The 72089-nt window shown below is 42.3% G+C and overlaps 2 protein-coding genes across 2 annotated transcripts; both read left to right on the forward strand.

Annotated features, from left to right (window-relative positions):
• The first annotated feature begins 1596 nt into the window (after window positions 1-1596).
• Window positions 1597-10482, forward strand: LOC149446011 (nephrocan-like). The gene is made up of 3 exons (XM_089653154.1): window positions 1597-1815; window positions 3772-4673; window positions 10044-10482. The coding sequence occupies exons 1-3, from the start codon at window positions 1597-1599 to the stop codon at window positions 10480-10482; spliced, it is 1560 nt and encodes a 519-aa protein (XP_089509280.1).
• A 12335-nt stretch (window positions 10483-22817) lies between these two features.
• Window positions 22818-51654, forward strand: LOC149446012 (dehydrodolichyl diphosphate synthase complex subunit nus1-like). Its single transcript, XM_089653151.1, has 5 exons — window positions 22818-23358; window positions 38818-38943; window positions 41306-41458; window positions 46370-46469; window positions 49626-51654. The coding sequence occupies exons 1-5, from the start codon at window positions 22926-22928 to the stop codon at window positions 49714-49716; spliced, it is 903 nt and encodes a 300-aa protein (XP_089509277.1). The 5' UTR covers window positions 22818-22925; the 3' UTR covers window positions 49717-51654.
• Window positions 51655-72089: the final 20435 nt, after the last annotated feature.

Raw genomic sequence — 72089 nt, forward strand, 5'->3', positions numbered from 1 at the left:
ATGGAAGAAGTCAAAGATCACCAGGCACACTGTTGCCTCCTCATACCTGATGTAAACCTCTAATTGCCATACTACTGTGTTAAAATTGTGTGCATTGCATGGCAATCATGGGTTTAAATCAGTTGATGCGGAGGCAACATATTGCCTGCTCGCCACCTGTCAAATGCACCTGTCAAATGCACTGGGATCACTTTGCAGAGGAGCAGCAGTGCCTACTGCACCTGTGAATGAGCCCTTAGTTGTAATTGGCAGTGGCACCCTAAGGGCTTGTTCACATGTAAAGTTGGGGAGTGGTAAAACCCTGTGTTTGAATCACAGTTTACTGCCCCCAATCCCTGCCCTCTTTAGCTGTTGAGGCAGCAGCCAAAGGTGTTCACATGCTGCAGCAGGAATTACACCCCCTGTTGCTTTTGGTGGGTGCTACCGCCTGTCAGCCGACACCCATTCAAGTAAATGGGCCACTTTGCAAGTGCCCTGCAACTGTACTCTTCTGCGGGGTCCAAGGGCTTAAAGCAAGTATTGAGAAAGCACAACAGCACTGCCTATTTAACCTTTTGTTTGCTGTACTGTACAAGGTTGCAGGGCAACTGCAGAGCGGCCTCATTCACTTGAATGGGCCATGCTTGGCTGGTGCTACACACACCAACCATGACAGGGTATAGGAGCAGCACTTTAGAGGAGACATCAACTTATGCAGCTTTTGCTCCCTACTACAGCTTCAACTTTACAAGTACACTGCTCAAAAAAATGAAAGGAACAATTTTTAATCAGAGTATAGCTTCAAGTCAATGAAACTCCTGGGAAATAGATCTGGTCAGTTAAGTAGCATAGAAGGTTGTTAATTAGTTTCAGTTGCTTTGGTGTTAATGATGAGCAACAATAAGACAACCCCCAAAACAGGAATGGTTTTACAGGTGGATGCATCATCTTTTCTGACTGTTTTTCACTAGTTTTGCATTTGGCTAGAGTCAGTTTCACTACTGGCAGCATGAGGCGATACCTGTACCCTACAGAGATTGCACAGGCAGTCCAAATCCTCCAGGATGGCACATCAATATGTGCCATTGCCAGAAGGTTTACTGTGTCTCCCAGCACAGACTCAAGAGCATGGAGGAGGTTCCAGGAGACAGGCAGTTACTCTAGGAGAGCTAGACAGGGCTGTAGAAGGTCCTTAACCCAACAGCAGGATCGGTATCTGCTCCTTTGTGCAAGGAGGAACAGGATGAGCACTGCCAGAGTCCTACAAAATGACCTCCAGCAGGCCACTGGTGTGAATGTCTCTGACCAAACAATCAGAAACAGACTTCATGAGGGTGGACTGAGGGTCCGACATCCTCTAGTGGCCCCTGTGCTCATTGCCCGGCATCATAGAGCTCAATTGGAATTTGCCAATTAACTCCAGAATTGGCAGGTCCACCACCGGCATCCTGTGCTTTAATAGATGAGAGCAGGTTCACCCTGAGCATATGTGACAGACGTGAAAGGGTCTGGAGAAGCTGTGGAGAACATTATGCTGGTATCGGGATGAAATCCTTGGACCCATTGTCAGACCCTATGCTGGTGCAATGGGTCCTGGGTTCCTCCTGGTGCACGACAATGCCCAGCAGAGGTGGTGTTGAAGTTGCCACCTCCGCTTCACTACCTAAGACTGCCACCTTGAGCACTTCTAACCAGAGGATCACCTCCCAAACCCTGTGGGGTATCGGAGGCTATCATGGTCCGTTTGTCCAGATGAGATCCAAGTTTCCTTACAACTCTGTTATCCATGTGGTGATTGTAATACCATCAAGTAGATCCACTATATCGTTTGGAGTGGTGAGAGCCTATGGGCACAGTTTATGCGGCGGCTGCCGTTTCTTGTGCAACAAGTCCAATATTGCCTTATTCACGGCCATCAGCTTCACTTCTATGGAACTTTAGTGACACACGCTTACTCCAATAACTTATCTTTGGATGTCATCACCACCTTATGTATCCTGTAACCAGGCTACCATTGGGCTGGTAATGCCTGGCTATACACAAGCTAATTAGCTTTAAACCTTCATTATACTTAAGCAGCTTTTCTAACTGCCAATACTGGTGCACCTATGCTTTAGCCATAGGGATACATTTCTGCAGTGGTCATTGACCCGGACTTGTACCGCTTATATAACCCATTTCAGGTCTCAATATAGCCCCCTTAACCCATGTGTATCTATATGATGATTGTTATCATTATGCAGGTTATCAGGTATACCTGGTGAGACTGATTCCCAGAGCCCTGTCACTGCCTTTTGGCTGAATGCGGGTAAACCCGTTAGATGAGGCTCTGTATATCACTGACTCATTTAATATGCTCATTTAAGACGGATGGTAGCTGTTAAGAGTTTTATATGAATATGTGTGTGGCCCGGGTGTGATTTTAAACAGATAACGTTATCTTACCTTATTTTAAAGTGAATGGAGGATTCCTGGCCTACTGGCCTTATTACCTATTTGTGGTCTCAGTAAAGCTGTTAATTTTACACCACTGTCGATTCTCTTTTAAAACATCTTTTTTTGAAGGGGTCTGATTGATCTCTTTACTATCCTTGTTTGACAGAAGCCAACCTCACGACCATCTTCTGCCGAGCAAGCTTGCTGGAAAACGAGTAGCCGATCGGCATCTGATCAGCACTCTCAGCCACTGTGTTACGGATCCGCCCGGTGGAGCCTCTCTGGCAGCCCACTAGACAGGAATACCCAGAGTGTGGAGTCTAAGTCCCGGTCTGCGTGTTCACCAGGGCCCCTGATGGTGGGGATGGACTTGAAGCAGACCAGGACCAGGTCACGACCTCCGAGCAATCCCACCCGTGGCAGAGGGAACCTCCGGGGATGGATACAGGAGGAGAGCCAGATGTGAGGAGGCCGGCAGGCCCAGGCAGGATGGATGGATGGATGGACGGATCGTAGTCAAAACTAGCCAGTTGTCACCTAGGGGGGCAGCGAGGTACAGAAACGGCAGGCAAAGGATAGTCAGGTCACACGCAGGGTCAGTATAGGGAAGGTCAGTCCGCAGAGAGGTAAAACAAGCCGGGGGTCAGGACAGGAGAAGGCAGCGTAGTCAGGGCAATCCGGGTCAAAATCAGGAAAAGGCAGCGTAGTCAGGGCAATCCGGGTCAAAATCAGGAGAAGGCAGCGTAGTCAGGGCAATCCGGGTCAAAATCAGGAGAAGGCAGCGTAGTCAGGGCAATCCGGGTCCACAATAGTACAGGCACAGGAATACAGGAACTCAGGTACAGGAAGAGACCTTGCGGCGATCTGTGACAGCGCAGGGTATCTTTAAATACCGCGCCCTGCGCTGTCATTGGCCGCCCAGCGTGGACTCGCGGCGCCTACTGCGCATGCGCGAGTCTCCCTCAGCCGCGGACCTAGTGCCGGTATCCCGGCGCGAGCTGACGAGACTGCGCATGCGCTGGGCGAGACGCTGCGGTGGACCCTGACACACTGGCTGCAAGCACTGACCGGTGTGTTCTGGTGGGGGTAGCCCCCACTTCAGAACACAATAGCACAGCAGGGAGATTGCTATACTAACATTGAATAGTTAGTACAGAGACCTCCTTGCGAGCTGCTAAGTTCAACAAAAACAACAAAAATTAACAAAAATAACATGATGTTTGTACCAGGCTTTACATGTAGGCAAATAAACACTTTAAAGTCAGGTATTTATGCAGCACACATTTTGCATTAAGCACATAAAAAAACATAAAAGACATTTACTAGCACTTAATAATATAATTGCTTTTTTCCCAGCTCTCAGACTTCACTTGCCTGTCTGGTTTGCAAGAGTTGGTGCTGTTTTCCAGTGGGACAGAAACAACTGAAAATAACACTTTCAAAGCACTGAGTAACTTGAAAGTGTTGGAAGTATGGAAGAATAAGCTAACCACTATTCCCAGATCACTTCCACCAAGTCTGGAGGTCCTGAAACTTGGAGATAATTCTATTCGCTCTGTTCATCACTATGATTTTGATGGTTTGACCAAGCTAAAGGTGCTTGAAATCCAGAACAACATGCTGCTGACATTGTCCTTTGACGTGTTTTCTACATTGACAAATATACAGCGCCTGATCCTGGACAGTAATGGAATGCAAAGCATATCTGGGACAGCTAAGCTGACACAACTGAGATACCTAGGCTTGGAGAACAACAAGATGCTCTTCTTTCATGAACATTTCTTTTCACACTTCCCAAGCTTGCAGTTTCTTAAGTTAGCAGGAAACCAACTGGCTAAAATTCCAGCACAACTCCCACGATCACTGCTTTCGTTGAGGCTTGAGAGGAATAACATAAAAAATGTTCGAGTCAGAGATGTAAAACAGTTGGAAATTCTATCTGAGCTTAACCTTTCTGGGAACCAGCTTTCTTCAGCAGATGGTATCCAAACTGTTGTCAATCTTACCTCTTTAGATCTGTCCAAGAACCACCTCTCATCTTTCCCCAATAAATTACCATTCAAATTACAGAGACTTGACTGCAGTGATAACCAGATTTCCAGAGTGACAGTACAAGACATGAAGAGCCTGTCTTACCTTAAACATTTGTTCCTGGACAATAATGGAATGATTCAGTTAGAAGACAAAACACTCCAGTGGTGTGTTCACTTGTCCAACTTGGCCATGGAGCAAAACCTTCTAACCTCAATTCCACAGGGGTAAGTTTGTTACCTACTAGACAGCGGATTATGTCAATTTGGCAAATGTTATATAAAATAATAAAATGAGAAAAAAAAAATAAAATAAACCATTACACTTCATTTGATTCAGAGTCAGTAGCCATAGTCATCATGCCTACAGAGTACATGCATTTAAAGCCGTGTCTAGTGGTATGTTGCAAAAGGGTAGTTAGAGATTAGGATATGGTGCTTGTGTAGTTCCTTTAGTTGGCCAATGACCATTGCAAAGAGTGAAAACCAAAAGGTGGACATAGTCAGGAACACTTGATAAGTGCCTGTCACAGCTTACTCAGTTCTATTAACCCCTGTCACACCAGAAGATTACGGCAGTGGGGGTGGGGTGCCTAGGAGGAAGAAAACTTTTGCTAAACCAGTACACAGCAGCATAAGGGACACATCAGGGTTTATTTACTAAAGCTGGAGAGTCCAAAATCAGACTCCCTTCTGCATAGAAACCAATCAGCTTCTAACCTCAGCTTGTTCAATGAAGCTTTGGCAATGAAACCTGGAAGCTGATTGGTTTCTATGCAGAAGGGAGTCTGATTTTGGACTCTCCAGCTTTAGTAAATAAACCCCATCATGTTTAAATTAAGTAATATATCCTTGTGCTGATTTAAACATTTTTTTTAAGTAAACTTAGGCTTTAAAGTGTTACAAAACCCCAAACCCTGAATTCACTATATATGGTCCCACAGTACACAAAACATGGAAGTGCAATTATTTTAGTAAATATTAACTGCTAAATACCTTTTCTCATCAGCAGTTAGAGCAATCTTGTGACTTCAGCTGAGCACTTGTTAAAGCTTGTAGGAGTTTTCTTTCTGCTCTAGTAGGATGCAAAACCCCTGACCTCTGTCTGGACAGTGCTGACTAGCTCTGTGCTGATCACATGCACTCTCCCAAGAAAAAAAAAACTCACTAGCAATACACACTAAACTGAGCATGTGCAGAAGACCTACGGGTTCAGTCTGTCTTATCAGGAGATAAGACCTGGACATTTGAACAAGAGGAGGGGCAGAGAAGAAAGGATCAAATGGCCTTTTTACACAATGCAGAGGATTAACCCCTTAGGTTCCACAGTGAGTATAACAAGCATGCTTTACTGCATCTACAGACTGATTTCACTGTTGTGGGTTTAGTAACACTTTAAAGAATATATATTGTCACAGAATACATTTTAATTTTATAACATCAGCACTGTAATAACAATGCAAATACTGTAGTAGATGTTTTTGACAATCCAGTATAAGCTTACTTGAAACATTTCCTTTCATGTTGTGAGTGCTCCCTGTCTGCTGGCCATCTCTTTCCACAGCTTCCTGGATTCCCTGCATGTTTTACAGCTTCTCCTCTGCTGTTTACTTTTAATTTCTAAAGACTACATAGCCCATGGTACCTTGCTTCCTCCTGAAACTCCACCTCATAGTGCCCCAGTAATTCAGAAGGCAGACACTGTAAAATCTGTGACTCAGCAGTGCCTACCCACAGGGAATAGTGAATATGTGTCACATAATTCCCAGAAGTAAATGTGTGGGGATCTTCATAAAGTAAGTTTACAAACTTCAAGATCGTTCTGATTAATACAACCCCAATTACAAAAAAGCTGAGACACTGTGTAAAATCTGCATAATAACAAAATGCAATGATTTGCAAATCTCACAAATCCATATTTTATTTACAATAGAACATTTAAAAAATATCAAATGTTTAAACTGAGCGAATGTAGCATTTTAAGAAAAAAAAGGTCATTTTGAAATTGATGGCGGCAACATGTTTCAAAAAGTTGGGACAGAGCAACAAAAATCTATCAAAGTAATGCAGGCCATAGATGGGTCGAAAAACAGCAAATTTTCTCACCATTAATGGGTTAATTGGTCGGCCGTTTTTCTGGATTTTGGCACTTTTTTCATTGGTAAAGTTGGAAAAAAATCGGACGATTTAGCCGTTCGGCCGATTTTCGTGGCAATGATGGACAAATCGGCCGATCTTTTTACCGATAAAAAATTTGCGCATGAGCCGTGACCTGCAAGAAAAAGAAGAAGAAAAAGAAGTAGGAAAAAGTAGAAGAAGAATTCCAGTCCGCTATTATATTTGACATGAAAAAGTATTGAGGTTGCAACAATGTATCTATTTGTATCCGAATAAAAACATCTGTATCCGAAATGGATACAAATTTATACATTGTTGCAACCACTATACTTTTTAATGTCAAATATAATAGCTCTCTGCAGGGACAGAAATAATTAAATGTCGGCCATAGACGGGACGAAAATCAGCTGATTTTATTTACTGTTGGGACCTCCTGGCTTGTTATAAACACTCAGTTCAAAACTGAGTATGGTATGCCTGTGCATTAGTGAGTATGGAATGGGCAGCTTACACATCTGGAAAGGCACCATCAATGCTCTAAAACTTGGATTTATCTTTCAACAGCATATGCTCCCATCCAAATGATGTTGCTTTCAGGGAAGGCCTTGCATATTTCAACATGGCTTCGTAGTAGAAGAGTCTAGATGCTTAACTAGCCTACCTGCAGTCCAGACCTTTCAACAATTGAAAATATTTGTCGCTTCTTGAAACAATAAATACAACACAGCAGATCAAGGACTGTTGAGCAGTTAGACTCCAGTATCAAGTAAGAATGGGACAATATTCCTTTACCAAAACTCCACCAACTGGTCTTCTCAGTTCCCAGATGTTTACAGAATGTTTTTAAAAGAGGGGATGCTACACCATGGTAAACATTGCCCTGTTCCAACTTTTTTGAGACGTGTTTCTGCCATTGATTTCAAAATTACCTTATTATTTTCTTAAAATGGTACATTTTCTTAGTCTAAACATTTGTTATGTGTTCTAATTTCAATTGTGAATAAAATATGGGTTTATGAGATTTGCAAATCATTGCACTCTGTTTTTATGTAGATTTTACACAACGTCCCAACTTTTTTGGAATTGGGGTTGTAGAAATAGGCTAGAAATAACTGAAATCTTTATGGAAATTAATATATGATTTTACATATATACACTTTGCCAGACAAAATATGCAGGTCAAAGGTCACCTCTGCCCACATATGAAACAATAGTAGTAAATAGATGTTACATCATATTTCTCAATAAATCTTCTATTCAATGTGTTTAACCCTGTTAAGAAGCTTTGTTCTACACAACAGGGACTGCCCTCACTGCTGCAATGCAGAGCAAGTGTCAGCTGTCATTTTTGACAGACTTGCCTGCAATAGTGGTCATTGAGATGAAGAGGGAATAGCACTAGGGTCCTTGGTTTGAAGCCCAACCAGGACACTACCTGGATTTTCTTGTTGTGGTTGTGTGGACAGTGCCATCTTAAAAGATTCATGGGCCCCAGGGCAAAGTAAGGCACTGGGACCCCTACTAGGGAGAGAGTTTCCTGCAGCATGCTACATCAGATGTAGCCTTTTAGTCTGATTACAAACAACAAATAAACACAACTAGGGAATAATCCCAAATTAAATTCACCTCCTGTATACATTGTCCCACCATCTCTGCACACTGATCCCCTGTATACACTGACCCTCTTTTCCCCGTACACAGCCTCCCAGCATCTGCGGCTTGTATATACTGTATGTATGTCTGTACACAGTACAGGGTGGGAAGTAGAGCAAAGTACAGGGGAGCAGGAGGGAACAGTACATGGTGGGCAGGAGGACAATACAGTGCAGGCAGGAGGGCACAGTACAGGGTGGGCAGGAGGACACAGTATAGACAGGTCAGAAGGAAACAATCTGGGGGGAGGGCACAGTATGGGGGCCAGGAGGGGGGCACAGTACAGGGTGGTTAGCAGGACACAGTACAAGGGGGCAGGAGAGCACAGTACAGGGCGGGCAGGAGGGCACAGTATAGGGCAGGCTTGAGGGCACATTACAGAGTGGGCAGGGGGAAAAAGTTCAGGACAGGCAGCAGGGCACAGTACAGGAGGCAGGATGGCACAGTACAGGGCAGGCAGGAGGGAACAGTACAGGGTGGACAGGAGGCACAGTACAGGTAGTCAGGAAGGCACAATACAAGGGACAGGAGGGCACAGTACAGGATAGGCAAGAGACACATTACAGGATGGTCAAAATAGCACAGTACAGGGCGGACAGGAGGCACGGTACAGGGCGATCAGGAGGGCACAGTACAGGGCGGGCAGAAGGCACAGGACAGGGGACAGAAGACCACAGTACAGGGTGGGCAGGAGGAGATAGTCTGGGGGCAGGAGGGCACAGTACAGGGTGAGCAGGAGGACATAATATGGGGACAGGAAGGCACAGTACAGGGGGTCACTAATGGCAGGAGAGAGGAAAGGGGGCACTACTGACAGTGCACTAGGCAGAGCTCAGCTCTTCCTCCCATCCATGCACTGTACACAGCCTGATCACAGCCACCAAGATCTCCTGCTCCCCACATAGCACACAATGGAGCTGAAACCCGATTCCCTTATACACAGCTACAATCTGCACAGTGTATAGATGGCTACTGGGTTTAGTTCTGACCTGTTGAAATTCCATGGTTAGAACGGAAGCTCAGTTACAGTAGCTTGCTCTACACTGTGCACACTGTAGCTGTGTGTAAGGAAATCGGATGGGAAGGAGGAGCTCTTACTGCTGTGCTCAAGCCATGTACTGTGCAGGGATAGAAGACTTCCGGCACAGCCTCAGGAGTGGTAGCGGGCTTTTAGGCAGTGCAACTTAACTCTGGCGGGGCCTAGTCTACTCCAGCAGCCCCCTAGATCTGGCCACAATCTTACCACTGCTGCTTGTGTGGGCGTGATGTGTACTGCTTCAATGCCCGCTGTCCTCCTCCCCTATTCATTCCATGTGATCGGAGAAAAACACATCCCTCCCACACAAGCAGCAAATATTATGCCTTGGAAGGGTTCTTCCTTAACCCCTGCAAAGTGCCAGAGGAGTGCCAGAAAATGCAGGGTGGGGGGGGACAGTAGGGGCCCCCCTTGCACCTGGGGCTCCTTGGCAGTACCCAGGTTGGCCTGTGCACTAGGACGGTCCTGGGTGGGGATTTCCTCCATGTACTCCATTTTCCTCCCACGTTCCAAACACGTCAGTAGATTAAGTGGTTCCCAACTAAACTGGTCCAAGTATGATTATGTATGCATTTGAGGTAGGAACCTTGGATTGTAAGCTCCTTGAGAGCAGGGACTGATGTGAATGTACAGTATGTAAAATGCTGTGTAAATTGTTGACGATGTATAAATACTTGAGAAAATAAATAAGGCACATGCCCAAAGCAATTTGTTTATGTTTTTCAGGCTCATGCCTTACACCCACAGTCCTCAACTTTTTGAAGCCAAATTAATTTTGGTCTTTTTTTTAGGCTTCCAGTGACCCTAACCCGGTTAGACCTCAAAGGCAACAAAATTGAACACATTGGAGTTCATGATGTAAATAATTTGAAACAGCTCCAGGTTCTCAACCTTCGAAATAACAAAATCACATCCCTAGATCACCAGGTTTTGGAATGCTTGCCACGTTTGCAACACCTCTATTTAGACGGCAACCCCTGGAACTGCACCTGCAAACTTCTAACGGTCAGAAGACTATTAGTCGATAAAGGAACTGATATAAAGGAAGGCCAATGTATCGAGCCAAGTTACTGCCGTGGTGAAAGATGGATGTCCTCTGAAACTATGTTACGGCATTGTGAGAGCAGCTATACCTTTGACAAAGGAAAAGAACCTAAGAAAAAGATCAAATTTAATGAACTACTTGACATAGAAAATGATGAAGACTACGATTATGACTTGATTCATTGATGGGTTTTCTACTTTGGAGGTTTAGCTCACTTATTTTTACAGTTTTGGAATGGTTTCCTTTTTTTCTGTTTATGTAATGGGGCAAAGCAATTATTATGAGCCTGTTTATGTTTGTAAGTAAAATTAACAATATATGAATATACTTATTAAATCTTGTAACACAGACCAGTTTAAATAAAAGTAAAAACATTTGTTTTGTTTAGTTTTTCATCGAATGCCTTGCCATTTCCTCTGTTTTGCTTCACAAATGTGAGAGTGCTAATGTGATGAAAGTCAGCATCTCTCTGTTAATTGCTTTGCATGTTTGTGTATGTGTCAGATCTAATTACTGGTTAGCTCTCACCTGCAGAACACAAGACTTTGTAACCCAGGGACTGTGGGATATATAGTTTGTTCACAGGACATGTCAGGTCTTAGACTACAGACGGAGGTCATGCAGAGGTCTGTGCAGTGTAATGCCACATTCCTCCTGTTTGACTACAGATAAACTTTTGGAATGTGATAATCTACCCTACTATAGGCTGTGCATACAGGCCACCAAAAGACACCATGAAACTACATGATCAATGCACCTTTTATGCAGGTGGAAATCACAAGGTGCAGGTAGGAAGGTTTATAATGTCAGTTTATATTTCTGTCTGTCTGGGACAGAAATGCACAGACAGCAAGAAAAACCAAGGATGAGTTGTGTATGCATAGCAGAGCCATACAAAGCAGAGTATATAAGCAAAACATTACCGTGGTGAAATAGAAATTTATTTAAAAGCATATACATGCATACTCACAAACCAAAGGGGGATTAAAAAAAGAGAAGAAGAGTCCGTAATGACAGTCCAAAGTGACGATAGACCCTTGGTGAGGTAGGCTAATGCGTTTTGGGAGACGTACTCCTTTGTTCAGAGCTAAAATGTAGGCCTACTATTCCAACATTTATAAGGCACAAAATGTTTTAAGAGGACTGTTTTGTTTTGTTTTTTTTTCCCATTTTGTCATGCCCTTTGCCCCAAGCGTTCTGGTTGTCCATTCATGTTCATATGCGCATCACCATTTTTTCGCTGTGACATTGTTGCTGGAGGTGGACCTGATTGGCTCAGCCCTGATTGGGTTGTCATGTGAGGGGGTGTGTTCCTGTCCTCTTAAATCATTTTGTGCCTTATAAATTTTGGAATAGCAGGCCTACATTTTTGCTCTGAAGAAGAGAGTACGTTTCCCGAAACGCGTTAGCCTACCTCACCAAGGGTCTATCGTCACTTTGGACTGTCATTACGGACATGTTTAATAGTAAAACGTAAAAAATATAGTTTTTTGTTTATAGCACAAAAAATAAAAAAGGAGGAGGCGATCAAATACCACCGAAAAAACCCTATCACATACCTGGTGTTAGAGGCCAATGGAAAGAGGGCTTCCCTTGCGACTAAGTTCCAGACTCCCCTGAGAGTGGGACAGCAGGAGTCAGGCCCAAAGTGGCACAGGTCGCCTGTAGGAGTGCTCCTTGGTGGTCCACAGCTGATGCACTGAGATGGGATCTGCAGACAGGTGGTGCCTTCTGAGAAACAGAGGATCACAGGATAGCCAGTTCAAAGCCGAGGTCAGGTACCAGGTGGGAAACAGAGCAGATGTAGTCAGATGGGACAGCCAAGGTCATACACAGAGGAGCAAGAGGGGATATCCATTAGCCAAGCCGAGGTCAGATCAGGGGTTAAGCAGAGAAGACAGGTCCAGGAGCAAGCCGAGTCGGTATCAGGAAATCACAGATCACAATAGCACAGGAACAGAAATAAGGTACTGGGAAGCTAGAGATCAACCAGCACCTGAGAGTAGAGCAGGGTTTCCTTATAAAGGCTGTTTGGAGCCAGATTTGAGCTAATGTGAACTTCTGCGGCCATGCAAGGTACTAGCAGGGGTGCCAGGTCTCCTAACACCTCTGCTGAAGACAGAGCCCTGACAAATGCTCTATTGGTGGGAAAAAAAGGATGTAAATTTAATTTGGGTGCAGCGTTGCATGACTGCAATTATCAGTAAAAGTAATGCAGCACCGTGTCGCAAAAAATGGCCTGGTCAGGAATGGGGGTAAATCCTCAGGAGGGCAAGTGGTTAAAGTGGAACTAAACTCCCCAATATAGTCACTTCTACCTTCCAGTGGTTATGTCCCTCTCCAGACAGTGTCATCTTCTCCCTGGGTGCTGGGTTTTAGGCTTGATTAGTTGGCGGAGGAAGACATCATCCCACCTGTGCACACAGTAGGCAAAGTGTGCCAATAATGCACGGTGAACTGCACATTTCCAGTTTAATTCAATGTACATTCAAGCATAAACTGGGAGCAGGCAGGTATGTATTAATGCATGTCTCTACTACAATAAAGAGCTTGCTCACAGTTTTCTTAGCCCTCATGCAAACTGGACGTTTTGATAACGCTGGTAACGTTAGCTGTGTAATGTCACGTTAAAAACGTGCGTTTTTGCATTAGCGTTTAGTGGCGTTTTGCCACGATTAGTGATGTTTTCCCATGTTTTTCTGCGATTGCGTTTTTTCTATAGGTTTTTGTTGGCCAAAAAAGGTCCACAAACGCCGATTTGCTGCGTTTTACCGTGTTTTGCTGCGTTTTCAGCTAAAAAAATTCCTCTAGAAACCCACTAGTCCTGGATTTTTATTCCAGCCAAAAAACGTCCCAGCCAAAAAATGTTGATTACAGTCTATGTGTGCATGGACACAGGATAACATGCTGGGGGGGGGGGGGTTTACTAGCTGTAGAAAAAATCGTCAAAAGCCAAAAACAGCAGCTGTAAAAACATCCAGTGTGCATGAGGGCTTAAAGTTAGGTTTAATTCTGTTTTAAGAATCTGTCGCTGACATTGTGAAAAGTTCTTAAAGTGGCAGTAGTAAAAACTACCTGAATTTGCCCCAGTGTCAGCAATGCTACTGACACTGGTGCAAATGCTTGCCACATAAAAAAATGCCACAAACCTGCGTTCAGAGAAGACCTTACTGGCAAAATTTACATACATACGCACATAACGCGTATATATGTGTGTAATATAATTCCAGTGGCCAGGATAAATTAATATTCTAGAGTAGAGAATGAGTGTCTAAACACCATTCACCTGTAAATGTGCATTATTACACACCAAATTAACATTTTTTATGCTATATTTTTATGCCAGCTCCTGGCAGCTTATATAGGAGTATTTTAATATGATGTTAATATGTTGATAAGGATGTTGCTAAGGAACAGCTAGCTGTTACTAATCACCTTCGCCATCACAGAAGTGAGCTCTTTCTCTGATTCAAACCCCCTCACCTGTGATTTCTCTACCATGATACAACAGCTCTGAGCTCAATATTTGAGAGCTTGCTCCTGTGATGATGGTAAGGCGAACAGTAACAGATAGGCAACATCCTAGGAGTTTTCCAGTCAGGCTTCATGAAGAACATAAATCACCGACACCTATAGCAAGGGCTTTATTCCACTTGGTCAAAGCTGCACAGTTTGTTTTTATTTACAAACAACCCTTATCTTCATAAGTAGTTGTTTTGGTAAAAAGTGAACTAACCCTTTAGGGAACACAACTTGTGTTTTTCACTCAGGATCTTTCTGTCGGCAAGATCCTGCATATAAACATTCATATATCCGTGTTCAAGAAGCTTTAAACAGCAACTCAAGTCAAAAACTAAAAGTTGTCCGATCATTCCCCACCCAATGGCCATTGGGTCCATAAATATGAACATCAGGCTAGGAAAAACATTCCTATTTATGTCAACAAGGAAAGGGCTAGAGCAGCGGTTCTCAACCTGGGGGTCGCGACCCCTTTGGGGGTCGAACGACCATTTCCCAGGGGTCGCCTAAGACCATCGGAAAACATATTTCCGATGGTCTTAGGAACCGAGACACCGCTGCTCTGTCTCGCGATCTGTGGGCGGGATGATATGCTGCCCCTGTAACCTGGCCACACCTCCGGGATCACTCAACAGCTCCGCCTCCTCGCCGCTGATTGGCCACCGGAACTGTAGCTCAGGAGAGGCACACAGGCGGCCAATCACCGGCGAGGAGGTGGAGCTTGGAGAGGAGGAGCCGAGCGGCAGAGCGCGCAGATCGAAGAAGATCGAGGGAGCTGCAGGACCGAGTGAAGAGGAGAGAGGCCAGAGAAGGAAGACAGCTGACAGGTAAGTGCAAATTTTGCTTCTGCAGGCTGTAGATGGGAGAGGGAGAGAGCGAGCCCAGGCTGGAGCAGGGGTCAGCAAGGTAAGTATCATTGGTGTCAGTGGGAGGAATAGTGCCCCATCATTTGTGTCACTAATACCAACGATGGGGCACTATTCCTCCCCCCACTGACACCAACAATGGGGCACTATTCCTCCCCCCACTGACACCAATGATAGGCACTATTCCTCCCCCCACTGACACCAACGATGGGGCACTATTCCTCCCACTGACACCAACGATGGGGCACTATTCCTCCCACTGACACCAACGATGGGGCACTATTCCTCCCACTGACACCAACGATGGGGCACTATTCCTCCCCCCACTGACACCAACGATGGGGCACTATTCCTCCCCCCACTGATACCAACGATGGGGCACTATTCCTCCCCCCACTGACACCAACGATGGGGCACTATTCCTCCCCCCACTGACACCAACGATGGGGCACTATTCCTCCCCCCACTGACACCAACGATGGGGCACTATTCCTCCCCCCACTGACACCAACGATGGGGCACTATTCCTCCCCCCACTGACACCAACGATGGGGCACTATTCCTCCCCCCACTGACACCAACGATGGGGCACTATTCCTCCCCCCACTGACACCAACGATGGGGCACTATTCCTCCCCCCACTGACACCAATGATAGGCACTATTCCTCCCCCCACTGACACCAATGATAGGCACTATTCCTCCCACTGACACCAATGATGGGGCACTATTCCTCCCACTGATACCAATGATGAGGCACTATTCCTCCCACTGATACCAATGATGGGGCACTATTCCTCCCACGGACACCAATGATGGGGCACTATTCCTCCCACTGATACCGATGATGGGGCACTATTCCTCCCACTGACACCAATGATGGGGCACTATTCCTCCCACTGACACCAATGATGGGGCACTATTCCTCCCACTGACACCAATGATGGGGCACTATTCCTCCCACTGACACCAATGATGGGGCACTATTCCTCCCACTGACACCAATGATGGGGCACTATTCCTCCCACTGACACCAATGATGGGACACTATTCCTCCCACTGACACCAATGATGGGGCACTATTCCTCCTACTGACACCAATGATGGGACACTATTCCTCCCACTGACACCAATGATGGAGCACTATTCCCCGCACTGACACCAATGATGGGGCACTATTCCTCCGACTGACACCAATGATGGGGCACTATTCCTCCCACTGATACCAATGATGGGGCACTATTCCTCCCACTGACACCAACGATGGGGCACTATTCCTTCCACTGATACCAACGATGGGACACTATTCCTCCCACTGATACCAATGATGGGGCACTATTCCTCCCACTGATACCAATGATGGGGCACTATTCCTCCCACTGACACCAATGGCGGGACACTATTCCTCCCACTGATACCAACGATGGGACACTATTCCTCCCACTGATACCAATGATGGGGCACTATTCCTCCCACTGACACCAATGGCGGGACACTATTCCTCCCACTGATACCAACGATGGGACACTATTCCTCCCACTGATACCAACGATGGGACACTATTCCTCCCACTGATACCAATGATGGGGCACTATTCCTCCCACTGCAAAATTACAGTTCTGAAGTAGCAACGAAAATAATTTTATGGTTGGGGGTCACCACAACATGAGGAACTGTATTAAGGGGTCGCGGCGTTAGAAAGGTTGAGAACCACTGGGCTAGAGGGAGAAAATGAATGTCTTTGTTAGATGTTACTTGTGCTGTTTATCTTTGGGAGGAAAAACAGCAATCAGCACTGGGTTTCAATCCAGTCTAATTCATTGTTCCCCCCAACAACATATGGCTGGCAGGGTCAGGTCCACTCCATACCTACTAACTGATTTCTGTGATCTCTGAGTCATTACCTTCTCGCAAGTATGCAGATATAGAGTCCAGGTTTCATTGACATTTTACTTATTGCATGGTTGTTCCACGTCAGTGACTTGCATTGTATTGAAACATAAAAGACTGCCAACAGGTTGTTAGCCGGATGTTTCTATATATCTTTTATGACAGGTCTCCTTTCCGGAGAGAAATATATGGGCTGCCATGGCTGACCTCCTTCTAAAAATGCTAGTTGTCTGGCTTTTATGCCAAATACCTGCCTTTAGCATTTTTTCAGGCAGAGGCTCAGAAAAAGTCATCAGAAAGTCAGAGGGCCTTATCTGTATACTCATTTTGTCTCAGTGACTCAGTGACTCCAAGTACTAAAGCCATGTGGTCAGGAAAGAAGAGAAGGTCAGAAATGGCAGCCTCTATGTTTCTATCATGGAAGGTTTCTTTTAAATCAAACTTATTTTCCTATCCAGGGCAAAGCAACTGGTTTGATTTATTCCCCACTATTCAAGTAGGGTATTCTTTCCTTTGCTACACCCCAACTATGTCCAGCACTAGGAAGTCCTCTACAGTTATTCAAAGTCCAGAACTTATAAAGCTTGTCTGAGCTGTCAGAAAACAGGGGGGGACTGAAATTACACACTGCAGAGCTCAGTGAGGAGAGCTCTGAAAGCTGATTGCAGGGAAGAGACACCCCCCTTCGACACAGCACACAGGAACAATGCTAAGGCTGTCAATCACAGGCTGTGTGCTGAAGCTCCCTCTCCTGTCACCATTTGTCAGGAAAACTTGTTAGAAGTGATTCATACTGATAGCAGAGGAATGAAGCAGCAGACAGAAATGACACCTAACTGAGACAAGTAGACACTATAGAGGGATTTGCTTTGTTCACATTTCATTTCTGAGGTTTACAACCACTTTAAAGCTGAGCTCAAGCTAACACGTTTGCACATACACCGCTCCAGTATTACATTTCCAGTACAATGCCAGTGTGCCAGGATGAATGATTTCTGTTCATGCGCGGGAGTGATGCCATCCTGCACTGGCAGTCAAGATGGCTGAAGACTGGCAGCCTGGAGAAGCTGGGGAGAAGGTGCTGGAGGCGGCAAGGGACCTCGTGGATGTCAGACTGTGAGAGCATAGGTCAGTATTCTTGCCTTTAGGTCTGCTTTAAGCACTTACAGTTTTTCCTGGTTCCACGATGGCAGCATACTATGTGTATTCTGCCATGCATTGGTGCCACAAAAAGAAAATTACAATAAGTATTTGATACAATTTTCCTGGTGCCAACATGGCAGCATACATGTAATATGCTGCTATGGGTCGGTGCCAGGAAAGGAAAATTGCAGTATTTGATACAATTTTCTTTTTTACTCTTATTTTAGGGATAATACATTTTAGTTTTGGGTTTAACATTTCTTTAACTTGTTACTTTGCAGAGCATAGATTAAGCACACTAAAATATAAGTAAAACTTCAATTAGATTTTCCTCTATTTGCAGCTTATTGAGTATAAATAAGGGTTGTCTGCTCATTTAAAGAAACATTCAATCAAAATGTTACTTTTAGGGCTCATTTACACAAGATGCAGTCAGGTGCTTTTTTAAAAGCAGCATAAATGCAGTATACATGCACATGCAAGAAAAATGAATGTATTCCAGTGAGCCTAGTTTACACCACTGCAGTAAGTATCAGGATGAAATCCTTCGACCCATTGTCAGACCCTACACTGGTGCAGTGGGTGCTGGGTTCCTCCTGGTGCACAACAATGCCCGACCTCATGTGGTGAGAGTATGCAGGCAGTTCCTGGAGGATGAAGGAATTGATACCATTGAATGGTCCCCATGCTCGCCTGACCTAAATCCAATAGAACACCTCTGGGATATCATGTTTCGGTCCATCCAACACTGCCAGGTTGCACCTCAGACTGTCCAAGAGCTCAGTGATGCCCTGGTCCAGATCTGGGAGGAAATACCCCAGGACACCATCCATCGTCTCATTAGGAGCATGCCCTGACAATGAGGCTGCAGTAATGGGCACTGATAGGCTGCACTGATGGACACTGATCGGTGGCACTGATGGGCACTGATGAGGAGGCACTGGTAGGTGGTACTGATGGGCATTGACAGGCATCTCTGATGGGCACTGAAAGGCAGCACTCATGTACAGTCAGGTCCATAAATATTGGGACATCGACACAATTCTAACATTTTTGGCTCTATACACCACCACAATGGATTTGAAATGAAACAAACAAGATGTGCTTTAACTGCAGACTGTCAGCTTTAATTTGAGGGTATTTACATCCAAATCAGGTGAACGGTGTAGGAATTACAACAGTTTGCATATGTGCCTCCCACTTCTTAAGGGACCAAAAGTAATGGGACAATTGGCTTCTCAGCTGTTCCATGGTCAGGTGTGTGTTATTCTCTCATTATACCAATTACAATGAGCAGATAAAAGGTCCAGAGTTAATTTCAAGCGTACTATTTGCATTTGGAATCTGTTGCTGTCAACTCAAGATGAGATCCAAAGAGCTGTCACTATCAGTGAAGCAAGCCATCATTAGGCTGAAAAAACAAAACAAACCCATCAGAGAGATAGCAAAAACATTAGGCATGGCCAAAACAACTGTTTGGAACATTCTTAAAAAGAAGGAACGCAACGGTGAGCTCAGCAACACCAAAAGACCCAGAAGACCACGGAAAAAAACTGTGGTGGATGACCGAAGAATTCTTGCCCTGGTGAAGAAAACACCCTTCACAACAGCTGGCCAGATCAAGAACACTCTCCAGGAGGTAGGTGTATGTGTGTCAAAGTCAACAATCAAGAGAAGACTTCACCAGAGTGAATACAGAGGGTTCAGCACAAGATGTAAACTATTGGTGAGCCTCAAAAACAGGAAGGCCAGATTAGAGTTTGCCAAACAACATCTACAAAAGCCTTCACAGTTCTTGAACAACATCCTATGGACAGATGAGACCAAGATCAACTTGTACCAGAGTGATGAGAAGAGTATGGAGAAGGAAAGGAACTGCTCATGATCCTATGCATACCACCTCATCAGTGAAGCATGGTGGTGGTAGTGTCATGGCGTGGGCATGTATGGCTGCCAATGGAACTGGTTGTCTTGTATTTATTGATGTGACTGCTGACAAAAGCAGCAGGATGAATTCTGAAGTGTTTCGGGCAATATTATCTGCTCATATTCAGCCAAATGCTTCAGAACTCATTGGACGCCGCTTCACAGTGCAGATGGACAATGACCCAAAGCATACTGCAAAAGCAACCAAAGAGTTTTTTAAGGGAAAGAAGTGGAATGTTATGCAATGGCCAAGTCAATCACCTGACCTGAATCCGATTGAGCATGCATTTCACTTGCTGAAGACAAAACTGAAGGGAAAATGCCCCAAGAACAAGCAGGAACTGAAGACAGTTGCAGTAGAGGCCTGGCAGAGCATCACCAGGGATGAAACCCAGCGTCTGGTGATGTCTATGTCTTCCAGACTTCAGGCTGTAATTGACTGCAAAGGATTTGCAACCAAGTATTAAAAAGTGAAAGTTTGATTTATGATTATTATTCTGTCCCATTACTTTTGGTCCCTTAACAAGTGGGAGGCACATATGCAAACTGTTGTAATTCCTACACCGTTCACCTGATGTGGATGTAAATACCCTCAAATTAAAGCTGACAGTCTGCAGTTAAAGCACATCTTGTTTGTTTTATTTCAAATCCATTGTGGTGGTGTATAGAGCCAAAAATGTTAGAATTGTGTCGATGTCCCAATATTTATGGACCTGACTGTATGGCACTGATAGGCGGCACTGACTGGCACTGATAGGTGGCACTGACAGGTACTGTTAGATGGCACTGACTGGCACGGTTAGGCGGCACTGATAGGCAGCACTGACAGGCACTGATAGGCGGCACTGACTGGCACTGATAGGTGGCACTGATTGGCAGCACTGATAGGTGGCACTGACTGGCATTGATAGGTGGCACTGACTGGCACTGTTGGGTGACACTGAAAGGCAGCTCAGATGGGCACTGATATGTGGCACTGAAATGTGGCACTGATGTGGCACTGGCAGGTGGCATGGATGAGCACTGAGAGCTGGCACTGATGGACACTGACAGGTGGCGCTGCTGGGGCTACACGGATCATCAGGGCGCACTGATCATCAGTGCTCTGATGATCTGTGAACATGTCCCCTCCGAAGAATGCCGATTACCGTCTATCCTCTCCTCACGAGCTGTCAGCGTGACAGCTCGTGGAGAGAGAAATGCGATAACTGGCTCTCCCTGTTTACATGTGATCAGCTGTGATTGGACACAGCTGATCACATGACCGAGCTGACATCTTTGGCTCTTTCTGTGGATCGGTGATCCGCTGTGTCCCAGGGACACAGCGCACCACCGATCGCCGCGCTGCGCACTCCCAGAGCCGCACATGCGCGGTTAGAATAAGAGGACGTCATAAGACGCCCTCCCAGAACGAGAGAACCTCCTTGTGTCCGTCATTTTACTATATGGCAGGCGGGAGGCGGTTAAAGTGGTCCTTTAATTTTTTTGAACAGTGTATATACTGTATGTTTACCATAATTCAGAGTCACATATAATTTGGAGTGGATACTGTAACATGTTTAATTTTTGGTTATATAAAACGGTGTTGCACTATGGTATGTTTTTGTTTTATTTTGCACGGATTTGGAGTTTAAAGAAGCATAATACGTGGAAGGAACACTTCACGGATCAGAAATATGGAGACACATTTTCCTTATAAAGCGTGTTTTTAGCCTATTATAATCTATAGGTCAATGATTAAAATGAGCAGGAAGTGGGGTCACAAGTCAAGCACGGTGTTGATTATTGCTGGATGATAACACAACATATACTGGGTTGGACGTTTATTATCTGGAAAAAAAATTTCTTGGACTGTCACTTTGTTTCTAAAACTTATGGTTCTATTTATGATAATATAGCACACCACAAATTTTTTATTTATTTAAGCTTGTCACCATGTTGATGGGAACAAGGGTTTCTTCCCACAGTCCTGCTGGACTGTGTTTGTGGGGGTCTGCGAGGGGTGACTTATCAGAATCTGGAAGCCTCCTTTAACAAGGGGACCACCAGATCCCAGTGCTTCTCTTGTGAATGTGTATGGCTACATAGTACTGTGGCAGCACCCAAATATTGTAGAGTTCCCCTTAAGTTTTAACATTTCTAACAGCATCTGTTTGTAAACCAAGGTCATCAGCTCACTTCCCCCCTCCCTTATTTCCTGTGAAATAATGTGTTCCAGTCTGTAGCTGGCACCCTTATTTTCAGCTGAAGATAATTTATCTAGCAAGGCCATATTCTGCACTGCTTAGAAAGTCTTTTAAATGTACAGAAAGTGAAAGAGGAAATATATGCATTGTGACGTAATTTCTGATATGTATACCCTGTAAGATGCTTTTTCAAGACACTTAGCTTGCAGACACGAGTCCTTGCTAAGTCAACCAGCGCTGGTAGACAGAGGCGTCCCTAGGGTTGGTGTCACCCGGTGCGGTGACACTTGGTGACACCCCCTCCGACGATCCCCGTAGAATGGATCGGATCTGCGGATTGAGCATAAAGGATCGGACTCCGATCCATTATCCTCAATCTGCAGATCCGATCCATCCTGCGGGGATCGTCGGCTTTCTTCACAACTTACCTTTTCTTGGAGCGGGTCCGGTGTCACTCCGTATAGGTTGCATGCCGACGATCCCCGCAGGAAAAATGGTTCCATCATTGTAATCCACCTTCAATCATGGCGTCCAGTGTTGTCATGATGATGCTGAATCGCTGAAATAAACCCAATACGACCCATCTGCACCCACCGAGCACTCGCTCTGCACCCACCGAGCACCCGCTATCTGACATTTGCCGGTCAGATATAAACAGTTGGGCAGAGCTAGCAGTGGTGTGCCTAGCTGTGCTCTGATTGGCCAAAGCATTGCACCTGACCTGTGGCAAATCACAATGCACTGTCAGAGCCCTTACCATTCGTGTGTTTGCCAAGGATACGCTTCTATTATTAGGCTTTTATTTTTGTATACATACACTTTACTACACTGTGATTTGGGAAGCTCTCCCTTCCAACCTCTGGTTAGTTCCTGCACCCACCAGTAGGTGTCATCGTATACGGCTCACTCATACTCCCCGACTCGTTTGTTCTACACCGTTTCCGGCTCCAACCGGCGCAGGCCACGTCACTCAGCTTTTTGTCCGGCGGAAGTGACGACCCTTTAGCCCGACCAATCGCGTCTCTGCGGGCTGTGTGCTGTAGTTGTATGGCTGTGGGATGGTAGCAGAGTGAGGTGCCGGTGTCAGTGAGCGGCAGACATGTCCGTTCTGTACGCGCTGGCCTGGCGCCTCGTACACGTGGTGTTGGGGGCACAGAGGGCTCTGCTCGCCTGGCTCCGGCTTTGGCACTGGAGGGTGTGGAGGGCGGCGGGCGCTCTTCTCCTACCGCCGGACATCGCCTTCCAGCGGAGGAAGGGCCCACACGGGGACTGCCATCTAAGGCGGGAGGAGGACTGGTGCCAGTGCCTGGAGGACACCGCGGATAGCTCGTCCCTGAGACAGCGCTGTGACTGCTCCTACCTGCACCGGGACCTCGTCCTACACCGGAGGGACCGAACTAAGCTCAACAAGATGCCCGTCCACCTGGCACTGCTCATCGCGGAAGAACAGCACAGCTACACGGACGTGGCCAGCCTGGTGGTGTGGTGTATGGCCCTGGGCATCTCCTATGTCAGTGTCTACGACCAGAGAGGTACACCCTGGGCAGGATTGGGAGGGGAAGGTGTGACCACTGAATGGTGACATCTCCTACATCAGTGTCTATGACCAGCAAAGGACAGCCTGACCCTCTACAGAGTGGGAGGATAGCCTCAGACTGTATGGATGTGATCACTGAATGGTGACATCTCCTAGATCAGTATCTATGACCAGCAAGGTGAAGCCTGACCCTCTACAGAGTGGGAGGATAGCCTCAGACTGTATGGATGTGTTCACTGAATGGTGACATCTCCTAGATCAGTATCTATGACCAGCAAAGGACAGCCTGACCCTCTACAGAGTGGGAGGATAGCCTCAGACTGTATGGATGTGTTCACTGAATGGTGACATCTCCTAGATCAGTATCTATGACCAGCAAAGGACAGCCTGACCCTCTACAGAGTGGGAGGATAGCCTCAGACTGTATGGATGTGTTCACTGAATGGTGACATCTCCTAGATCAGTATCTATGACCAGCAAAGGACAGCCTGACCCTCTACAGAGTGGGAGGATAGCCTCAGACTGTATGGATGTGATCACTGAATGGTGACATCTCCTGGATCAGTATCCATGACCAGCAAGGTGAAGCCTGACCCTCTACAGAGTGGGAGGATAGCCTCAGATTGTATGGATGTGATCACTGAATGGAGACATCTTCTAGATCAGTGTCTATGACCAGCAAGGTGCAGCCTGACTGTATACAGAGTGGGAGGATAGCCTCACATTGTATGGATGTGATCACTGAATGGGGACATCTCCTAGATCAGTGCTTGATGGAAGAGACGGTCATAGACTGCAGACATGGAAGAGACGGTCAGAGACTGCGGGCATGATGGAAGAGACGGTCAGAGACTGCGGGCATGATGGAAGAGACGGTCAGAGACTGCGGGCATGATGGAAGAGACGGTCAGAGACTGCGGGCATGATGGAAGAGACGGTCAGAGACTGCGGGCATGATGGAAGAGACGGTCAGAGACTGCGGGCATGATGGAAGAGACGGTCGGAGACTGCGGGCATGATGGAAGAGACAGCAGAAATCACTACTACACCAGGGCAATAAGGAAACGGCTTAGTGTCTGAAGGAGCCCCAAGGGCTGCACAAAAAGTGCCAAGGGGACACATACATTCCCCAGGTCACAGGCTGGGCACTGGGCCCTAGACAGCATTAGAGTATGGTGCCATTCTGTATAGGTGTGTGATCACTGAGTGTTGGCATCTCCTATGTCAGTGTTTATGACCAGCAAGGTACACCCTGACCTTAGGCAAGATGGCAGCATGGTGTCAGTCTGTGTGGCTGTGATTGCTGAAAGGTGATATCCCCTATGTCAATGTTCATGATGAGCAAGGTGCACCCTGACCTTAGGCAGAATGGGAGGATGATGTCACTCTGTATGGTTGTACTTCCTGAATGATGGCCTTTCCTAGTTCATTGTCTATGATGAACAGTAGGCAGGTTGGGAGGATATTGTTGATCTATATGGATGTCATCAGTTTGGCACAGGGGATCTCCTATGTTTGTTTACCAGCAAGCTGTGCCCTTTAACCCTCCCTATTGTTGGACTGTGTTCACCTGTGTGGATGTGTTCTTTGGGGCCCATTCATACTTGTGCATTGTGGCAAGGGGCCTGCTCTATGTGCAGTACCATTTATATTCATGGTAAATGGCATCCAGCACAGTAGAGCCTAATGAACTGCAGCACATCGCAATGCATATACCACGCTGCATTGTTACCAAAAAGAGAAATGTGCATTTTTTCATCCATTGTGGTGTGTTGGCAAAGAGAGAAATGGACTGCTTTAATGCAATGCATGTTAACACAGGTTAAGTAAGGCACCACAGTGGTACATTTAAGTGTGAATGAGCCCCTAGGCTAGGTTCATACTTTTCTGCTGCAGTGCTTTGCCATTCATTTTGAATGGCACCCCAATGCACTAAGACAACACAGCACAGCACCAATGCATTACAGCACACCAAAACACTGTAATTACACTACGTTTTGTGGTGTGCTTCATTTGCAAAAATGAAAAAAGTGTTTTGTTTTTTTTCGTTGCCAGCCAGGGGGGATTTGATTTAAATCAAACTGATTTAAATCACAATTTAAATCACTAGTCAGTAAGGCTTGATTTAAATCCTAGTTTTCTACATAAAGACTAATTCTTGCTGGTATAACTTTAATATGCAAGTAGATGAAGATTTTTAGAATAACTTTTCATATTAGTTTTTTTATCCCCAGTTTAATAGGTTAATCATTCATATTTGGACAACTTTTCTGTTGTACTTAGGAAGGAGAAAAATAATCATTACATTAATAATAACAATTTAAATACATTTATTCAACTGAAACAATAACATTCCAGCATATGTTACTTGCTTAAACATCCATGTTTGTTAACTAATTTGGCTAAACAAAATATATATATTTTAAGAAACTTAGACTGTCAGCCCCTTCCTCCTCACACTTAGTTTCACTTTCTTCTTGTGCAGATCTATTCCACTCCAAACAATCAGAAAAATATTGTTTCTATTCTATTCACTGAACTTCTTGAAACTTCGCACTGAAGGGGTTGATTCTGTATTCATAGGTTTGTAGAAGTTAGGATTAAGGTGTTTTCTTAATTCTGTTCATATTATAACATTTTGCTGTGAAGAAGAGGCATGTGATCTCCACTGAGACAAAAAAAATCCGATTTAAATAAAACCCGTTTTTTTTTTTTTTTTAAAAATCATTGATTTTTATCCACCCTGTTGCCAGCTCATTTGGATGTGCTGCCTTAAAGTGGAGCTCCACCCAAAAGGGGAAATTCTGTTTTAAGGACTGCTCTCCGTTAAGGATTGGCACCTTGGGGGAGCAGGTACCCGAATTTGACAGGTACCTGCTCCCACTTCCGGGCGATTGGAAACAGAAAGTGTCCTCCCTCCCTGTAGTCTTTTGGGACACGTGACAGGTCCCAGAAGACTACAGGACCATTCATGAACTGCAGCACTACTCGCGCATTCACGGTGGGTACCCGGCTGTGAAGCCGCAAGCTATCACAGCTGGGTGGCCACACTGAAGATGCTGGCCTCCTGGAATACGGGACGGCCGGTGAAACGAGCTGTGGGGGACACACCATGGAACCGAGGGACAGGTAAGTGGCTGTTTTTTAAGAGTCAGCAGTTACAGTTTTTGTAGCTGCTGACTTGTATTTTTTGACAGGGTGAGTGCAACTCCGCTTTAAGGCAATACCATTAACATGTAGAAAAATGTGCATTAATGCATTGCACTGGAAAAGTGTGAACCCAGCCTTAACGTTGGCATCTTTGTTAGTGTTTATGACCAGCATGGTACTCCCCGACTCTGGTGTCAGGCTGTATAGTTGCGATGCTCGAATGTTGGCGTATGTCTGCACCCATTTGCATACAATGTTGTGCTGCTGCTTAGGTCTCTTTCACATTTGGATGTGGATTGCTTTTCATAGGACAACATTAACAGCAGCTTACAGGCGTTCAATGGGTGCTACTGCCGCCTCCTGAATGCCTGTTTTTGGTTGCTGAACAGCAATTTTTCCTTGCAGGACTGCATTGCAAATGCAAGCCAAGCTTTTAGTTTGGGACTGGTGTGGCCATATTGTACTCGACAGGCGGTACTGAATAACTCTGCAGCCTGAATTAAAGCTGCAGCTGCCACAAAGCAAAGCATCACAGCTGTGGCATATGTTCAGCCATTTCTGGCTGTATTGTAAAATTCAGGGCAGCTGGGGGGGTGGTAAATTTTGAAGGTTAGAATACAGGAATTTGCAAATCATATTGCCCGATGCCCGGGACATGTAGTTCCAGGCTTTTATATGTCACTAAGCACGAAAGGTCCAACACCAATTTGTGCAGCTGGAAATATAACTGCCTCTCTGGGCAGAAGCACAGTCACTATCAAGTCGGCGCAATATCAGTCCTCAAAATCCATCTAAGACATCTAATCTTCTTATACTCTCACCTGATTCCTCCAATAATCAAGCGTTGTGTACATATAAATCCTCCTCTCTTCCAATCTTCTTCTGTCTACTCTTCTGCTTGTGCTCCCAAATACAGAAAACAAATATAGTTAAGTATGTCCTTAATGTATAAAATGTGCTCAATCTTCAGAATCTAGTATATTCCGAATATTGTGCTCTTCCCCAATGCTCATAGGACTGAGGAAGCCCATGTGACGAAACGTGTCAGAGGAAGTGACGTCAGCCTCAAGCCAGAAGTATCGTGGCGGCCATTTTAGAGAAGGCATTTCTGTATCGGAATTTATGTAAAATATCTGGTGAGAGCATAAGAAGATTAGATGTCTTAGAAGGATTTTGAGGACTGATATTGCGCTGACTTGGTGCTCGTCAGGAAAGGGGAGTGTCAAGTCAGTGCTCATCACATTGCAGGGTCTTTCCCCTCCCTGCTAGTGTTCGGTGGGCAGTGCTGGAGACGGGCAGGGAGGGGAGGAGGAAATAACCACTTGCCCTCCAGAGTATTTACCCCCCTTCCTGACCAGGCCATTTTTTGCATTACGACGCTGCGTTATTTTAACTGACAATTGTGCAGTCATGGAGTGCTGCACCCAAATTAAATTTACGTCCCTTTTTTTCCCCCCATGAATAGAGCTTTATTTTGGTGGTATTTGATCGCCTGTGTGTTTTTTGTTTTTTTTAAATTTTTTTGTGCTATAAAAAAAGGCCGGCAATTTTGAGAAAAAATTTTTTTTTGACTTTTTGCTATTAAACATGTCCAGTAAAAAATTTTAAAAAATCAAATTTCGTCATAAATGTAGCCCAAAATGTATTCTGCTACATGTCTTTGCTAAAAGTAATCCCAATACGTGTACATTAATTGGTTTACATGAAATTTATAGTGTTTACAAATGGTATATATACTGGGCTTTTTTTTTTTTTTTACTAGTAATGGCGGCGATCAGCGACTTATAGTGGGACTGTGGCAGGCATTCTGACACTGGGGGGAACTGACTTAGTGTCACTGACATCTACAGTGACACCAATACAGTGATCAGTGCTAATAAAAAGCACTGACACTGCACTAATGGTACTGGGCATGAAGGGGTTAACATCTGGGGTGGTCAAAGGGTCAACTGTGTGCTGTTTTACATTGTGTTCTGTGTTTGTGCTTCACTGTAAGCACACTGCTTTGCATGGCTGTGCAAAGCAGTGTGCAGGAGCTGACAGGGTGGAAAACTGTTTTGTTCTTGGGAAACACTGGGCGCCGGTGAGTAATCACCAGCCGGGTCCCGGTGATTGACAGCCGTGGCCGGAAATGCGAAATGACGTATATATGTGTGATTTTGCAGACCCGTGGCACCCTGTAGCAGTATTTCTGCTATGGGACGGCGCTAAAGCGGATAAACAGCGCAATGGTAAAAACATTAAGTTTAAGTCGCCATAAAGCCCTTTTTTGTTTTTAAAAGCACCACTGCCTAATAAAAAACATTGACCCTTATTTTATTTTTTTTTTCTGGACAAGTAGATTGGGTCCCAGATTTAAGTCCCTTGGACAAGTAGTTTTGAAAAAAAATGTCCACAACCCTGGTAGCATAATAGAGCAAATGATTATTATATCTAATTATACCTGTATAGTGTTCTATTTTCTAGAGATCATACAGTTCAAGTGAACCTGTGCCCCTCATGTATAGGGCAAGGAAGAGGTTTAAGCACAGAAACGGAACATAACTTCCCCATACTCCCTGCGTCTTTATTCAACCATTGGAAGTGTGAATGGGAAGCCCCATGTAAGCTCTGAGTCACATGTATCTGGGATGTCATGTGGAAGGAAAGAGGGTCATATGTTCCTTGTACAAAGTAGAAACAACAAAGCTCAGTGGCCTTTCGAAGCATTTACTAACATCTATTGTTATATACAACAAGAATGAATCAATCATGAAAGAAAACTTTGCATATACACATCATCTGACCAATGAGAGTGGCAGTGATTTTTAACTGCAAAATGCAAGAACTCAATTAGACCAATTGCAGCTTTTCAGCAGTGTTTTGTTACTATTAATGTACTTTAACATTTGGCTTGGGATCCACCCCCTTAAAGGGTCAGCAAACCCAGACATGATATTTTTTGTTTTTGTTGAAGCCTGGTTGGAGAAGCTCCTAGCTTCTCATTGAATTGATATTCCCAACAGTAAGGCAGGCCATAGATACATTGATTCTTTCCTTCCACCACAGGTGAAAGGAAAGAAAATTGCTCGATTCCTCAATCAACATGAGGTTGTCATTAGGGACTGATCGAAATGACAGCTTCATGTTTATGTATTAAAGCTCTGTTTTCCTCCAAGTCTCTAAATAAACAGTCATATGTTGGGCACATACAGGGAGAGATTTACTAAAGATGGTTCATTCAGAATCTGGTGCAGCTGTGCATGATAGTCAATCAGCTTCTAACTTCAGCTTGATCAATTAATCTTTGACAATAAAACCTGGAAGCTGTTTGGTTTCTTTGCAGAAGGGAGCCTGATTTTGCACGCTCCAGCTTCCCCCCCCCCCCGGTCACATCAAGCCTGACTTTGAAATCGTGTGACCTACAGGGAACTCACACAATTTCAAAGTCGTGTGAGATGCCGATTTCAGGTGCGATTTGCAAGACATCTAACGCAGAAGTCTATACAAATCGCACCAACAGTAGTACTACTTTAGAGACCAAGTCTAACCGCGCCAATTTGACCGCTCTAATTGCGAGCAAAAGGGTGTGACTTGACATACGATTTGTAGGTCGCATGGCATGCAAAACACATGCCAAGGCGCACCTGCTGTGTCTGGGGTGTTAATAAATAAACCCCAGAGTCTGAAAACTCCTGTCCAGAGTCTGAAAACTCCTGTCCAGAGTCTGAAAACTCCTGTCCAGAGTCTGAAAACTCCTGTCCAGAGTCTGAAAACTCCTGTCCAGAGTCTGAAAACTCCTGTCCAGAGTCTGAAAACTCCTGTCCAGAGTCTGAAAACTCCTGTCCAGAGTCTGAAAACTCCTGTCCAGAGTCTGAAAACTCCTGTCCAGAGTCTGAAAACTCCTGTCCAGAGTCTGAAAACTCCTGTCCAGAGTCTGAAAACTCCTGTCCAGAGTCTGAAAACTCCTGTCCAGAGTCTTCAGCATTATGTTGTCTGTGTGCAGGTGTTCACCTGTAAGGCTTGAATTAAAAAAACACTGCTTTACAGGTGTTTGACCCTTTTCTTTTTTTTTTCCCCCCTCTGCCTCTAAACTCCCCTAAATGTTACGCTATGTTCTCATGCGCATTACAAGGTGTCTCAAAAGTCGCCATACATAGGGAAGATGGGAAATTGTAGGTAAATGTACCTTTTATTTACAAAATATTCTCTGTGTTGGCCACCTCTTCGCGCGCTCTCTCTCTCTCTCTCATATAATACGAATGTAATTTTTCCTATATATGGAGACTTTAGGGACACCCTGTATAGGTGTTTACAATGCAGGAGAAAAAAAAATCACTTGTGCGTTCGAGAGTAGCATTTTTGGCAGAAAAAAATGCCTGATGTAAGATGAGGGGTAAATCACACTGCAAGGCCAACCTTTGTAGAAATTTTATTCATAGGAATGACTTCAGTCCTTTGATACGTTTAGTTAAAAGGGGTGAGAAGTAAGCTGGAGATGTCTTCATGTTTAGTTTTGCAATGTGTATTATTAATAGAAGAACAAGTGATTATGTAATCATACATCTGTGGAAATATCAGTTATTGCAGAATAAGGAAAATGCTAAGTGATGCTTAAAGCAGAACCCTTTTCAAAACTTTTATTTTCCCATGTAGTGGGGCTGTGCTCGCACTGCATGAGGTATGTGCTTGTTTTGTCCAGGGGCTCAGGGAAAATCTCTACTTACCCATTCCAGTGGTGGATTGTTCCTGCCTTCCTCACGTTCGGAGCCAGTCTATGGGAGTGATGACATAAGGAACAGCCCATTCATAAGACCGCAAGCATGTTGGAGGTCAGGAGCGGCGGGGACCGCTTTTGCGCTCTGAGGATCTGCTAATTTTTTCGAGCCCCTAAACAAAAACGAGCATTTAACCAGTGCAGTGCGAGCACAGCCCCATTGCATGGGAAAATAATAATTTTTCCCCAAATCCTTAAAATCTTTGAGTACGTCTTAGAAATAATAGGCTTCTGAAAGCATTTTCAAGGTCTATTCACAGAGCAACAGTATTGTCGAGTGCCTCACATTGTACTGCATTGGGGAAAAAAGTTGGGCAGCTGTCTTTGCTGTGTGAACAGGGTACATAGGAGACAAGGCATTTTGCCTTGTTTGTTGGTGGAACTGCTTTGAAATAACTGCCTGCACCTCGGTTGAATGAGGCCTTTAAAGCAAACCTGGTTTATCATGCAAGGCTAAACTGACACTAGTTATATAGCACTCATGTTTGATACATTTAGGAAATTAAAGTATCTGTATAGATAGAGCGAAAATGAGACAGTAGCAGGAGGTGTGGGGCTAAGTGTCATCAAGAAAACCAAAAAGCACCTGTTGTCTGAGTGATGGTTTAAGGAGTTTGTGTTGAGTGCAGGAACACATGAATAAAATGACAGCGCTGCTTTGAGGATTATTGAAATTTACAGTAAAATATAAGGGCTCGTTCACACTTGACTGTTTTACCAACACTTGGCAAACGCCCCTATAGCGTTTGGCAAGCGTTGGTCCGGCGTTTGCAGAGCGTTTTTTTAACGCTCCGCAAACGCCGCATGTGCGGTTTAGTGACGCTTGCTAGGCATTTGCCGAGCGTTAAAAACGCCCACAAACGCCTATAATGAAGTTTGAATGGTGTTACCGCTCCGCAAACGCGTCGCAACCGCATCGCAAACGCCGGCCGGGCGTTTGCGGAGCGGCACCATAGACTAGAATAGGAGGCTTCAACGCCTCCTAACTTGACCAGAGGCGTCCGTTTTGCCGCGACGCCACGCTAACGCTCCCGTTAGAACAGCACCATGTGCTGCAATGTGCAGAATTGTCAGAGGCGTTTGGGAAGTCGTAAAAACGCTTCCCAAACGCCTCTCTGCCGCCTGTACACAACGCTAGTCTGAACGTAGCCTCAATGTTAAAGTTTGGACCATTGCAGCATCTCCATTGTTTATTGGGCTTGTGTGTGAAAGTGTTGAAGAGAACTTGTCTGCATTGCTCATCTACAGGTGATCGAGCTGTTGCTGATTGAACACTGTTTCATTGTCCTGATTATTTCAGTGTAATCTGATCAGAACAGGCTCTCAAAATTCAGAGATCTAAGGTTGTAAACTCCGGAGATGTTCAAATCAGGGCATTGCAGTGCACATCATTGTGGTGCAAATAGGCCTTTAATTAGAAATACAAGCTAAACCTTTTTTTTTTTTTTTTTATCTTTGTCCTGTTGGAGAGATTTACCTTCATTTCATGTCCTATAGGACATAGGATTTTTATCCCTGACCATTAAGGGACACTGTACTGCTAGGGTGAGGGTATGTAAAAAATAAATAAAGAATAACTGGAAAATGTAAAAAAAATTTAAAAAAAATAATTTTTGGTTATAAACTAACTTGGGTTTTTTTTTTTTACTAAATAGATAACGGAATACATTTTGGCCAATATTTATGAAGAAAGATTATTTGCAAAATTTTCTAAGAAAACACTTTTTTTTCCAAAATGTTTGGACTTTTTTACTTATATAGCAAAAATAATAAAAATCCCAGTGGTGAATAAATACCACCAAAATAAAGTTTTATCTGTCTCAAAAAAAATGCTAAAAAAGTCATGGGTACAGTGTTGCATGACTGCATAATTGTCATTCAAAGTGTGACAGTGCTGAAAATTGGCATGGGCAGAAAGGGGTTAAAAGTGCCCAATAGACAAGTGGTTAAAAGCAAAGTTCAACTTTTAAGATAAAAAAAAAAAAAAACCACATGCAGGAATGCAAGCTCCTACTACGCAGAGATGTCAGAGGGGCCTGACAGCTGTGTGTCTCCGTCCACTCCCTCCTATATAGTTGTATAAGAATGGCCATACACTATGCAATCTGATTATACAATTTCCATTAGATATAGCAAAATTATTGAATAGGAGAACCCACTTGGATAATGTGTTTAGTTTGTATCAAATCAGACAGACCCTTGCACTACAAAGCTGATGATAGATCTAAAGGAAATCGTATAGTGCATGGCCACCTTAAAGGAAGAAGTAGGAAAGTGAGTGGCAATAAATCAAGAGGTGGTAGAGTTAATGAGGGAGGCATGGTCCAGAGTGTCTATTCTGTAATGCACTAGGGCAATGTGTGATGACATATGAAGCTTTTTGGAATGTTGGAAGCATAAAGCACCTAATCATGACAAAACCCACACCTAACCCCTACCAATACATTGCGCAATAATGTGAAAGTCATACTATCATGCTGTATAACAGCCTTGGACAAACTTTCATAAAGTGGAAAATCAGCTTTCTAAGGCTAAACCTACTCCCAGCCCCATTCTAAGGCTATTCTATCTAACCATGTAAAGAAAAGATCTGTATACTTACCTACTCTGAAGCCGCTCCGGTCTGGTCTCCAACATCGGCTTATGGATGCAGGAGAGAAAGCCGACAATGGCTGGAAATGCCTGGGAGATTGTCATCCATAGACTTACTATGGGGCATCTGTTGTCAGCTGCCACTCCTGTGCATAGAAGCCACTGACAGCTGATCCTGGGACCGGACCAGAGCGGCTTCAGAATAGGTAAGTAAAAAGATTTTTCTTCAAATGCCTTTCAGGACAGCACCTGAGAACGCATCTCCTACTCCTCTCGCAAGAAGCACAAACACACATCAACTTTAAATTGGAGGCCTCTCCTCAGTCCTCCGTTGTCGTGTTTCCTCCAGCCAAATGGGAACACACAGGAACTGTGGGACGCTGCGTTTTCTCAGGTGCTCTCTGAGTGAGGTCTCCAACTAACTTTTTTTTTGCTGGGGTCCTCCAGGCAATGTTACTGGTTGCTGTGGTGTTTTGTTGTTGACGCTGTTAGGTCAGTTCAAAGGTGGCTTTTTCTGTCTTTTTGTTAGGCTAAGAGTAGTTCAAGGGAATCCAGTAGCAAGAGGAAGTGTCCTTCATGCTAAAATAAATTCCCGGATTCTTGGAAAATGCCGTTCTGCAAGGAGTGTATCTTAGGGCTAGTAAAGGAAGAGGCAGCTTCCAGTCACTTTCTGGCTGCTGTGAAGGTGGAATGAAGTGCAACGTTGCATGATGCTGGGTTTGGGATACCATTGGTACAGGTGTCATGGTCTGATAGAGATTCAGAGGAAGACTAGGGGGAAGAGGCTGAGGATTCTTCAATATAAGTATAAATTGTTGCTAAAAGAGGTAGATTGCCTTCTCAAGGCGATTTGTGCGATCTTTAAAAGAAGAGAAGGCTCTCTCTGCATGATCGGATGTACATGGGGGTTAGCGAACCAAAGCGTAGATTTTTTAATTTTTTTTTCCCTGTGCATTCAGATATGAGAGAGTGGCAGGATCCTGAAAGAAAACTGTTTTTTTCCAGATCCCACAGAAGGAGGTTCCTGTTTTGAGGAAGATACCTCAGCAGTTTGGAAGTAAATGCCTAAACAGGACGCAGTTTTTCCCAGGTCTCAAAAAGTACAGATTTAGCTTTCGAGGAAGTTTGAGGGAAGTGATGGATAAAAGGATGGACTTTTGGGCCACATTTGGAGTCAATTCTGGATTGCACAGTGGATAAAAAAATCTTTCCCTGTTAAAAGAAGAAACAACCGCCAAAACATTTTTTTTGCCCTCAGAGAAATCTGCAGCAAAGTTACAAGCCACAGGCGAAAAAGAAGATTTGGGGGTCACAGAAATCCAGAGAAAAAGGGGAGTTCTTTTCTGTGCTACTGCACAGCCAGAAAAGTTGCAATGATGCGCTGCTCTCGGTAGGAGGAAGACTACAGGTGTTGCTGCCACAATGAAAGACAATAACAGCAACCCTGTACATCCGGAATCCTGTCAGCAAAGGGCACAAGATAATTTGCGGAAGCTCCTCCAAGAAGATGTTTTGTCGCAGATGTGTACCTTGGTTTACGAACGCCTTGGTTAACGTAGTTTTTGGTTTACAAATGAAAATCCATTGAAAATAATGCCTCAGTTTCCGAATTGTTTTCGCAATACGAAGTGTATATCGGTGCCGATTTTAAAAATGCAATTTCCGGCTTTTATTTTTTTCTTCACTATAGCTCACAGAATTAGCTATCACTTTCCCCGGAGTTAAAGGAAACTTTGTTTCTGTTAAGAAACTAAAAGGAAACATTGTTTCTTTTAACTCAGGGAAATAAACTAAAAGGAAACTTTATTTCTTTTGGCTGGGGGGAAAGTGACAGCTGAATCTCTGAGCTATAGTGAAGGGACAAAAAGCGGTAATTAAATTTAAAAACCGGCACCATATTAAATAAAACAATGTTGTAGGGTCCCCCTCCTTTCATACCAAGTCCTTTAGGTCTGGTGTGGGTTTTGAAGGGAACCCCCACGCCAAAATTAAAAAAAAAATGGCATGGGGGTCTCCCCGAAGATCCATACCAGACCCTTATCCGAGCATGCAGCCCGTCAGGTCAAGAAAGGGGGGGGGGGGACGAGTGAGCGCCCCCTCCTGAACCATGCCAGGCTACATGCCCTCAACATGGGGGGGAGGTGCTTTGGGGCAGGGGGGGGCTCCCCCCAAAGCACCTTGTCCCCATGGTGATGGGGACAACGGCCTCTTCCCCTCAACCCTGGCCGGTGGTTGTGGTGATCTGTGGGCAGGGGGCTTATCGGAATCTGGGAGCCCCCTTTAACAAGGGGGCCCCCATATCCTGCCCCCCCATGTGAATGAGTATGGAGTACATGGTCCCGCTATTCATTCACAAAAAAACAAAAAGTGTAGAGTGAAAAAAAGAACAGAACACGGTCTTTGACAAGTCCGTTAATAAAAGAAAAAAACTAAAAAAATGTCCCCCGCAGTAGATCCAACGTCAATTATGATGTCAGACCCCTGCAACAGTTTATCCTGAGAGTATGGAATGGGGATTTTACTTCACTGGACACCAAGGTGAATCTTCCCACCAGGATAAAAAGATCGCCCTGTTGGTGGAAGAAACAAGAAATTCTTTCAATAAGTCTGGTCTGTTCTTTTCTGGTAAGAAAGATTCTCACTACGGATCCCAGCTCCTGGGACTGAGGAGCGCACTTGAGAAGTTATGACACATGGGCTGTGGTCAAAACCATAAGCGACAAATTTCTCAAACTGGAGGAAGCTGAAAGATATTGCTCTAGCGTTATTAGCTATCTCCTAGAAGCTCCAGGGCCATCATGTGCAGGTCTGCACAGTCAACTCCATGGCAGTAGTCTATATAAACAAAGAAGGAGGCACGAAAGCAGGAGTCTTCAGAGACTGGCAGGGGAAGTTCTGGCCTTGGCAGAAGTCAATCTGGCGTCCTTGTCAGCAATACATCTCAAGGGCTTGCTAAATCCTGGTAGCCAACTTCTTAAGCAGGCACCAAGTGAAGGAAGGAGAATGGTGTCTAAATTGGGTTGTCTTTCTCAGCTTGGTTTGAAAATGGGGACAGCAGCTGTTAGACCTGTTTGCGAACTGCCTGAATGCCAACACCTGTTTGTTTTCCCCTTGAACAGAGAAGACTGATCAGTGGGAACAGATGCCCTCGCCCAAAAGTGGGGCTTCCCGCTGTGTAATGCTCTTCCCCCTTTCCAGCAAATTCTGCAGGTCCTGAAGTAAATTAAAGCAAAAAGAGTGGTCATTTTTGTAGCTCCCTTCTGGCCAAAAAGACTAGTTTTCCATTCTCCTCCAGCTAACAGTCAAACCATACTGGTCGTTTCCAGGAAAACCTGCTACAACAGGGACCTCTGTGTCATCCGAAGATAGAAAGCTTGCACCTCACGGCGTAGCTTCTGAGAAGCAACTGCTAGAGAAGAAAGGTTTCTCACAATGCCTAGTGGCTACCCTTCTGGCTAGCCACAAAAATGTCACGAGCAGTTTAGGGGAATGTCTGGAAGGTGTACAATTCCTGGTGCCCCTCCAATGAAAGACCTTACCTCTGTCCTGGAATTTCTTCAACAAGAAGCAGACAAGAAATTAGCAGTCAGTACTTTAAAGGTCCAGGTCACAGCATTTGGAGTCTTTCTGGAGCGCCCTATTTCTTCAGAACACTTAATCATTAGATTCTTCAAGGCGTTATCCTGCTCCAGACCAGTTAAGGTATTTCCAAAATGGGATCTCTTGGTGGTTCTGCAAGCCCTGACCAAGTCACCTTTTGAACCTTTAAGCTCTGCGACTTTGAAGTTTATCACATTGAAGACTGCTACTTCTATCTATGACTTTGGCACACAGAATTAGTGACCTACATGCGTTCTTAAACAGAGAACCTTTTCTAATGATTTATCCAGATAGGATTGTTCTAAAGACCGATCCAGCCTTTCTACCAATGGTAGATTTGGTTTATTATGATTCACAAGAATCATAATAAATGTTTTGCCAACATTTTGTCCTTACCTGTCAGGGGAAGAAAGAGATTTTCATTCTCTGCATGAAAGAATAATTTTTACGCTATTTAGACAAAGAATTTCAGGAGTACTGTATATTTTATTCGTTTTGTATGTTGGGACCAAAAAGGGGCAGAAAGCCTCCAAAGGATCCATAGCCAGATGGCTAAGATTAGCAATTAAATTAGCTTATTCACGCTTAGACCTCGATCAATCGTTGAGGATTCACGCTCATTCCACAAGAACTATGACATCTACATGGGCAGAGAAGGCCAGTGCCACACCGATACAAATTTGTAAGGTCATGACATGGTCAAGCCTGTCCACCTTTTGTACGCCATTACAGGCTGGATTTATTGTCCGCTGAGGAGTAGGCCTTCAGTAGGAAGGTCTTGCAAGCTGTGGTCCCACCCTAAGGGGGTAAATTCTTGCTTATTCTTTCATGTGCTGTCCTGAAAGACGTTTGGAGAAAATTCAAGTTAGGCTTATCAGTAACTTGTTTTCTAATATTCTTTCAGGACAACAGTAATTGCCCACCCTGGTATAGCTGCGGTTGTGCTTATGTTTTTCAGATGAGCCGGAGGTACTCTTCCACAACTGAAGACTGGGGAGAGGCCTCCAATTTAAAGTTGATGTGGGTGTGTGTTTCCTGCAAGAGGAGGAGATGCTGCGTTCCCATGTGCTACCCTGAAAGACTACTAGAAAACAAGTTACTTGTAAGCCTAACTTGAATTTTCCTTTACAGGATTAGATAGAATAGCCTTAGAATGGGGGCAGGAGTAGGTTTAACCTTTTTTAAGTTTTTTTTTTTTTTTTTTTTTTTCTATTTTAAGTTTTGCTTTTCTCTATGCTTGTTTAAGGCAGCTTAAACTGCTTTTCTTCTGTTTGATGGCAAACAAAACATGTGTTCATGTAAATACAGATTCAGGATAATGACCTGTGTTTTTTTTTTTTTTTTCTCTCCTCTAAGGGTTCTTCAAAGAAAATACTTCTAGACTTATGGATGAATTGTTAAAACAGAAAGAACTGTTGGGTGATGAATGTTCGAAATATCCACTAGAATATGCAAATGGAAGCACTGACAAAAATGAGAAAGGTATGTTACAGACAGACAGAGCAGTTTTGTTACTTGATTTTATATCTTGCATTCACATCCTGGCTTTGCAAATTCTGTTCCACTTTGCAATAATATTTTTGGTTTTATAAAGAACTCTTCAGTAGATTGTTGTCTAGTTGATAACAACCTGGCAGATTGCCATCACAGGATTTGGTGTCTGCTAACAAAGCCAATTTTGTTTGACAGACAAAGCAGCCAGTGTTCAGAAAAGGTTATTTGTCTTACCTGAAAATGGAAGTGATTTTGTAAACTGTCCTTATCTTATACTGATCATATTACTATTTGTTTTTACTATAAATGTCACAAAACAAAAGGGAGCCTCTGATTGATCTGCACACAGGAATAAATTGAACATTCCTTATTTATTTAGGGAGCTCTGTGAGATCTTTCATCTCAATGATGTGCATAATTATGACATCAGTGCTCCTCTTTACATAATTACACTGTGAGTGCAGGGCACTGTGGGGGCAACTTGGCTTACAGGATATCCTCGTTCTTCTAGGTTGAATGATGATAGAATCTTAGACCAGTGTTTGGGCTTTAAGCCATTCACTGCCAGGTCCGTACGTTGTTTTACACAATCAGACTCCTGCCTGTCAGATGGAAGCAGTTGGGTGGTGCCTGCCCCCGTTACATAATCCGGGCTCCACTTGCCCATCTGCGGGCTCTGGGCTGACATGGCGGTTAACGGCATGGTGAGGTAGGAGAGCGGACACATGTCTGCTTTCCTTCCCTTCTTGATGTGACTCGGAAAGCGAAGTGTATAAGTTTTGTATTAGGTTGACCCTCCGGAGTGTCCAACCCAATTGGTAAATATATAAATAAAAACAAAAACTTCCCAAAACTAACAAAATTGAAGAACCAGTGCGGTCAAACATTCATAAATAAACACCTGACTGAGCCACTAATTCCAAATAGCATATGCAGTGTATCACGTGCTTTAGATATTAAAATAAAGTGCAGTCACAGTATCTATATCATAAGTAAACACCCATCTGAGCTATAAATATATAGTGTAAAATCCATTGAAAAAAATGATAAATAGATGTGCAGTAAACACCGGCTGAGCAATAAACCCCCAATATAAAAAGTGTATAAAATAAAAATGAATATGTGATCAATAAAGTAAATGCCCAACTGGGCTATCATACGCATGAATCATCAAAGTGCACAATGAAACAAATCAGGAATAATGAATATATGAAATTCCTACTAAAAACAAATTAAATAAGCACAATGTGAATTGAATAATGAATACCTAACAAAGCACAATATCCAGTCCAATAGTGATTATGTAGTCTCTTTCTTTCAGTCTTTAGAGTAGTGCACCAGTGACTTCAAATGATGTTTTAAATCAAGCTCCTTCACCTAAGGCATGCACGCTCACCTTAAAGGATAAGTTCACCTTTGGGAACATGTTACATGTTCCACCTGTCTTTAGGGTGGTACTTATAACATGTTCCCAATCCTGCAGCCGCCCAGTTACCAACCCCCCCCCCCTTCCCCCGCGACAGAGGTACGGAGAAAAGTTCCCTGTATGGGATGTACGAGCAAGCGGATACATTGAGAATCTGCAGGAGACCTGCATGGCATCAGCGATCTGCTTATCGCTGGTGCAATGCTTTAGGGGCTCCTAACACAAAAAATAATAAATGCACACTTTTTTACCTGCAAAAAAAATGTGTGTTTACTCTTTTTGTGGAAAGGTGAACTTATCCTTTAACATTTAACCCATAAAGAATATAGTTTTATTTTTATATACCCATTGGGTTGGACACTCAGGAGGGGGGTTTAATTAGCAGTTTGTTTTTGGTTCACTAGGGGGCAGCGCAGCACTACTTTGGGGTATTTGGTCTATTGATGTGGGAACACATTTAGGAGCTTGCAGCAGATTATTTATTTGTGCCAGCGCATGAGTATTATATCCTTATTTGAAATATATGCTTTCCTCCTAAATATGGTTGGACATATACATGCCTCCATACTAGTAAAAGTATTCCAATGCAATCATATGCTTTCTAGTTTAGTTATATACAACAAAAACAAAACATTTGATTAGGTTTTTAAACATTTAGACTATCTGGTGGGACAGATGAAAACATTGTAGATCAAAACAACTTTTTAATGCTATTAATTTTTTTTTTTTCTTCATTTAAAATGATTATATTGAACAATTGTGTTGGTATATGTATGACCAGCACATATAAAACCACCATAGGTTACTATGTATAAAGCTGCTCACGCAGTCAATTGTATGGATGCAGGTTAGTGAGTTGATGATTTTCTGCAGCTAAACTTGGATTATCTTCTTTAATTTAGAAAATCTGTGTTCTCTATACAGTGATTCGCCATTTACCTGTGTTAAAGGTGCTATCTCCAGAGGATGGGAAGACCAACATTGTGAAAGCTGCACAGAATTTTTGTCAGCTTGTAGCAGAGAAAGATAAGAGACCGTCAGACTTGGATGTTGAATCGCTTGATCGTATATTAAGAAGTAATTGGTTTTCTTCACTTTTACCCTCTATTTTTGTTCAAAATGTTCTCAAATATTAGTTTCAGACTGCTGTTTATAATAGCACTTTAGATTTTAATGTAGGGGCAACATAGTGTATTTTTTAAAGTAATTACAAAAACCAATATGTAGTACTTATTTACCTCACTTTTACACAGGTAGTAATATAGTGATAAATTAAAGACCTCAAGGAAAAGTCCATAAAATGTGGCTATATGTTAAATAAAAGCCATATCTTTAAAAAGGTGATGTGCCACCACTCTCTTACCAGAGAATGTGACCACAGATCATGCGATCAAAAACAGCGAGTATGGAAAATCAATGGATATATTGGATCCTAAATTGTCTCCACCAAAAAGACAACTCCACAGCTGGTAATGATCCAGTGTTACACCTCAAGGAAAATGGGATGTGTACAAAGGGAACAAAGGCTCCTCATAGTGTAGTATTTAAAATAATCCAGAATTTAATAAAGTAATGCACTTACAAACATATGATGAAATTAGCATGTGAAATCATAGCAGTTTCCAAGCAACGACATTGTCTTATGATGAAGCGTGTAGGGTGGAGCTACAACTTATAACGTCATCACGTCACGCACTGCGGCCATTTTGTTGGTTTGGAACTTTTATGATTTGACATGCTAATTTCATATTGGTTTTTGTAATTATTTTATGTGCCTGCTTGCATTTTTGTGTTCGCTCCTTTCTCACCACATATATTGCATTTAGCGCAGGTACACATCACCATTATTGGATTACTTTTTTAAAGTGTCTACTGTTCAACTCATCTTTAAGTTGTTGAAGGAAAAATTGATCTAATGAAATAGGATGCTCACACCACCCTAGTTTATTATGAACTTCTCTACATCTGTATATCTTCATTTCTTGTTTTCTGAATGGTATGCACTTTAACCACTTCCGTCTCGTAGGACGTCATGTGACATACTCGGGTTTCAGTGGAGATATCTGGATGATGTTTGCAGCTACAAGCATCATCCAGATATCTTTTTTTTTTTTCAGCCGGCGATTCCCTCCTGTGTAAAAGCTGTCCTAGTGGTTCATTAACGACTGGATTATTGTGTGGTTTTTTTTTTTTTGTTTTTTTTTTTGTTTTTGTTTTTTTTTTTTTTGTTTTTTTTAAACAGGCGGCGGAAGTGCATACCCTGCCCCCCACCACCCAGCAGCGCCTCTCTGTGCTCTCCTGTACGATTGGGGAGATGGAGAAGCAATCTGGTGGCGGTGCCGGTTTACCATGGAGTCTGACAAGGACCAGATCGTCCTTGTCTATGACACTGGGAGGCTGAAATTTCTTTTTTTCTGGAAAGTAGAGATCAATGTATGTGGGTGTTTTTTGTTTTTTTTTCTCATACTTTCCAGCATAGAGGAGAGATTTGGGGTCTTAGGTCCTCTTTATGGAGAGATTTGGGGTCTGTCATGCCTTATTCCTATTACAAGGGATGTTTACGATCCCTAATAATAGGAATAAAAGCTATTTTAAAAAAATTAAATGTAAAGTGTAAAAATATAAAAATTCTTAAAGCACTCCCGTCATGCTCGCGCACAGAAGTGAACGCATACGCAGGTCTCGCCTAGATATGTAATCGAAATTCGAACCACACATGTGAGGTATCACTGCGATTGTTCTAGAAAGAACAATAATTTTACCACTGGACCTCCTATGTAACTCTAAACTGGTAACCAGTCAAAAAAAAAATTTTAAGGCGTCGCCGATGGAGATTTTTAAGTGTTGTAGTTTGGTGCCATTCTTCGAGTGTGCGCAACTTTAAAGCGTGACATGTTTAGTATCTGTTTGCTCAGCGTAACACCACCATTTATATTTTACCAAAAAAATTGGGTTATATATTTTTTTTTTGCATTCAAATTCTTTAGTGTTTTTAGAAATTGCTGCGCAAATACCATGTGCCATAAAAAATTGAAACGACTGTCAATTTATTCTCTAGAGTCTCTGCTAAAAATATATATATATAATGTTTGGGGTTCTGAGTAATTATGATTTTTACATGTTGGAGAGAAATGCCAGAATTGGCCTGGTATGGAAGGTATGGCAGGGCTTCAAAATACACCTTGTCTCCTTTCCATCAAAATACAAAATGTAATTTATAGACCTCAGATTTAAAAGCTTGGGGATCTCGGTGCTGTTGCCCATGTGGGGTCAGTGCGTATTTACAGCAAGTGCTTCTAGTGTGGCATGCAGCTGTACTAAGTATAACGGGTTGTTCTGGTTATAAAATCTGGGCTTATTTGTTTGATTGCTTTACATTAGCTAATTACAATGTTGATCTCCTAATTTATTTGGTTAATTGCTTAGTTAGGTTACATTACCACAGTATAATCCTTGTTAAAAGGTAAAGAAGCTCTGATGTCTGTGTCTGCAGGGGGCAGCCTCATAGGTTTCAGTGGGCTGGTATATAGGAGACAATTTGTCTACCAGTCCCATAGAAGCCTGAACTGTGCAATCATGGATGTCAGATTCAGATCTAGATGCTGGTGGAGAGAGATCAAGGTAAGTATAGTGATTGTAGTGGTGAGAGAGAAACATGGGGTATATTACTGTATCCTTTATCACCCTGGGTAGTCTACAGTTCTCAGTGGTTTCATTTTTGGGGGTTCATCTTCCAAAAACATTTGGGGGGACAAATGTCCATGCCGCTGGTAAATTATGCCACTCAATAGATTTCTGCTTTTTTGGGGGTGTTTGTTTTATCTTTGTCCAGTAAATCATAAAAATGTAGCCTGAAAGGCAAAATGGGTGCCATTCCCCAAAGGCCATAAAATATGCACATGCAGTAAGTAGAACACACATATAGGTTATGCCTATAAAATGTAGCAGCTCTATAAGGCCTCATTCACATGGGCATACTTCAGTATACACCCAGGTGAGGGTCAGGTTTGCCTGCACAAGGATGCAAAGGTGTTCCATGCAGGCTGTCCCATTCATGTCCGTTGGGACGCAGTGGCTGCATAGACACACCCACTGCTCCCAGTTTGACATCGGTGCAGGTGCATGTTCCCAGACACAGTGTGCGTTCAGGGGCATGCACCCACATGGATGTCAAATTAGGAGCAGGGGCTGTGTCCATAATGACTATGCACCTTTTTTACTATCTTCCATCAATATCTGTGAGAAGCAGTTGGTTAGATTTTATTTGGATATTCTAGACTCCCATAAGCTAGAACCAATGAACTTGGTGTTTGAAAAAAGCATGACACCTTAAAGTGGTTCAAAAGCCTAAATCATATTTTACCTTTAATTTAATTTTACCTTTAATGCATTCTTTACAGTAAGGCAAAAAAAGTTTAGGTAGCAGAATGCCCCCTTATACTTAGCCTGAGCCCTCACTCGATCCAGCGCTGAGCTCGTCAGCAGTGGCTTTCTCCCTTCTCCCTGCTCTTACAGGCTTGGCTGAGAGCAGCGTGAGCCATTTGCTCCTGCTGCTGTTGGTCAAATCATGTGACAAGGGAGCAGAAGGCGGGGCCAAGCCACACAGCAGGCAGAAGCAACCCAGCGGGTGTGCTTCTATAGCAAGCTGCTGGTTTATCTTGCATCCATATATCTAATCCTTAAAAAGACATAGTTTCCCATGAGTCATCAGACATGTACCTTTAAAATAGTAGTGCACTGCAATGAAAATTCTGGTGCCGAAACCAATACCGAAAATTCAGAATGCATGTGGTCAAAAACCGAAACCAAAATGTGTGCGTATGTGGGGGTGGGGAGGCTCCAATTTATAATATAGATAAATATATATATATATATATTTAACCTTATGATTTTATTGCTACCAATAGTCCCCTATGTGATAGCATATGAGTGACAGGTTCTTTTTGTAGGGGGGAGGGGGTGGGGCAGTGTGTGCAAGGAGGGTGCAGGAGAGGAGCAGTGTATATAGAGCGGCTCCCTCACTGGCTGTCACTATATGTCAGTGCCAGTTTTTAAATGCAATTGCCGTTTTTTTTTTCTTCACTATTATTATTATTATACAGGATTTATATGGTGTCAAAGGGTATGCTCAGCGCTGTACAGTAGCAAGGGGGACAGAACATGAGACAAGACAGTAACCATACACTACATGAGGGGTTCGAGGGCCCTGCTCTTTCGAGCTTACAATCTAGGAGGGAGGGGAAGGTGGTACAGGAGGAGATGGCTGTGGGGGGTGGAGGAGGTTAGTTGTTAGGTGAGGTCGGGTGTTAGGTGAGGTTGGGGTAGGCTTCCCTGAAGAGGAGGGTTTTCAGGGTGCGCCTGAAGGTGAGGAGGGTAGGTGACAGTCTGATGGATTGGGGTAGGGAGTTCCAGAGGATGGGGGAAGTCCTGGAGAAGTCCTGCAATCGGGCGTGGGAGGAGGAGACCAGGGAGCTAGAGAGTAGGAGGTCCTGTGAGGAGCGGAGGGCACGGGTAGGGTAGTATTTGGGTATCAGGTCAGTTATGTAGTTCGGGGCAGCACTATAGCTCACAGAATTAGCTGTCACTTTCCCAGGAGCTAAAGGAAACTTTTGTTTCTTTTAACTTGGGGAAATAAACTAAAAGGAAACTTTGTTTCTTTTAGCTGGGGGGGAAAGTGACAGCTAATTCTGTGAGCTATAATGAAGAGAAAAAAAGCCAGTAATTGCATTTAAAAACCGACACTGACATATGACAGCCAGTCACTGTATACACTGCTCCTCTCCTGCCTTTCACAGTAGCCCCCTGACATCTGCAGTACACACAGTCTCCTGTATCAGCTAAATTTTTCTTGCCGATAGGGCTATTTTCAGCTGGTATGTTTCTGTGGCTGAAATTTCGGTGCATCCCTACCTTAAAATCCAAGTTGGGGAGAAAATATGTTTTCTACTGTTTTTAACATGACATTTATAGGATGTTTTCCTTTTGTAGGTACGCACAATTTCCCAGACCCTGACTTAATATTAAAATTTGGCCATATAAACAGCACACTAGGTTTTCTGCCATGGCATATACGACTTTCAGAAATTGTGTAAGTATGTAAAGATGAATAAATACTATGTAAAACTATTAGATTTTGTATATAGTAAGTAACAGGATAATCTAGAAATAGTAATGATGTACCTATATTGAGAATATAGCAGAATGATTTTAAAAATGTTGAAGACTAGACTTTGGGCACGTGTCAATGGGCTATTGTTCTCTCCCTATACAAGTCTTTGAGAAAACAAAAGCATCTTAAGAAGGTTAAATGTATGTCAGAGAAAGGACAGGTATAATAAATTCAGAATGGTCTCAGAAGCATCTCAAGCTGATATTAGATGGGTTGCATTTGCCCTTTGAAGCCCCTCAACACAGATCTTGCAGTATATTAGAATGTCTACATGGCAGAATAGATCTGTCTAGCACTGATAGTGTGTTGAAAATACTCTTGGCTTTTTTTCTGTTCATTCAGACTTTAACATTTTATATTATTTTTTTATTTACACCTTCATTTCAAGGCACACCCAATCATATGTGTTATGATTTTTTTTAATGGGCTACATATCTTCTAGTAAGTTCAATCTCCTATTAATTTAAAGCTCAGTTAAAACCTTTTAATATGTTACCGTAATACAGTCCAGCTGCATATACAATATTAAATATACCCGATCAATAGCACACACTCTCGCTGCTCCAAGGTGGGTCGGTTGAAAATTGTATCATGTGAGGGTGCTAGCCGAATTGTAGCTGTAGCACTTCTATAGAAAAGATTAGGATGGCTGCATACCCAAACGTGAATTGCTAAAATCAACTTTTTTGTAGCAAAAAGTTTATTCAGTGCCTTGAAAAAGTATTCATACCCCTTGAAATTTTCCACATTTTGTAATGTTATACCAAAAATTAAATGTATTTTATTGATATTTTATGTGATAGACCAACACAAAGTGGCGCATAATTGTGAAGTGTAAGGCAAATGATAAATGTTTTTCAACATTTTTTTACAAATAAATATCCAAAAAGTGTGGCGTGCATTTTTATTCAGCCCTCCTGAGTCAATACTTTGTAGAACCACCTTTGCATATCTAGAGAGTGCAATGTTTGCCCATTCTTCTTTGCAAAATAGCTCAAGCTCTGGCAGATTGGATGGAGAGCATCTGAACAGCAATCTTCAAGTCTTGCCACAGACTCTCAATTGGATTTAGGTCTGGACTTTGACTGGGCCATTCTAACACATGAATATGTCTAAACCATTCCATTGTAGCTCTGGCTGTATGTTTAGGGTCCTTGTCTTGATGGAAGGTGAACCTCCGTCCCAGTCTCAAGTCTTTTGTAGACTCTAAGAGGTTTTCTTCTAAGATTGCCCTGTATTTGGCTACATCCATCTTCTCATCAACTCTGACCAGCTTCCCTGTCCTTGCTGAAGAAAAGCATCCCCACAACATAATGCTGCCACCACCATGTTTCATGCTGATTATGGTGAGTTCAGGGTGATGTGCAGTTAGTTTTCCGACACACACAGCGTTTTTGCTTTTAGGCCAGAAAGTTCAATTTTGGTCTCATCTGACCAGAGCACCTTCTTCCGCATGTTTGCTGTGTCCCCCACATGGCTTATCGCAAATTGCAAACGGGTCTTCTTATAGTTTTCTTCCAACAAATGGCTTTCTTTTTGCCACTCTTCCATAAAAGCCAGATTTGTGGAGTGCACGACTAATAGTTGTCCTGTGGACAGATTCTCCAACCTGAGCTGTGGATCTGTGCAGCTCCTCCAGAGTTACCATGGGCCTCTTGTCTGCTTCTCTGATTAATGCTCTCCTTGCCTAACCTGTCAGTATAGGTGAACGGCCATGTCTTGATAGGTTTGCAGTTGTGCCATGCTCTTCATTTTCATATGATGGATGGAACAGTGCTGCGTGAGGTGTTCAAAACTTGGGATATTTTTTTATAACCTAACCCTGCTTTAAACGTCTCCACAACTTTATTCCTAACCTGTCTGGTGTGTTCTTTGGCCTTCACGATACTGTTTGTTTACTAATTTTCTCTTAACAAACCTCTGAGGGCTTCACAGAACAGCTGTATATATACTGAAATTAAATTACGCACAGGTGGACTCTATTTACTAATTTAAGTGACTTTTGAAGGCAGTTGGTTCCACTAGATTTTAGTTAGGGGTATCTGGGTAAAGGGAGCTGAATACAAATGCACGCCACACTTTTCAGATATTTATTTGTAAAAAAAATGTTGAAAACCATTTATCATTTTCCTTCCACTTTACAAATAAGTGCCACTTTGTGTTGGTCTATCACATCAAAACCCAATAAAATACATTTGTTTTTGGTTGTAACATGACAAAATGTGGAAAATTTTCAAGAGGTATGAATACTTTTTCAAGGCACTGTAAAGAGCTCCACAGATGGCAAACAGGGGAGACAAAAAGGTTAACTCGTTACACACTGCAAAAGTGCTTAGTCAAGACCTAACTGGCAGGACTGCTGTATCCACTTAACTACCTGATTAACCATTGGCACAGGTGTGTTAAACAAAATTAGGAGGATTCTGACAGCCCCACTTTTTAAGTAGTAGTGCAACTTGAGACGAATGCAGGCCATTGACGGTTCGTTTATCGGTTGTTGTTTTTTTTTTTTTTTTGTCCGAAAAACGAGACATCGGTCGTTCTGTTGCCACCAATGATTGTGAAAATCTGCCGTTTTTAACAAATTTTCCAGCATGACCGATTAAAAGAAATGAGGAGGAACTGCGAAAATCGGCCGATGCCATTGCCCCACTAACCGTGCGAAAATCAACCAATGCCATTGCCCCACTAACCGTGTGAAAATCGACCAATTATTCTTTTGGATGAAAAACCAGCCGATAAATGAACCGTCTATGGCCTGCATAACATGTCCAGTTTTACTTGTATACAGTAATTGCCTGCTGTGTTACTGTAGTTTTTCTAGAGTGGATTGTTTAGCTTTTTAAATGTAAAATTATCTATTTTGTAGCTTAGGTGCAGATATAAATTCTTAATTTGTTTTTGTGATATATTTATTCCATTTACTTGCATGCGTTTATTTCAATTTGTCCCTTTTATATGATATTCTACAGATGAGTATTACATCTTTCATATGTATATTTTTCTATAAAACAGGTTGCATAAGGTAACTTGCACTGCAATATGATGTTTTTGTCTTTTTTTTTCCCCTTTTAGTACTTTACCATCACATGTGAATATCCAATACGAGGACTTTTTCTCCGCACTCAGCTGCTATGCAGGCTGTGAGCAGCGATTTGGGAAATGACCTCACTTTTTGTTGAGCCAATCCTGGCTCCCTTTAAAAGGGACTCAATACATTTGTTTACGAACAAGCAGTCTGTGACTTCAGGCACTCTAATGGTTTTTGGCCAGAACTGGTCTTATCTGTAATACATCAGTTATTTACAGTGACTAAATGATGCACAGACTGAGATCTGTCAACAGCCGAATCAGGGACATTTAAATGATAAACATGACAAAGTCATGCCTATATTCACATGTGGACAGTGCTTTCATGTACATCAAGAGCTTATTTGTGGAGTCCTGCTTTTCATGGTAAGGGCATCTGTAGCAGGGCCCTGCAATTGCTGGGTACATTGAGAACATCCATGACAATGACTACCTATGAAGTAAGTGTTTCAGGCAGCGTTCCGTCCAGCTGTTTCTATATTGTATGGTCAGTGAGTGGACATTGGATGTGTTACTTCTCAACCTACTTCACAGATATTTGGAATGTAACCGTTGGAAAAAGAAGTGAACACACAGAACCAAAAATAGCTTTTGTTGTACATGGACATTTAAATATCCCTCTGTTGGCATGAAGTATTTTGCTGTGAAAGAGTAACCAAATATGTATTTAAATTCATATTTTTGGTCTTGATTCCAATGAGTAAGTGGCACGAAAGTAATGAGAACTGTTTAGATATTTGAATCAGTTGCACTGAAGTTACATGCCAACCAACTTTGTAAGATATCTTCTTTTTATTTTTTTGTTTTTTAAGTTATAATTTATAATACTTTTTCAAAATAGGGTTTTCCAGAGCTACTATCTTAGGGCGTAGGGCATTTTCTCAAAATTGACCTCTGTATCTGCAAAAGGGTAATTGATAAGCTCTACCATTTTTAAATAATTCCAATAAAAACTTTTTTTTTTTTAATAGTGGAGAAGGGTAACACATTTTGTGATCCCCATTAGAGTTCCCCTTCACTTCCTGTTGCAGTAACAAGTTTCACTGAGGCAGAAATTAAGGGTAAATTTCCCCCCTGGAGACAGACGGCAGTAAAACCCTAGAGTAGAGAAGGAGTAGAACCTTACTTGGGGTTATTGTAGTGTCTCTGGTGCAGACATATCCCACAGCTGGGCTTCAGAACTTCACGTTGCCTCAATCCAGTATATATATTACAAAAAAAAAAAAGTTTAAAGCGTACCCATCATGTAAAACTTGGTATATGCTGTTATCATGCTCAACAATGAGAATAAAACAAAGTAGCAAAACATCCAATCCCTGCCAGCCCCTATAGCACAAAAACGTCCGTTATTCATGACTAGTGGCTGACCAGCACTCATGGTCACTTTTTAGCAGCTTGTCTTAGGAAAACTCTGGGTAAAAAGCTGCTGATTTTACATGATAGAAAATAGTGTTACCAGCAGAAATTGACAGTATAGTTCTGTGAGGAACATAAAAAAACACTATAGTTGCTGTAAGCAACATCCCTTTTTCTGGAACTTTCCAATTAATACGGTTAATGGACGATGCCTCTTGTAGCAGAACACATTTTATCCTATTTGTCAAGCTGTATATTTTCTTTTATTGTGTTCAGTTGGTTGCCATGTAATGCTTAGAAATGATATCCCATTAATGGAAGGGTCCATGCGATAAATGCTGCCTGCAGTAGCCTCTGCTTAGCTGCTATGGTCAGTTGGTGCAGATCTTGCCAGAATTATGACTGTTTTTCAGGGTTTTTCTTTTTTTTACAGCTGTTTCATATATCAAAATGCAGTAATGTTCTAGAATCCTGTCCATGCATATTGAATGTTACGTGGACACTGCCACATCACTCTGATCTTTATAATACATTTGTGCCAGAAGGTGAATAAAACTTTGTTTAAAGAAAAAGAAACCTCTCCGAAATCAGAATTGTCTTTGTTTTTGAGGGCTATTCTATCTTCTTGAATAAAACAGTCCTGTGCTTCCTGTCTTAACTGATTCAGTTGTTATTTTTAAAACACCAATGTGTTCTTTTTATTTTGCTTGAAGTATAAACCCTGTTGATACTGTCCGCATAGAAATATGGGAGCAGCTCTCACCAACATGCTTTTGAAAATGCAAGGTCTAGGACTGTCCTTGTCATGGTTGCTTTACTATTTGAGAGGTTTACTTCAATGTGCCTGTCCCCAAAAGACCCTTCTTACTGGACCCATCAGTCCCATGTAGTACCTTCGATCAGCTAATCCCTGGGTCCCTTTACTGTTGCTATTCTTTTCTGCAACCAATATAATGTGCCTGTTGGGTGTTTTGACTTGTATGGGAGGCTTGTGTATCTCAAAGCACAGTCCTTAGTAGTTACTCCTGGTGAAGACTTACCTTAACCATAACCTTAAGTCTTCTGCTAGCTATGACTTTTGGCAAAGAATTTACATTTTGTCTTGTTTACAGGTATGAAATCAGTACTGTGTTGCGCACCCCAGTATTTGCATTCCCTTTTTGCAACTTCATCTTTGATGACATACTGGACCAAGTTCTTCAAGGATTCTAGGGTTTGATTTTCTGTACTAGCATCATACAGTTAAAAACAACAGCAGTTTGGTTTTCTCAGACAGTGTAGATCACAAGAACATTTAGTCTGGCTCTATTTTTTGTGAATGCAGTGACGACCAATTACAGCTGTCACAAATGTGAACACTGCCTGGGATGTAGGCAGCAGCAGATTCAAGGTGCTGGGGTTTTAATTAATTTGTTTATAGATTTTTTTTAATAACTTTCACTTCCCTCTGATGTGAACTGTACAACCTGTACATAATTGATGCGTTGTATGCACAGTTCTCAATCTTACTTTATTTTTCTTATGTTTGCTTGAAAGAATGGCTCTACTTTTGTTGAGAAAAAAAAATTATCCCCCTGGGTTTTCAATATACATTGCAGGGATTTGAACAAACGTTGCAGAAGGTTCCTACCTTTTTGTTGCTCTAAAAAAGGTATAGCTGTTTGTTTCACCTACGCAGTCTGATTTTGAAAGGGAGGGTCTAGTTCATTATCAGCTGGTGTTTTTTGTTTTTTTGTGTTTTTTTATGAGAAAAAGCTGCAGAGTTTGCATCCCTTTAGAAGTACTTGTAGGCATCAAGTGTAATAGGTATTCCCCATTTGTACTTTAGTGCAAACTTGCTGGGAAAATCAGTGAGCCAATCACCCAGGTGGGAAATGACGCTTCTGGGGGTGTTCTGTACACCAAGAATTCCTTCCAGTTGTCATTGCTTTGAATTTTGCTAAAAATTATAGCAGCTCGAGATTAAAAAGGAAAGGTCATTTTTAGTAACATTAAATTACAACATAGGTTGTGTAGCAATTGTATATGCATTTTTTTTTCTTTTTTTGCTTTTTCTCCCACAAATATTTAGTTATTTACCGGTAATTCTATTTCCAGGAATCTTGCAGGACAGCTTACGAGAGAGACTCTCTGCCTAAACAGGAAACACATGATCTACATTAATATAAAAGTCCTGGTTGGTACCGCAGATCCTCAGTTATAAGTTATTGTCAAAAACCAAAAAATGTTATGCTAAACCAGTGTTTCTCAACTCCAGTCCTCATGGACCCCCAACAGGTCATGTTTTCAGGATTTCCCTCAGATGAAACAGCTGTGGTAATTACTAAGGCAGTGAAACTGATCAAATCACCTGTGCAAAATAATGGAAATCCTGAAAACATAACCTGTTGGGGGTCCATGAGGACTGGAGTTGAGAAACACTGCGCTAAACCAAGAGGATAACCCAAAATAAAGATAAACAGAACCAGCAATAAGAGAAGGAATTAGCGCCATCCTGGAAGATTCCTGGGAGTAGAATTAGCAAGTAAATAACGCCATCTTCCCAAGTCCTTTTTGGCCTGGAAAAAAGCATGAACACACTGAGTGCTGTTCTCCAATCTTTCTTACATTTGGTGTAGAATTGTGGAAATATCGCACATGGGAACCTCTCTATTTTTGTTTTTTTCTACCTTGCAATAGCCATCAGGAACCTCTTGACTAAAGGCTCTTCTGCCAACCGTATTTCTAGACAAAGTACCTACTTGTACTCTAAGGATATTGCCTGCCAAATGAATAGCTGTTCTATCCTGGAGAAACCTGAGGACCTTGGGAACAATTGGACCCTCCATTTGTTTATTGGATCTCCTCCAAGATAAGAATTTATTCCATACCTTTTCATAAATGGTGTTTGTGGAATGCTTCCTGTTTTCCATAATTGTATTTATCAATTTTTTTAGTTCTCAAGATGTCCCTTTCATAAGCCAAGCAATGAGTAAAAAATGGGTGCATCACAGGCCCCCTGATGTATTAAATCCGGTCTGCATGGCAATCTCTATGGTTCTGTTGTGCTCAGCCTACACAGACCTGTAAATCAAGTCCTTTTTGCCAAAAAGGTGCTGTCAGAATTATTTTCGTCCTGGATGATTTTACCTTTTGAATTATTCTCAGAAATTAGTTGGAACAGTTGAAATGCATACATCAGACACCCTTCCCTAGGATGAACCAGGGTGTGTACTACCATACTCCTTGATCTTTCTGCAAGAAAAAATTGTTCACTTTCTTGTTTTCTGTGGAAATGAAAAGTTCCACCTTCAGGACGCCGCACTTTTTCTGAAAAGTTCCTGAATTAAGCATCACTCTGTTTCCTGCTGAAGAAATCTGCCAAAAAGTTTAGTTGCCCTTTCAAATGAAGTGCCGAAATAGACAACAGATTTGTTTTTGCATGCAATCTGCATAAAACGATGCAATTTCATGCCTTCCTGCCTGTTGATATAGGATGTCAGTGTTACATTTTCTAAGCCAACATAATACCCAAATAAACTTTCACAATATCAGGGGCTGGAATGCTTCCATTATCACTCTTAATTCTCTCATGTTGCAGGAACTGGTTGCCCAAGCCTGGCTCCATTCTCCCTGTGACGTGTTGCTCTATGTGGGCTCCCCAGCTCTCATCTGTAGTAATTCTTAACAGGCTCCGCTGCGACCAAAGGCAGCCTCCCTGTAGGTTCTCTGGGAGCATCCACCACTGGACTTTTTTCTCTCTGCTTACAGAATGATGACCTGTCTGTCCAGGGATTCCTTCTGCCCATCCCAAATAGAGAAGATTTATTTTGGAGCGTGGTCATATGCAGCTGTGCCCATCGTACCCCTGCGATTTCTGCCATCATCAGGCCTAAGAGCCTCATAAACATCTCAGATAGACAAGACTGATCCTAGAACCAGGTTGAGGGTGGCTTGTGTCAACTTCTGCATGTTGTCCTCTGTGGGGAAAACCTTTGTCCTCACTGATTCAATAGTATGCCCTAAAAAGGTCACCCTTTTATGTCCACCAAATCTGCAACAGGAACAACATATACTTTTCGATCTTAAACTTTCTTGAAAATCCCGGGGGCAGATGCCAACCGAAATAGAAGAGCATTGACCTGGAAGAAGACTGTTCTTTTTTGGAACCTTTATTGCAAACCCGAGTACCTCTTTGGATGTTTCTCTGCTAGGGATATGGAAGTATGCGTCCCTCAAGTCTGTTGTTGCCATGTATACCCCAGATAACATGTCCTTTGTGGAATATATTGATTCTATTTTGAATATCTTGTATCTCACCACCTTGTTTAATCATTTTAGATTTAGCATTAAGCAACATTTTCCTGAAGGATTTCTTAATAATCCCTTGTTTCTTTCTTCCACCCAGATGAGACTGATTACTGTTTCTTGTAACATCACCTCTGCTGAAGTTTGATGTTTCAGGAGAAGCATAGCAAAAATGTTTGTGGAAGACTGTAAGCAATCTCTTTATCTACTCGTTTTTTCACATTCTTCTGATGTTGGCACTTAAAGGGGTGAAAGCGTTTATTCTGGTATTCCTTGGGGACCAGAAATCCTTTTTTTTTTCCTGTCAGCTGACCTCTCCCTTATGTCTCCAATTCTACTACAAATAAGAGATCGCACCTACAAGCGGTAACCCATTGAGTTTTTGTATTTGTTCCACCGGGGTCATTTCTTCTAGATGTGAGAGCAGCTGTCTGAGCCACAAGTTTAAGGTCCAGGCCACACAGGTGGTAGCTAGCGCAGATTTGAAATTTACTGCACTTGCTTGCCATGCCCTCTTTAAGTACCCTTTAGCTTTCCAATTCATGGGGTTTTTTAGGATGCCCAAATCCTCGAAAAATAAATCTGTCATCTTTTCTAGAGACTTTAGAGAGAGGTGTCTGGCTTAGGACATTTTGTCCCACAAGCTAGCCTCTTCCTCTTTAAAGGGAAATCTTTTTTTCAAATTGGAGGGGAAAAAAACGCTCTTCTTTCCAGCTCTTTCCATTTCTGTAAAATGGTCTCTTGGTATGCATAGGGAAGGTAGCTTCCTTTTTTACTAGTTTGTCTGTGCAATTCTGGCATAATGGCTTTTACAAGAAGGCAGAAATTCTTGCACGCGGCACATCGTGTCGTGGGTAAGTTGGTGATTGTGCTTGAATCCCTTTCGTCCCAGGCTTTTGTCTTCAAGAACCGGACAATCCTTGGTCAGAGGTATTTTGAGATCTTCCAGCAGAAAGGTACCACACCCCTTATACCCCAAAGAAAATGGCATGCAACCTCTTTAACCACTTGCCGTCCGCTTGCTGTTTATAAACGGCAGGACGGTGGCACTCCAGGTGCGGGTTGCCGTTCATAAACGGCACCCGCCATTTCTAGCTGTGCGCGCTCCCTGGGAGCACGCAGCACTGCGATCCGGTGCCCGCTGTGTCCTCCGGACACAGTGAAAAAACGATCGTCGGACTGGACCTCTGTACAAGGTCCCGATCATGTGATCACTGATAGGCCAATCAGTGATAACATGCAAAGTAGTAAGCAAGATGTCACTTGTGACATCATTGCTTACTACGTGTGAAACCCGTGAATGATCACAGAGATCACATGGTACAAGGCTATTCACAACAGCCTTGTACCATGTGACAAGCTGTGACCAATCACAGATCACTCAGTATTTCTCAATGGCTGCAAGAATGCAGACAGGGAGAAAGAGAAATGATTGCTTTTACATCCTATATGGGTGTAAGAGCAATCACTGTAAAAAAAAAAAAAAAAAAAAATCTTCATCACCCCCCACAAGTAGTACAGTGTCACCATGGTGACACTGTACTGCTAGGGTGACAGTATGTAAAAAAACAATAATATAGAAATGTTTAAAAATTATAATTGTTGGTTATAAACTAATTAGGCTTATTTTTTCTTTTACTAAAAAGATAACAGAATACATTTCGGCCAAGATTTATGATTATTTAGTTGCAAAATTTTAGTTATTTAGTTGCAAAAGAAAAACACTTTTTTTTTCAAAATTTTTGGACATTTTCATTTACATAGCAAAAAAAATATAAATCCCAGCGGTGAATAAATACCACCAAAATAAAGTTTTATCTGTCTCAAAAAAATGGTAAAAAATTCATATGGGTACTGTGTTGCATGACCGCGCAATTGTCATTCAAAGTGTGATAGCGCTGAAAGCTGAAAATTGCCAGGACAGGAAGGGGGTGAAAGTGTCCGGACTGGAAGTGGTTAAACCTCTGAGATAATTGGTCTAATGCAAAACACCATTCCGTGCCCCCCACCAAGTGAAAAGTAGAAAAACAGTGGGCCCAGGCCTTTTTCCTACCTTGGTTATCGGCCCTGTATGATCTGCCACTGCTTCCATCATGCCTGCAGACTTTTCAAGACTTAGCTGCCTCAAAAGCTGCTGCAAGTTCTGTCCTCCGGGTCCCTGTCTGTCTGCGCAGACCTCTGGTGTTGTGCCTCTGTTGCTAATAAGGCAAGTTCGCATGTCCTTTCTGTCCTGAGTTTGTTGTGCACTGGTCCGCAATTCTGGCAGCGGCCCCTCCTCACCCCTGAAATGATAGCTGTGAGAGCGCCCGCAATTCCACCCTCACCATGCATCTGCCGTAATGATGTCACAAAGCTATGTGGTCCTGAGAGTGGCAAGATGGAGGCACCACAATATAACAACCTCACCCCCCAAGAGATCCTTGCTCCACACAGACCAGTTGCTTCTTGCCTCTTGGGGAAGGAACTAAGGACACAATTTTTGGAAGAGGAAAAACCCCAGAAGAAAACAAGGAACAGATCCACCCAAGGAACACTTCTGTACAGGGAAGGCTGTCCCTGGGAGGCCCCCCACCCACCACCAGCATGATGGAAGAGTAAAGCAAAGATAAGTGATGCAATCCTGTCTGGCTGAAGGAAACACATAAAACTGCGGGTCCGGGGTACTGATCAGGTCTAGTCTATATTATTGTGGTTCATGTGTTTCCTGTTTAGGTGGGTGGAGCCTCTCTAAACTGTCCTGGAAGATGACTTGGAAAAGTGAGGTTACCCTATTAAATCTCATAAAGACAACTTTTTAAATCATAATTTACATGTGAAGGGTACTAAGAAGTGAATTCCGTCCAGGTATGCCACAGTAATAGTGAGTCACTTGTGACTCCAGCACCCATGTCCACTTGCTGCCTTCCATGTAATTTCAGACACATCCTCCACCCTGCTCTCTGAACATTCCAGTTTTCTAGTGAAGTTCAGGGTTCAGAGCTGTAAGAAGCACAGTCCAATCAGAAAGCTGCTAGAATTGCAGTAGAAATATTATGTCACTGAACCATCTGCAGATTTCTGTTTGCCACAATTCAGGGTAAGTGAGGTCAGCTTGTTAACAGCCCAGAGTCCACACTAACCTGAGTTCTTATAAAATGTGTTATGGTGTTAGGTTGGAACAAAACATGCTTTTGCATTGCAGTTTATTTTTTAGACAGATTATATAAAATGTAACCACTTGTGCCAAGCACTTTGCCCAACTGTGGGGACTTATCTTTGAATGTATGTGAACCATTTTCAGTCAACCCATTATCCTTATCACCATCTTCACGGCATTTGTTTAGAGAAGTCCTTTGTGCTCTATGATGGTGTGATGTTTGGCTCAATTGTAAATATGTAAAGTTTTTATGGTAAATATAAATCTTTCAATTTTAATATTGAAAAACAATGAACTGTATATGAACAGACAGAAAACAATAAAGTCTTCAGACTAAGCTGTGCTCTGCATGTGTCTCAGGTTTCAAATTAGTATAATGCCTAATAGTACATTTACACCTTTTCAATGCATTGCAGTAATGTGTGAGTCACCACTATGTGCGTAAGCATGTTGCAGTGACATTCATTTTCAATTGCACCCAAACACACTAAAGCAGGCTATACATGGATCAAAATTTGGTCGGCTAGATTTTTATTCATCCATGTGATCGACTTCTGTTCAGCCGCTCTGTCAGTATATTTTTGCTCAATCAGCGCCACAATGTAGATCTGTGTATTCTGACACAAGGACACAGCAGGGAGGATTTCTGCATCCATATTGAATGTGTGGATGGGGGAATTGGGTCAGTTTTTTTTTTTTTTTTTTTGTTCAACCTGCTGACTGAACGAATAAAAGGCTGACCCATATATGGCCTGCTTTAGGGCAATACAGCTCCAAAGCACATATGTTGCAGACCACCACAGTGCGTTACTGTGTTGTGCTGTATTGCCAAAAATGCATATTTTTTTTTTTTTCCTGGACATTTTGATAAATTGCCAAGCCAGTCTCCTTGAATGCACTGACTTAACACAATGCATGTTATTGTGCAAAAAAAAACAAAAAACTGCAACAAGCTCTAAGAATTAGAACATCTATTGAAGTTCTAACACAGAACATTCTTCTGTTCAACAAGTCGAGATATACCCAGGCAGCATCTTACTGGATATTTCCTGTAGGTATTCCAAACTGTACATGTACCACTCAGAACAACTATAGTATATCCGTATTGCCTAACATGCCTAGGTTTGCATGTCATGTAAACATTTTATTGTAAGGTATGCTTAGGATATACACTATACAAATATTGTATATCTATGTTTGATCTGTATTAACTGATTTTCTTCTAAACGCAGGAAGGTAACGGCATTACCATGTAGGTATTCACTTTATATCTTGCTCACATATGTTACTTTGATGATTCCCTTTCCTCTTAACATCATTGCCAAGATACAGTATGTCTTTTTTTTAATTGACTTTTATTAAAGTTTTATAGAGAGATGAACATAAATCCAAGCAGTGTATATGTTACAATAAAAAAAAACCATTAAATAGCAAGGCTCAGGAGGAGGTAACCCCCCCCCCCCCCCTGCAAGATAACAGGCCATTTCATGGAATATTATTGTGATCTTTAATGAATGTCCCTACCCAGACAGTCTTCTACCCTACAACACAAAATAAACTATTACTTGGTCAAGCTGAGAATGCCCCAGGTAGAGAAGGAGAGCGAATCTCTTGACAAAGTGCTATTGATGGATGAGTTGTCATTTGTTTTGAGATAAACTGAGCCACATAAAGCACTGGGACCAATTGAGTTCACTTTATTATAAAACATTTTTCCACTTGTTCAATTCAATCAGAGCCAGTAATCCCTAAGGAAGGGAAGGATGCCAAACAATGCTCCAGCTATTGCCTAATCTGACTAAACGTGGTTGTCATACTCCTTACCAAGATACACTCACTGGCCACTTTATTAGGTACACCTTGCTAGTACTGGGTTGGATCCCATTTTCCCTTCAGAAATGCTGTAATTCCTCATGGCATAGGTTCAGTAAGGTGTTGGAAACATTCCTCAGAGATTTTGGTCCATATTGACATAAGTTACTGTTAGCTTTCTATCATCTCAAACCGGTCTGCTCATTCTCTGATATCAGCAATGCATTTTTTTCCACACAACTGCCGCTCACTGGGTATTTTCTCTTTTTCAAACCATTCTCTGTAAACTCTAGAGATGGCTGTGTGTAAAAATCACAGTAGATCAGCGGTTTTTGAGATTCTCAGACCAGCCTGTCTGCCACCAACAACCATGCCACGTTCAAAGTTATTAAATCCACTTTCTGCCCCATTCAGATGCTTGGTTTGATATTCAGCAAGTCTTCTTCACCATGTCTGGATGCCTAAATGGATTGAGTTGCTGCCATGTGTTTGGCTGATTAGCAATTTGTGTTCCTAAGCAATTGAACAGGTGTAGCTAATAGTGGCATCTTTTGAAGATCAAGTGGATTAAGGCCACATTCACACTTGCAAATGATTCTGACACTAACTACATATGAGAGACCCAGCAGGGTTTCCCAGTAATTGGCTTCAGCAGACAATCTCATTGAAAGGAATGGGAGGCTGTCAGCTCCCACAGATAATAGCAGCTGCTTGTATGTAATCACTAATGCAGTGATAACCTGCAAGTGATCAGCCCTGTATGAAGACTGTCTAAGGCTGGCCCATTGCTATTAGCTGTGGGAGCCAGCAACTTCCCATTGTTTTCAATAGGGCTGCCTCCTGCAACTAATTACCAGGAACCCTGGCTAGGTTTCATTCATGTAATCAGTGTCAGGCTGATTTTCAGATGTAATTGTAGTCTGATCATAATGAGCAGGTAGGCTTTATTCCTTACAGAGAAGCGAAAGCTCCTACTAACAGAGTCCTAAATGTAATACAATTTACATCATCTACAGACATACCTACTGTCCTCACAAATGACGCTGTAAAAAGTTTGTGTAGATTGATTGTTCACATCAGTATCTTGGCATTAGGTAAGCAGATAGGGGAAATCTATGCTCAACCTACTACCACAGTGAGAATTAACAATGACATCTTGCACCTTTTTTACTTACATAATGGTATATGTCATTGACAATCAGATATCCCCTAGCATCTTCAAACTCTCTCTCAAACTACTTCTATGCCACAAAAGGTCTAATCCTGACATTAGGGTATCTCTCTCCGCAACACTGAGCATCTATCCGCTCCCTCACTAATCCTCTGACTCACTTGAGAGTTTACAGTGCCCTGTCCAGTTTTAACATAAGTCTCCAAAAATCTGAAGCCCTCAGTATAAATTTTCAGCAACAAACTTGTGTATAGTTTGCTTTCCATTCAAGTGAGTTTAACACCTTGTGCATTATTTTGGCATTCCCCTGCCTCGTCAGATTAAAGTTATATTTTCAGTTAGCTTTCACCCCTTTCTGTCCAAAATTAGACCGGAACTATAGACGTGGATCAAAGAATATCCTCCTATGCTTAGGTATGGTGCTTAAGGATTTGATGAAGTCTCTACTTGACTGGCTTGCAGGTATAGCGCAAATCGTCTTTCTGCCCACTGTGGGTATCCTTTCTTGTACTAGAAAACAACAAAGAGAGGGCGCACCGACATAGCAGGTCATTACCATAACAATTTTATTAGAAAGATATTACAAGTGATAAACTCACAAAATCATTACATGCATAAGCGTATCAAAAGACACGAGCGACGGCCTCCAGGTCCACAGTGCTCAACTGATTGCATGGGAAGAACTCATAACATCCAAACTGCTTATGTGGTTCAAACAGCCATATCTTTTGACTCTGAGGAAGAGGGCTTGACCCTTGAAACGGGAAAGCCATTTGATAAAGGTCCAACTGTCCAGTGCCTCAGGAATATGTTAACTGTTGAAGGTTGAGTACTCTCCAGTCACTCACTTCACCAAACTCTTACTGATTGTCTGACCCACATGTATCAAAATAGGTCTAATAAAGTTTTACAACATACCTGTCTGTGTCCTCTGTTCCATCCAATAATGCTTTTACTTCAGTATGTCCACAAAAATCTTTATCTCTTCATGTGTACATACCCCCCCAAAAATAAAACAAACTCATAGAGCAGTAATTTTAAAATTACCATAAAATTACTATGTTGTGATCACCTGTGTATGTGACAATCGAGAATGAAAGTCACCAGTGATACCTGACTTCTCACCCTTCCTGCTTATCTTCTTACCAAAGATCCACTTCAGAAGGCTTATCAATTCACTCCATATCCATGTTCTCCTCCCCAGAATCATCCTCTTCTTAATATCACTCAAAAAGAAAACTAAACTACCGTAATTTCACCACAACTAATGTACACTAAATAAATTGTGCTCATATTAAACCATACTCCATATAGTGCAATGGTTGTGAATCCATCAATACATGCCGCCATACACCACCCCCATATGCACAAAACTCCTTACCAAACTTAGCCCCTACGGCACAAGGCTGGGTGATATCTAATCTGAAACTCCTCTTAGATGTCATTCCTCTGGTCCCCTTATTGCACAGACTCCCAATGGGTGAATAATATTTAGGACAAAGAAGCTCATAGTGTAGAAATCCCCCATTAAAATGCTTATTTACCATAAAACTGCTCACATAAAGGAAGATATGCAGGTTTCCAATACTCAAGATGGTGGAACGGGGACCTCAATGTATGGAAATGCCTCAATGATTAATTTAGTCAGCTAAATATATCATATCACAGTGCCTCTTATACAAAGTACATTTTATAAAAATAAATTAATATTTATTACAATAACTCACTAAATAAATAATAGTCAGATTGTGATATACATAAGCACTAAGATATTTGCATAAAAAGTCTAATATTGTCTGTAACAACAGAGTAGATATATAGTGAATTAAGTTCAATAATTAATTCATCCTCGTAGACAATATAACCAATGATAACTACCTAGCAGACAATAATCTGTGGTTTACAGAATTTTATGGCTATTCTTCTGCAGACAGCATACACATCAACATAGATAAAAGTGGGCACCAATATGGCCCAAGAAAATAAAAATAATAATTAAAAAAAAAAAAGACCTGACTCTAGTGGTTATATTATTGTGGGAGAAAGTCTAAGTTGCAACAAGGAACTTTGTAACTGGCTATTATTTTAAGCAAAAAAAGTCACCAGAAAATATATTATAATTACCCTATCAGGTAGGCCTTTAGGTGGCTGATGATCAGACCCACAGATGGCTGCCGATTAATAGGTGGAGTTGTCTTCCTCAAGATGGCGTCTAGCTATGCTGGAGCTAGGTTCCCTGGTTTAAATGAGGTTTCAGATCTAGCTGAGATGATCCTTTCAGATGATGTGTGTCCTGCTGATGTATGTTTGTGGTCTGATCAGATGGTCTGCTCCCTTAAGTGCACCTGACTTCTATTTTATATTGTAACAACAATAAAGTAATAAAACACACCAGGGGCATTCCACAGTCTTGTCAGAACAAAGATATATTTTCAGTTTAGTTTTTGTGTTGGTCTATCATATAAAAGCCCAATAAAATACATTTACGTTTTTGGTTGTAACATAAATGTGGAAAATTTCAAGGGGTATGAATACTTTTTCAAGGCACTGTATTTTCAGTTAGCTTTCAACCCTTTCTGACTACAATTAGACAGGAACTACAGACGTCGATCAAAGACTATCCTCCTGCGCTTAGGTGTGGTGCTTAAGGATTTGACGAAGTCTCTACTTGACTGGCTTGCGGGTATAGCACAAATCATCTTGCTGCCCCCTCAGAACTGTGGGTATCCTTATTTGTACTAGAAAACAACAACAGACAAAGGGCGCACCAACCTAGCCCTTTACCGTAACACAAGCCAAACAATGCCCAAACCTTACACGTTTCAAGGGTCAAGCCCTCTTCCTCAACCAAAAGATATAGATGATTGAACTTCGCAAGCTGTTGGGATGCTATGTGGTCTTTCCATGCCATCAGTTGAGCACTGTGGACCTGGAGGTGGTCTCTTGCATCTTTTGATACGCTAGTGCAAGTCATGCATTTGTGAGTATACAGTTGTGTTCAAAATAATAGCAGTCAGACATCACTAACCTGATCAATCACTGTTTTTGGTAGAAATAATATTTCTACATTGCAAATAATTTACTAACAGGTGTAGTAGAGTAAAAGAAATCCAACAGACCCAACAGTCATGACAGGCATGCTGCTGATTCTGTGTAATTGAATCACTAATTGAAAGGGGCATGTTCAAAATAATAGTAATAATAATAATAAGTGTGGAGTTCTATTAGTGAGGTCATTCATTCTTTGAAAAACAGGTGGCAATTATTGCCCTTATTTAAGGAAGGAAGGCAGCAAATGTTGTACATGCTGGTTACAGTGCATTTCTCTCTGAAATTCTGAGGGAAATGGGTCGTTCCAGACAATGTTCAGAAGAACAGCGTACCTTTATTAAAAAGTTGATTGGAGAGGGGGAAACATATAAAGAAGTGTATAAAATGACAGGCTGCTCAGCTAAAATGATCGCAAATGCTTTAAAATGGCAACCAAAACCTGAAAGATGTGGAAGAAAGCGGAAAACTATCATTCGAATGGATAGAAGAATAGCCAAAATGGCAAGGACTCAGCCAACAATCAGCCCCAGGAAGATCAAAGAAGGTCTAAAGTTACCTGTGAGTACTATTACAATTAGAAGACGCCTATGTGAAGCCAAGCTATCTGCAAGAAGCATACAAGGGAGAGGTGCAGCGCTAGCTATATGAATATACTAATATATCTGATAAGCATACATATAAATCAATAAAAAGTGCTATTAAAGTGCAGAATGGTGACTAAATGATGAATTCAGTCCATAACGTGCTCAGAATCCAAGAGAGTCCTTTAAGAGCTCCAATCCCTGGATTCGTGGATGAGGTGAATAAAGGTAAAATTGCGCACTCACCAAATGCGCAATTCAAATGCGCATTCAAAGCTGATATTCCGAGGTCACCATATGGATCTGGTCAGATCTGGTCACAGAAAGCCCTCCGCCACCTGGTAGTGTACTCCACACTTAGAGGAAAAGGCCGCTCTGCAGATGTAAAGGACTCCCAACAGAGCCCAAAGAACAAAGGAGGCCAAATAGTGTGATACCAGATAGGTAAGGGGTATTTATTCCCAAAAACACACAGTAATATACAGGCAGAGGCAGGAAGGATACTGACCCATACAGTGGATATGTAATGGATGGCCGCCGGGGCCCTCGTGGCGCCGGTCGGCGTGACGTCACACTGCTTGTAGCCGCTCCCTGACGCGTTTCGTGCGAAGGCACGTAGTCATAGGGGGTTAGCTAACTGTGTGTTTTTGGGAATAAATACCCCTTACCTATCTGGTATCACACTATTTGGCCTCCTTTGTTCTTTGGGCTCTGTTGGGAGTCCTTTACATCTGCAGAGCGGCCTTTTCCTCTAAGTGTGGAGTACACTACCAGGTGGCGGAGGGCTTTCTGTGACCAGATCTGACCAGATCCATATGGTGACCTCGGAATATCAGCTTTGAATGCGCATTTGAATTGCGCATTTGGTGAGTGCGCAATTTTACCTTTATTCACCTCATCCACGAATCCAGGGATTGGAGCTCTTAAAGGACTCTCTTGGATTCTGAGCACGTTATGGACTGAATTCATCATTTAGTCACCATTCTGCACTTTTTATTGATTTATATGTATGCTTATCAGATATATTAGTATATTCATATAGCTAGCGCTGCACCTCTCCCTTGTATGCATTTTATTGAGAAGGTTCATATGGTACCTCTTTGGTGTTCAGCTGCTGTTTTCTTCTTTTATTTTGGGATTTTATATTAGCTGTTTTTAAGCGCTCACTTATTTTGAAAATTATCTGCAAGAAGCCCCCGCAAAGTCCCACTGTTGAAAAAAAGACGTGCTGAAGAGGTTGCAATTTGCCAAAGAGCACATTGACTGGCCTAAAGAGAAATGGCGTAACATTTTGTGGACTGATGAAAGTAAGATTGTCCTTTTTGGGTCTAGTGGCTGGAAACAGTTTGTCAGACGACCCCAAAACACTGAATTCAAGCCACAGTACACTGTGAAGACAGTGAATCATGGTTGCGCAAGCATCATGATATGGGGATGTTTCTCATACTACGGTGTTGGGCCGATTTATCGCATACCAGGGATCATGGATCAGTTTGAATACATCAGAATACTTGAAGAGGTCATGCTGCCTTATGCTGAAGAGGAAATGCCCTTGAAATGGGTATTCCAACAAGACAATGACCCCAAACACACCAGTAAACGTGCAACATCTTGGTTCCAGACCAACAAGATTGACATTATGGAGTGGCCAGCCCAATCCCCGGATCTTAATCCAATAGAAAACTTGTGGGGTGACATCAAAAATGCAGTTTCTGAGGCAAAACCAAGAAATAGAGAAGAACTGTGGAATGTAGTCCAATCATCCTGGGCTGGAATACCTGTTCACAGGTACCAGAAGTTGGTTGACTCCATGCAACACAGATGTACAGCAGTTCTCAGAAACAGTGCTTATATAACTAAATATTAATTAAGTGATTCAAAGGAAAGCAAAATCTTCAAACATTTTTCAGTTTATATAGTGAATGTTTGAGTTTGTAAAGAAGAATACAAACACTGCTATTTTTTTGAACAGTCTAATATTCACTTTTAAATTTTTTTAGAGGAACAACACAAATTTGATATATTTTTCTTCATGTTTTGATTTGGAATAGAATGTGTAGTGTTCCCAATGCATTTGTGTGTATGGAAATAAAAGCTATTAGAAGGATTTTGAGCTTTATTCACTTTTTTCAACACACTGCTATTATTTTGAACACAACTGTATCACTTATAATATCTTTCTAATAAAATTGTGTTATGGTAATGGACTAGTTCGGTGCGCTCTCACTTGTTGTTTCAAGCAGACGTGGATGCCAGAAATGTTCCTGTTTGAGAGGAAAAGTATCCTTAACGTGAACATTCTCCCAAGACTCCTATATCTTCTTCATATCCTCTGTGATGAAGGTTAATCTGTCTTTTCAACCTATTAGAAAATCATGGCTATGGGGAGATTTGATTTCCTGATCCCTGCAGCACTCAGTGGTTCCTCCTGCCGTCCTCTGTGTCAGCAAGAAACCAGGAGATGGACACACGCAGAAATGTTGATTTGCCAGCTGACTTTAGAGGAAGATTTTTCTTCAATATTGTGGCGTGCAACAGCAGGGGCAGTGGGAGAGTTAAGTATTTAATCTCTCCTTTTGCAAGAAGAGCCTTTCGGTCATTTCTATTTCCTGACGGAACACTCCTACTTCAGGTCAATGGTCTGTCCATGTAACAAGGAAATAACACATGTCCCATAAATCTCACCTTTTTCTGAATGCAGATGCTATCGTTTTTTAAAATATATAAAAAAAGAAGTTGAATGTCACCTTGTATAATGGGAATCTAGTGGTGTTCTGTAAACCACCCATGTACTGTACCTAATATACCATGAATCCCTTTTTGTCTCTTAGATTGTAAGCTCCTAGGGTCAGGCCCTCCTAACCCTCTTGTATTGAACTGTATTGTTGCTGTATTGTCTCCCGTTATATTGTAAAGCGCTGAGCAAACTGTTGGCGCTATATAAATCCCGTATAATAATAATAATAATAGTCTTAGAGTTAGAGAAAGCACTGTTACAATGCTTCTCCTGCTTTGAAGCATATTGTGACACTTTTAGTCTCCAGTCTTGTTCTTCTGCCCACCTCACATCTAGCCACCTCTTGCTTTAATCGACGCCCCAAGCTGGCATTTTTGTGGCATCATTTGGATACCATGGTAAGCAAACGTAAACAATGTCTTGTTTACCATGCTAACCAAATGGAAACAATGTCTTTGTTACCGTGGTAACAAAATCTAAACAATGGCCCTAACTGATATTTCATGTAGCATCATTTGGTAACCATATTAACCACTGCCCCAAGCTGGCATTTTTGTGGCATCAGTATTTTGCCATGGCAATCCAATGTAAACAATGGCTTTGTTACCATGGTAAGAAAATGTAAACAATGGTTTGGTTACCATAGAAACCAAATGTAAACAATGGCCTGATTTGGTATTTCATGTGGCTTCATTAGGTAACCATATTAACCAATGCCCCAAGCTGGTATTTTTGTGGCATCATTCGGTTGCCATGGTAACCAAATGTAAACAATGGCTTGGTTACCATGTTAACCAAATGTAAACAATGGCCTGAACTGGCATTTCATGTGGCATCATTAGGTAACCAAATTAATCAGTACCACCTTCATGGATCTGTGAGTACGCAAGGCCTTGCTTTACTTTGGGCCTAGTTGTTTTGTTTCTGCTAAGCAATGTAGTATGTCTTTTAACCATTAGCCGCCCGGCCTATAGCCGTTTGGTGGCGGCAAAAATGCTTCACCTTTCCGGGTGCACGCCATTTGGCGTGCTCCCGCACAAGCGCAGTTTGTGCGGTTGCAGAGCCGCGCAGCGGCGCAATCTGTCACCGGCCGTGTACCTCGGACACGGCCGATGACAGATCTGAGTACAGGCCCCCGTTGACCAATCACAGCAGGTCACATGACATTGTATACTAGTGCCTAGCTGTGAATGGTCACAGCAGGTCACATGCACATGTCATGTGATTAGCTGTGGCCAAATCACAGCTAAGCACAAAAAAAAAAAAAAACCTGAATGAATCGATTTCTTTCTGGTAAATGCTTGCTTATAGCAAAGTAATTATTTGCTAAAAGCAAATTGTGTAATAATAAAAACAAAATACTGATCACTTCCCCAAATTAGTACAATGTTACTATGGTAACATTGTACTACTTGGTCATAGTAAAATATGCAAAAAAAATCTTAAAAAAATAATAAAAATTAAAAATAATAAAAAAATGAAAAAAAATTAAAAAAATATATATATATTTTTTTTTTTCATACTGTCACCAGTCAGTTTCCCTGTTCACCGCCATGCCAGTTATATGATGATGCTGTACTGCAGTGGTAACAGTATAGTGAAAATTATTTTTTTAATTTTTTAATTTTCCAAAAAATTATGACAAAAAAAATACAACTTCAAAAAACGCACCATGCCTCTTATGAAATACGTTGGACTGTCTACTTTACAAAAAAGTGTCATTTGGGGGATATCTGTACTGTTCTGACATTCTTGGACCTCAAGAAATTAGATTGGCTGTCAGTACTTCAGGATTGATCAGTTTTTAGATCTATCCCATAGTTTGTGAACTCTATAACTTTCCTACAAACTAAAAAATACATCCTAATATGGGTTATTTTCACCAAAGACATGTAGCAGAATACATCTTGGCCTAAATTTATGAAGAACACTTATTTATTTACAAACTTTTATAACAGAAGCAAAGAAAAACGTGTTTTTTTTCAAAATTTTTGGTCTTTTTTTGTTAATTTAGCAAAAAATAATAACCCCAGCGGTGATTAAATACCACCAAAAGAAAGCTCTAGTTGTGTGAAGAAAATGATAAAATGTTAGTTTGGGTACAATGTTGTATGACCGCGCAATTGTCATTCAGAGTGTGAGAGTGCTGAAACGTGAAAAATGGCCTGGGCAGGAAGGTGTAAAATTGCCCGGTATTGAAATGGTTAAAGGAAGTACAGAGGATAGTCCTGCTGCAATAGATGACTTCATCCTTTATTCTCCTATTGTTTCTAGGAGCGCTTCTCTGAAATCCACAAAAGGAACCAACCCCTTTAACCTGAACTTTGGGGCTCTTATTTCTGTAGACTTGTTCTCATTGGCAGCTTCTATAACCCCACTAGGTGAGCCTTAGACCAGTATTGTATCTAAAATGCCTTTTCTATTGACCTCCAATTTCATGTTGGTTTGAATAAGGTTATTAGAACAAACTTCACAGATGCTTTAAACCTATTCTGGAACCATCCACTGCAGAGTCTTACTGAGCCTTCATCTCTTGTCATGCCTGAGACCCCTGTTATCAGATTCAATTTCAGAATCACAGCCTATTTCTGTAGGGACAATTCTTGAGCAAGCTGTATATGACCCAGACTTGCAATATGCTATTTTCAACCTGACTGATGCAGTTTACAAGCTCTAAAAGACTCTATACCTGAAACAGCAGACTAAAATTGCCTAGATCAGGGGTGGGCAACTGTGGTCCTCCAGCTGTTGTAGAACTTCAAGTCCCATGAGGCATTGCAAAACTGACAGTTACAAGCATGACTTCCAAAGGCAGAGGCATGATCGGACTTGTAGTTCACCAAAAGCTGGAGGGCCAGTTTCCCACCTCTGGCCTAGATGAATACATCTAGGCAATTTTAGTTTTCTATTGCAGGTACTGTATACCATCTTTTAGAGCTTGTTCTACTTCAAAGACCCTCACAGTACATTCAATATTTAAAATGCTCCTCTAGAAGAACAGGGAACAACCCACACAATCTTGGCTTCCTCCTGATAATATGATGAAAATTTTACCTTTCAATAGGGAGTTTACTGCTAAATGGTCCCTACCTAGTATGGACCCTCTAGTAATCAACCTTAACAGCTATACCGCCACTCAGATTGAGGGTGTTTCTATCTTTAGAGTTTTAACTGACAGACTACACTTTCACTGTAATTTCTCTCTGACATCTGTTGTCAGCGTGACTTTGTAAATCCATGCCCTCTGGATTATATTCCTTAAATCCTCATGCGCACTGGACGTTTTTACAGCTGCTGTTTTTGTCTTTTGACATTTTTTTCTACAGCCAGTAAACCGCCCACCCAGCATGTTATCCTGTGTCCATGCACACATAGACTGTAATCAACATTTTTTGGCAGGGTCGTTTTTTGGCTGGAAAAAAAACCCAGGACTAGTGGGTTTCTAGAGGAGTTTTTTAGCTGTAAAAACGCTCTAATGCTGAAAAACACAGCAAAACGTGGTAAAACACCGCAAACTGGCGTTTTTGGACTTTGACCAACAAAACAATTTGGGGGGGGTAAAAGAGAATTCTAAAAACCGCAGATACAGAAAACCGTGGGAAAATGCTGCTAAACGCTAATGCAAAAACGCAAAAAAAAAAGCTGAAAAGCTCATGTTTTTAACATGACTTTACACAGCTAACGTTATCAGCGTTATTAAAACGCCCCCCATTCATGGAGCCTAGAGGTGAATATAGGGACCAGAACCCTTTGTCTTGGAACTTTTTGAACAAGTGTCTGGAGCCCTACACCTCAGCTGTGATGGCCTTTTGGAAGTCTTCAAATTTCTCTTTCTCATGGGGCTGCTGTCTATGCTAACTTGCCTTTGAAGGAAGCTTCTTCGGTCACTCCCTTGACAATGGCATTCTGGATCCTGTAGGTGTACACGCAATGCGTCTGCTTCACCTCCATAGGTCTGGGATAGAGCAGGAGTATACCAGTCTTCATCTACCGTGTTTCCCCGAAAATAAGACTGTCATATTTTTTTTGGCTCAAAAAAACACACTAGGTCTTATTTTCAGGGTAGGTCTTATTTTTTAAATGTCCAGGTGTGGACAGGGGGTGCAGAGGTGAGCTGCAGGCAGTTGCAGATGAGGGTTACTATGGGAAGGGCCAGTTGATGACAGTTGTGAGCTGCAGTCAGGTGTTGCAGGGTGACTTGACAGGTGAGTTTCAGACAGGGTGCAGATATGAGCCACAGACAGGGTGAAGGGGTGAGTTGCAGATGGGGAATGCAGAGGTGAGCTGTGGCTAGGGGGTGCAGAGGTGAGCTGTGGCT

Source organism: Staurois parvus, unplaced genomic scaffold (assembly GCF_062004578.1).
Source record: "Staurois parvus isolate SC_StPar_1 unplaced genomic scaffold, SC_StPar_1.0 ptg000703l, whole genome shotgun sequence".
Taxonomy (NCBI): Eukaryota; Metazoa; Chordata; class Amphibia; order Anura; family Ranidae; genus Staurois; species Staurois parvus.

What these genes read in the sequence shown, in the direction of transcription:
- LOC149446011 (XM_089653154.1), top strand. Translation starts at nt 1,597, where the DNA reads ATGCCCAGCAGAGGTGGTGTTGAAGTTGCCACCTCCGCTTCACTACCT. An exon ending in CCACTATATCGTTTGGAGTG is followed by an intron (nt 1,816 to 3,771) that starts GTGAGAGCCTAT and finishes CTTTTTTCCCAG; the next exon opens with CTCTCAGACTTCACTTGCCT. An exon ending in CTAACCTCAATTCCACAGGG is followed by an intron (nt 4,674 to 10,043) that starts GTAAGTTTGTTA and finishes TCTTTTTTTTAG; the next exon opens with GCTTCCAGTGACCCTAACCC.
- LOC149446012 (XM_089653151.1), top strand. Translation starts at nt 22,926, where the DNA reads ATGTCCGTTCTGTACGCGCTGGCCTGGCGCCTCGTACACGTGGTGTTG. An exon ending in CAGTGTCTACGACCAGAGAG is followed by an intron (nt 23,359 to 38,817) that starts GTACACCCTGGG and finishes CTCTCCTCTAAG; the next exon opens with GGTTCTTCAAAGAAAATACT. An exon ending in GCTTGATCGTATATTAAGAA is followed by an intron (nt 41,459 to 46,369) that starts GTAATTGGTTTT and finishes TTCCTTTTGTAG; the next exon opens with GTACGCACAATTTCCCAGAC.